The 69,595-nt window shown below is 31.8% G+C and overlaps 10 protein-coding genes and 1 long non-coding RNA gene across 21 annotated transcripts in view; 4 read left to right on the top strand and 7 right to left on the bottom strand.

The window, feature by feature from the left end:
- The window catches only part of LOC128196020 (uncharacterized), a 1,435-nt gene extending 250 nt beyond the window's left edge, over nt 1-1,185 (top strand). The window contains exons 1-2 of the mRNA XM_052875467.1: nt 1-1,037; nt 1,097-1,185. The exon at nt 1-1,037 is cut by the window's left edge and continues 250 nt beyond it. Of these exons, the coding sequence (XP_052731427.1) occupies nt 568-1,037; nt 1,097-1,115 (489 nt within the window). The 5' untranslated portion in view covers nt 1-567 and the 3' untranslated portion in view covers nt 1,116-1,185. The remainder of the gene's footprint in view (nt 1,038-1,096) is intronic.
- Nucleotides 1-11,840, bottom strand: part of LOC108325817 (TNF receptor-associated factor homolog 1a) — a 22,430-nt gene extending 10,590 nt beyond the window's left edge. For 4 of the 5 annotated variants that reach the window (XM_017558896.2, XM_017558897.2, XM_052875465.1 and 1 more), the window contains exons 1-8: nt 11,728-11,840; nt 10,694-10,911; nt 10,508-10,619; nt 9,821-9,909; nt 9,636-9,704; nt 9,419-9,551; nt 7,668-7,826; nt 6,857-7,205 (exon numbers count right to left, since the gene is read on the bottom strand). In XM_017558896.2, coding sequence (XP_017414385.1) covers nt 6,857-7,205; nt 7,668-7,826; nt 9,419-9,551; nt 9,636-9,704; nt 9,821-9,909; nt 10,508-10,619; nt 10,694-10,868 — 1,086 coding nt within the window. In that variant the 5' untranslated portion in view covers nt 10,869-10,911; nt 11,728-11,840. Of the gene's footprint in view, nt 1-6,856; nt 7,206-7,667; nt 7,827-9,418; nt 9,552-9,635; nt 9,705-9,820; nt 9,910-10,228; nt 10,284-10,507; nt 10,620-10,693; nt 10,912-11,727 lie in introns of those variants that run through there. The other variant, XM_052875464.1, reaches the window with a different exon arrangement.
- A 6,316-nt stretch (nt 11,841-18,156) lies between these two features.
- LOC108324326 (protein unc-13 homolog) lies at nt 18,157-23,122 on the bottom strand. The gene is made up of 5 exons (XM_017557257.2): nt 22,329-23,122; nt 20,577-21,461; nt 20,039-20,488; nt 19,714-19,900; nt 18,157-19,380 (listed from the first exon to the last, which is right to left on the bottom strand). The coding sequence occupies exons 1-5, from the start codon at nt 22,908-22,910 to the stop codon at nt 18,437-18,439; spliced, it is 3,048 nt and encodes a 1,015-aa protein (XP_017412746.2). The 5' UTR covers nt 22,911-23,122; the 3' UTR covers nt 18,157-18,436.
- Nucleotides 23,123-28,707: 5,585 nt separating this feature from the next.
- Nucleotides 28,708-32,527, bottom strand: LOC108324060 (uncharacterized). Its single transcript, XM_017556858.2, has 2 exons — nt 31,946-32,527; nt 28,708-29,246 (listed from the first exon to the last, which is right to left on the bottom strand). Exons 1-2 carry the CDS (start codon nt 32,182-32,184, stop codon nt 29,189-29,191), a joined length of 297 nt encoding a protein of 98 aa, XP_017412347.1. The 5' UTR covers nt 32,185-32,527; the 3' UTR covers nt 28,708-29,188.
- A 5,392-nt stretch (nt 32,528-37,919) lies between these two features.
- Nucleotides 37,920-42,039, top strand: LOC108326615 (actin-related protein 2/3 complex subunit 2B). The gene is made up of 10 exons (XM_017560213.2): nt 37,920-38,027; nt 38,496-38,562; nt 38,881-39,085; nt 39,615-39,781; nt 40,304-40,381; nt 40,468-40,600; nt 40,772-40,863; nt 40,949-41,005; nt 41,237-41,288; nt 41,571-42,039. The coding sequence occupies exons 1-10, from the start codon at nt 37,963-37,965 to the stop codon at nt 41,672-41,674; spliced, it is 1,020 nt and encodes a 339-aa protein (XP_017415702.2). The 5' UTR covers nt 37,920-37,962; the 3' UTR covers nt 41,675-42,039.
- LOC108324388 (uncharacterized) lies at nt 39,366-43,551 on the bottom strand. 2 transcript variants are annotated; one of them, XM_052875463.1, is made up of 2 exons: nt 42,437-43,551; nt 39,366-39,810 (listed from the first exon to the last, which is right to left on the bottom strand). In XM_052875463.1, the coding sequence occupies exon 1, from the start codon at nt 43,383-43,385 to the stop codon at nt 42,513-42,515; it is 873 nt and encodes a 290-aa protein (XP_052731423.1). In that variant the 5' UTR covers nt 43,386-43,551; the 3' UTR covers nt 39,366-39,810; nt 42,437-42,512. The 2 variants fall into 2 exon arrangements, with proteins under 2 accessions (XP_052731423.1, XP_017412824.1); XM_017557335.2 differs by having other exon boundaries at nt 42,441-43,551.
- A 4,506-nt stretch (nt 43,552-48,057) lies between these two features.
- LOC108325169 (protein PROTON GRADIENT REGULATION 5, chloroplastic) lies at nt 48,058-49,383 on the top strand. The gene is made up of 2 exons (XM_017558188.2): nt 48,058-48,446; nt 49,143-49,383. Exons 1-2 carry the CDS (start codon nt 48,171-48,173, stop codon nt 49,245-49,247), a joined length of 381 nt encoding a protein of 126 aa, XP_017413677.1. The 5' UTR covers nt 48,058-48,170; the 3' UTR covers nt 49,248-49,383.
- Nucleotides 49,384-50,453: 1,070 nt separating this feature from the next.
- LOC108326591 (eukaryotic translation initiation factor) lies at nt 50,454-54,668 on the bottom strand. 2 transcript variants are annotated; one of them, XM_017560177.2, is made up of 5 exons: nt 54,399-54,667; nt 53,655-53,829; nt 53,431-53,556; nt 50,914-50,979; nt 50,454-50,833 (listed from the first exon to the last, which is right to left on the bottom strand). In XM_017560177.2, the coding sequence occupies exons 1-5, from the start codon at nt 54,575-54,577 to the stop codon at nt 50,786-50,788; spliced, it is 594 nt and encodes a 197-aa protein (XP_017415666.1). In that variant the 5' UTR covers nt 54,578-54,667; the 3' UTR covers nt 50,454-50,785. The 2 variants fall into 2 exon arrangements, with proteins under 2 accessions (XP_017415666.1, XP_052731422.1); XM_052875462.1 differs by lacking the exons at nt 50,454-50,833; nt 50,914-50,979 and adding an exon at nt 51,004-52,362 and having other exon boundaries at nt 54,399-54,668.
- A 1,700-nt stretch (nt 54,669-56,368) lies between these two features.
- Nucleotides 56,369-58,038, bottom strand: LOC108325440 (acid phosphatase 1). Its single transcript, XM_017558513.2, has 3 exons — nt 57,521-58,038; nt 56,749-56,958; nt 56,369-56,660 (listed from the first exon to the last, which is right to left on the bottom strand). Exons 1-3 carry the CDS (start codon nt 58,021-58,023, stop codon nt 56,483-56,485), a joined length of 891 nt encoding a protein of 296 aa, XP_017414002.1. The 5' UTR covers nt 58,024-58,038; the 3' UTR covers nt 56,369-56,482.
- A 1,766-nt stretch (nt 58,039-59,804) lies between these two features.
- Nucleotides 59,805-64,607, top strand: LOC128196019 (uncharacterized). 5 transcript variants are annotated; one of them, XR_008248077.1, is made up of 6 exons: nt 59,807-59,894; nt 60,019-60,137; nt 60,329-60,543; nt 61,702-61,834; nt 63,532-63,642; nt 64,444-64,607. It is a non-coding gene; the product is annotated as an uncharacterized LOC128196019 (long non-coding RNA). The 5 variants fall into 5 exon arrangements; XR_008248080.1 differs by lacking the exon at nt 59,807-59,894 and adding an exon at nt 62,126-63,456 and having other exon boundaries at nt 59,936-60,137; nt 63,547-63,642; XR_008248078.1 differs by lacking the exon at nt 60,019-60,137 and having other exon boundaries at nt 59,805-59,894.
- LOC108324287 (acid phosphatase 1) lies at nt 64,149-65,916 on the bottom strand. The gene is made up of 3 exons (XM_017557197.2): nt 65,514-65,916; nt 64,538-64,747; nt 64,149-64,448 (listed from the first exon to the last, which is right to left on the bottom strand). Exons 1-3 carry the CDS (start codon nt 65,858-65,860, stop codon nt 64,271-64,273), a joined length of 735 nt encoding a protein of 244 aa, XP_017412686.1. The 5' UTR covers nt 65,861-65,916; the 3' UTR covers nt 64,149-64,270.
- Nucleotides 65,917-69,595: the final 3,679 nt, after the last annotated feature.

Below are 69,595 nucleotides of genomic sequence, written 5' to 3'. Positions count from 1 at the left end.
TAGTTACTGACAACAATGCAGCAGAGATTGACAAGTTTAAAAGGAGAATAACACCAGAATTTGAGATGACAAATTTGGAATTGCTATCCTATTTTTTTTTTAGGATGGAATTAGTTTCTACAAGTGATAGAATTTTCATATATCAAAGGAAGTGTGCAACTTAAATATTGAAAGATTCCATATGTTGATTGTAATTCTACCCAAACTGATAGGAGGTTATTGGTGTATGAGAGAAGAAAGAAACGTTAGTTATCTAACTGTTTTACAGTTAGATAAAGGGCGGGAATGTTATTGTATAAATAGGAGTTTGGTAGTTGGAGAGAGGGCTTTTGATTCGTTATTGTTTGTCTGAACAGGATAGTTATTTCCTGTTGGGGGAGGTTAGGCTCCCATACTTTGACTCTTGTATTCTTTCTCTGTTCAATAATATTTCGGAGGTTATACAGTGTTTTTGGCTGTTCTTTGTGTGTTGAGAGGGATATCGATTAGGTTTCTTTATAGGAAACCTATCAATTTGGTCCGACCTGCCGGATCCAAACCGTGGGGAGTTTGACAGGGCGTGAGAAAATGGAAGAGGCTACGGAGGCAAGATTGGAGGCTATTGAGATTACGATGGAAGGTATGAAGGCTGAATCGGCAGCAGTAAGACGAGACCTGCAACAGATTATGAGGATCTTGGGTGCGCGTGGAAATCAAGCGGAAGGGAGTTCGGATGACAGTTCGGTGAACGATAATCAGAATCGCGTTGGAGGAGGAAACGAAAATGGGAGAACCGGCGATAGAGGGACGGAACAGAAACCATGGCGGAAGAAGGTAGAATTACCGACATTCGAGGGGGAAGAGCCTCTCGGTTGGCTAAACAGGGCCGAGAGATTTTTCGACATCCAAAAAGTGACGAGTGACGAGGATAAGGTGGAAATCGCTTACGTTAGTATGGAGGGGAGTGCGGCATATTGGTTTACATTTTGGAAAGCGAAAGCGAAGAACCGTTCTTGGGTCGGTCTGAAGGCAGCGATGATCAATCGTTTCGGTGGAGGGTTTAGAGGATCGGTTTACGAAAGATTATCGACACTGAGACAGGACGGTACGGTGGAAGAGTTCGTCCGCAATTTTGAAGTTCTAACGGGACAAACCAGGGAAATACCGGAGGAGCAAGTGCTTGGTTATTTCCTTGCGGGATTGAGGGAAGATGTAAAAGGGCAAGTGAGAATCCAGAATCCGCCCGATTTGATGGACGCTATGCGGATTGCGAGAGATGTGGAGGATGCGATAATGAGAGCGCAGGGGAGTTTCTTGGGTGGGTTCAAGATTAACCCGTTCGGTACACGGCCCATGGGAAGCGTGACACGGGCAGACTTGAATAGGTCGACGATGCCGCCGAATGGAAGAACAGAGGTCGCGGGGTCAGTACGGAGAGACGCCGTCACGGCGAACTCGATGACTAGGGGAAGTAATGTGAATGGAGGAGAGAATAGAGGGAGATTAGTGAGGAATTTGCCGTACCCAGAGTTCCTAAAACGAAAGGAAGAGGGGCGTTGTTATAGGTGCGGGGGTCCATTTGCACCAGGACACCGCTGTCCTGAGAAAAGTTTGAGAGTCCTCTTGTTGGCTGAGGACGAGGAGGAGGACGATGGTGAGGAGGTGGCCAATCTGGAAGAGAAGCCGATGGAACTCTCGGCTTGTTCGGCAGAAGGATTAACATCCACAAAGACCCTGAAGTTGAAGGGTAAGATTGGAGATAAGGATGTAGTGGTATTAATAGATAGTGGGGCTAGTCACAACTACATCAGTAAAGGGTTGACGGAGGAGTTACACTTATCGGTGGCAGATACACCCGTGTATAAGGTCAGCTTAGGAGATGGGCATAAAAAAATCGCACAGGGGAGATGCGAGGGAGTGACGCTACGACTGGAAAATGTTGACGTTGAGGAGGATTTCTACGTGTTTGAGTTGGGAGGCGTTGACGTGATATTGGGAGTTGCATGGCTGGCGAAACTGGGAGAGGTGAGAACGAACTGGGGTAAAATGACGATGGAATATGTAATGGGGGATAAAAAGATTCAGATTAGAGGAGATCCAACTCTAGCGCGCCAGCTGGTAAAGCCAAAAAGTCTCTTGAAGATGGTGGATGCTGAGTCATGGGCGGTAGTTTGGAGTTTGTGCGTAGTGGAGGCAGAGGGAAATACTGAGTGGGGAACTGATTTGACGGAACAGCAGAGAGGGGAATTAGTGCGCCTGCTGCAAACGCACTATGGGGTATTTCGTGACATGCAAAGCCTTCCCCCGACACGTAGCAAGGAGCACCGCATACAGCTGAAGGAAGGAAGTGACCCGATAAATGTTCGTCCCTATCGGTACCCGCATCTAATGAAGGACGAGATCGAGCGTCAAGTGGAGGACATGCTTAAAGCGGGTATCATCAGACCCAGTTCCAGCCCTTTTTCCAGCCCCGTCATCCTTGTGAAGAAGAAGGATGGGAGTTGGAGATTTTGCGTTGATTACCGCGCTTTAAATAAAGCCACCGTCCCGGACAAGTTTCCCATACCCGTAATCGAGGAGCTGCTGGATGAATTGAAGGGGGCACGATATTTTTCGAAGATTGATCTGAAATCTGGTTACCACCAGATCAGAATGGAGGAAAGGGATGTGCACAAAACGGCGTTTCGAACTCACCAAGGTCAATTTGAATTTCTGGTGATGCCTTTTGGCCTTATGAATGCACCGGCCACTTTTCAAAGTACCATGAATAATTTGTTGCGGCCATATCTAAGAAAATGGGTGTTGGTATTTTTCGATGACATCCTAGTTTACAGCCCGACATGGAAAGATCATTTGGAGCAGCTGGAAATGGTGTTGCAGGTGTTGGAACAGGATGGGTGGGTCGCAAATCAGAAGAAGTGTGAATTCGGGAGAAAAAAGATACGCTATCTGGGTCATCAGATCTCAGAACTTGGGGTAGAGATGGATAGTGAGAAGACGAAGGCAGTCGTGGAATGGGAGGAGCCGAGAACTTTGAAAGCTTTGAGAGGTTTTCTCGGATTGACGGGCTATTATAGACGTTTTGTAGAAGGGTATGGTAAATTGGCGAAACCTCTGACCGAGCTACTTAAAAAGGGGAGGTTCGAATGGTCATTGGAGGCGCGGATAGCCATGAATAAGTTGAAGGCTGCAATTACTTCAGCACCAGTTTTAGCTTTGCCGGATTTTACCACGGAATTCAGTATTGAATGCGATGCATCTGGAGGGGGGGTAGGGGCTGTCCTAACCCAAAATAGACGTCCGATTGCATTCTACAGCAAGGCTTTGTCGGAGAATTCCTTGAGCAAATCAGTATACGAGAAGGAATTAATGGCCTTAGTTTTAGCCATCCAACATTGGAGGCCCTACTTAGTAGGGAGGAGGTTCAAGGTGTATACGGATCAACGGAGTTTGAAGTACTTAATGGAGCAAAGGATTACCACACAGAACCAGCAAAACTGGCTGGCCAAACTCATGGGGTACGACTTCGAGATTGTCTATAAAAAAGGGGCAACCAACCGGGCAGCAGATGCACTGTCCAGGAGAGGAGCGGGGGAGACGGAGGAGAAGGAGTTACAGGCAATATCCAGGTTATTCTGGCCCGATTTTCAAGACCTTTTGAGGGAGATAGAGGAGGACGAGACATTACGGAAGTTGATAGCTGACTTACAGAGGGATCCTAACTCACATGCACCATACACTTTGGAGAATGATAGATTACATTATAAAGGGAGATTGGTGTTGTCCGCGAGGTCGATATGGATTCCAAAGCTGCTTGCTGAATTTCACGAAACCAAAACAGGAGGGCACTCAGGGGTATATAGGACGTACAGGAGGATAGCACAATCTTTGTATTGGTTAGGGATGAAGAAGATGATAACTGAGTATGTTGCTAGCTGTGCTGTTTGTCAGCAGCATAAATATTTGGCTGCGTCGCCTCAGGGGTTATTACAGTCGTTGCCCATACCTCAAGCAGTGTGGGAAGAGATAAGTTTAGATTTTATTGTAAAGCTGCCCAAGTCGCAGGGACATGATGCTATCTTGGTGGTTGTGGATAGATTGAGCAAATATGCCCATTTTATAGCTCTCAAACACCCTTTCTCTGCTAAAACCGTGGCTGAAATATTTACAAAGGAGGTTATTAAACTACATGGTATCCCAGTTTCCATTGTCAGTGACCGGGACCCATTGTTCTTGAGCATATTTTGGAAAGAGATATTCAAGGCACAAGGTACTCAACTTAAAATGAGTACTGCTTATCATCCGGAAACGGATGGTCAAACCGAGGTGGTTAATAGGATTATTGAAGGATACTTACGCTGTTTTTGCTCGGAACAGCCGAAGAACTGGTATGGTGTCTTACCCTGGGCAGAATTCTGGTACAACACCAGCTACCAGGGGTCTGCAAGATGCACACCATTCGAAACGGTATATGGAAGAAGTCCTCCATCATTTAGTAGATTTGTTCCAGGGGAAACCCCTGTGGAAGCCGTGGCGCAGGATCTGATGACACAGGACGAAGCTCTTAAGCAGCTACGATTTCACTTGAGTAGGGCCCAAGATTTAATGAAGCAGCAGGCCAATAAGAAAAGAAGAGAGGTAGACATAAAAGTCGATGATTGGGTCTATCTAAAAATTAGACCGCACCGACAAGTCTCTATGCCCACCCGATTACATCCGAAGCTATCGGCGAGATACTTTGGCCCTTTTCAAGTATTACAACAAGTGGGACAAGTGGCATTTAGGCTAAAGCTACCAGAAACAGCCAGAATTCACTCGGTATTCCACGTTTCACAATTAAAGAAAGCGGTGGGGGACAGAAGGGTAGAAAAGGAGTTGCCTGAGGAGTTACAAGTTGAGGGACCGAACTTCTGGCCCATACGTGTACTGGATCAGAGGCAAATACAACAAGCAGGGGAGGTATTACATCAAGTTTTGATCGAGTGGCAGCAAGGAGGTAAGGAGGGAGCTACATGGGAAGATGTAGCAACTATTCAGGATCAATATCCTGAGTTCAACCTTGAGGACAAGGTTGCTGAAAAGGGGGGGAGTAATGATAGGAGGTTATTGGTGTATGAGAGAAGAAAGAAACGTTAGTTATCTAACTGTTTTACAGTTAGATAAAGGGCGGGAATGTTATTGTATAAATAGGAGTTTGGTAGTTGGAGAGAGGGCTTTTGATTCGTTATTGTTTGTCTGAACAGGATAGTTATTTCCTGTTGGGGGAGGTTAGGCTCCCATACTTTGACTCTTGTATTCTTTCTCTGTTCAATAATATTTCGGAGGTTATACAGTGTTTTTGGCTGTTCTTTGTGTGTTGAGAGGGATATCGATTAGGTTTCTTTATAGGAAACCTATCACAAACACTAGTTGATTGCAGTATAAAGTTAAAAGAAAGAAAGTGTCAAGTAGACAATGCAACCTTGTATAACAAGAATGTTGTTCATTGAGATTTGTGTACACCAACAGAGCTAACATAGTTTCTGGAGTTGAGATGATTAGTATATTTATGGATCATCCAAGGCTTTCTCATTTCCTTTCAGCTAAGAGGATAGAGATATGTGAAGGACACTTCAGGTTACAGGTTGTTGTTTTAATACACGATAAATATTCCTAACAAGGTATTACCTATGGTAACTCGGTTTGTTGTGATGATAAAAGTGACAAAAGGTACAGCAACGCAAGTATTTATGATGTGTGGAGCACCTATTTCAAGGTGTTTTAAGAAGAAATCAGTGGAGGAATTGTCTTTGCCAGAATAGTTTATATTATTTTTTGAGCAAGAGTTGTTGTGTTGTCTCTATTTGTAATCCCCAATCCTAGGGGCAAACTATATTATGTTTTCCTCTTTGCTCTTTCCTTTAGCTTCTGCTGTAAGCCACTAATCCTTATATATGAATAGAATCAGAAGAGATCCAAGTTAAGATTTCTCAAGTTCTTTTTCTTATACACTCCTTCATATTGGTATCAAAGGAAGTCAATCCCACTCTGCCTATATTGTTCAGTGAGAGTGAGAAAATGTCTTCTGCCATTGTCTGCTACCACCATCCCAAAACACCATCTTTTCTCCGGCGACCAGTGCATCTAATGCTTCTCTTCGACACCAAATCTGACCAGTCGCAAACACTAGTTCTCTCTCATAGACCACCTCCGTCAATTTCACCAGCTTCCTCTGTCCATGTTTCAACTTCAATTATTGCCTTCTCATCACTATCTATGTGCAATTCCTCTTGAACACTAGAGGAACCCAATTTCTTTAACTCCATATTTTTTAAACCTTCTTTTAGTTTTTCATTTGTTGTCACTGTGTAGTAAGTGTTGTGGAACATCTATCCATCAGACCTGCCTACTTGTTTTTGGGTCCCCCAATTAATTCGAAAAAGATTAATGGTAAAAATTATTTATTTTTGTCGAAATCTGTTGAGCTTTGTTTCCTTGGCCAAGATTATCATGATCACTTGGAAAAAGACAGTAGTAGTGAAATATTATTAGAAAGTGTTGAACAGAAAAAGCTAAACTTCCAACTTTATGCTCTACTGTGGCAATCTATGGAATCCAATATATTGGGGACCCTCAAAAACATTGAAGACATGAAAACTGTTTTGAAAGAAGGCTCAAAGCATCTTTGCAAATGATATTCAGAAGTTTATGATCATGCTCATAAATTGGCATATCTTAACACAACAGATCATGGCATGACATCTTTCATAGCTAAAGGCCAATCTACTGTTAAGGAGTTAAACACGTTCTTATGAGCTAACTTCCTGGAAGAAATCAAGAAGTTGGACAAGTTATATAATCAAAAACTTCAAGTTTACTAACCCATTATATTACTCACCTTTGTTCGATTTTGAGGACCTTTTTCATCTTTTGGAGGCAAAGGTTCAATAGCTGCTCTTTCAAGTAGCAGTAGAACATCATCCACCAGTACAAACATATCTTTCTCAGCACGGACAATTGGGGCTGGCATTTCTTCAGCATCCAACAATTTTACCCTTCCTTTCTTGCACTTAGTCTGACCTTCAAGAGCCCTCAACCCACTATACAAGGAGTCCATTACTAAAGTAGAAGTTACTTCTTTTTCTATAAAGAAGTGTTTCACAACTACTTTCAAAATTACATTTGTCTTTTCCCTTGACATGCGACGCCTAGAAGTTTGATCAATTTCCCGCCAAAATGTACAGAAGCTGCAGATCATGCAAAGCACCATTTAGATCTACCAATAAAATCATACAACACAAATTCAAGTGCTAATGATATAGATACAGTATACTACATATATGTCCCAATTAAATATGTATGATGACAGATTAAATTTGTTATAGGTTAATACTAAACAGGACAAACTTCATATTTCATATGCATAAAAACTACACAAGATGCCTACAATACATCATATACCATTATCACATCAACCAGATTAAACTAAGTATGCATCTCGTCATTTATTTTCTTACCAATATGCCTACATTTTTTTACATTCAGGATTAAAGGAAAACTAAATTTAGTAAGAATTGATACTTCAAGCAACATGAAATTTTTATACGACATTTAGAATCACAATAAAATTTACAGCATGTATAATGAAACCATTTAGAGTACACATACAAGTCAAAAGGGTCATGTTATTGAAGATGAGCATGAAATACCTTGACCACCTAGCTTTATCCTCTATCAACTTCCCAAGCTTGCTTCTTCTTTCCTCCACAAAACGCCGGCAAATTTGTTCTACATTTGTCAAATATACCCTAACAAGTTCTCTCCTATACTGACAATCAAGGCACCGAAAAGGCCTGTCAGCTTTCTCCCTGCACATAAATAAAACTGGTTACAAACATCTGAAACAAAGATGGAGATTAATTTTTTTTTTTAGAATTACAAACCTTTTTTGGAGATTAATTTATTTATTTTTATCTCACTTAGCTACACTCCCCTTCAAGAAATCAATGATCAAAGATGGAGCAGCCATTTGCATAGGCCAATGCATGTTGAACGCTACTATCTTAATCCTATGTTCCACTATAATACGGAATTTAAAGCCTATTCAAAGTGAAGCATGGAATGAATGTATGCTTGTTTAGATAGGTTAGATAAGTTGGTGGGAGACATTGATGAGATCAATAAGATTAACGCTCAGATTGAGAGCTTCAAGAGCAAATCTGGATTTTTGGTAGCCTAATAGCTCAATGTGCACTCAAAACCAAAACTCTAGCACAATGGTGGGAAACAATGGTGATGAACATCCAAAATTACAAATGTTAGCTATTAGAGTATTGAGTTTGATTTGTAGTCCATCCAGTTATGATCGTAACTGGAGTGCTTCTGAGAGGGTAAGAATTTAAATTTATGAAATCGATTTACAATTATTTACCTATACCACTTAGTAGGCAAGTATGATGTGTTGATTAATTTTATAATTATCCACACCAAGAAAAGAAAGTCATGGCTAATTCAAGACTAAACAAGCAGGATGTTAGAAAAATAAACGACAATAATACTAATGATCTAGCTTATGATGATGAATGGACTGTGGAGGAGAATGAAGCAAATTCAACTTTGGACGCTTCAGGATGACTTGGAGGTTCCACCAATTGTTGATAACAGTGAAGTTCATGGAGGAGATGGCATTAATGAAAATGAAGATCATGTGGAGGAGGATGACTCTCCTGCTTTTTATTATGAATTCTCCTTGGATAATTTGTATTAATCATCTTAAAATATAAGTCATTTTATGAGTAATTCTGTGAATTGTAATCATATTTTTAGTTGTGCTATGTATTGGATCTTACTGCTTAAGACGTATTACGATTTATTTATATTGTCCATATCATTTTAAATGCATGCACAGGCTATGAATATAATTTTCCACATATGCACAACTCTTATGATTCGAATTTCAATTTTTATCCCCCTTTCTATCCTCGAGTTTGACAACATCGTCTAGGATCATTTTAGCAAAAGGAAAGGGACATGTAAGATTCAAAACAAACATTCATGCAGTATAATATCAGCCACAAGGTCAAAAAATGTGGCTGCATGCAACAAATTCAGCAAAGAATTGTTGTTTGCTGCTGCACGATTTAGCAACATATACTGCCAAAAAAAACAAAGTGATTTTGCTTCATAAAGTCATACAACAGCATGAGCACAAACAGAGGCCACCAGCTCCCAAACTGCTAAAGCCAGAAAGCAGATGGGATAGATGGCGTACCGCCTTTTGCTGCTATGGCAGCTATTAACAACTGAGAAGTACATTACAGAACATTCATATATTCTTCCAAGTAATAAATGAAGTCAAAACTACGCATTAATCCATATTAACAATTGCTTAACAGTATAAAAAATGGTAGAGCGTATCAGTAAGATTAAAAAACAAAAAATAAAATAATAAATAAAATACCTAATAACTTGAACTTGCGCTTTTATTATCAGATTGTCAGATGCGTCAACAAAGCCATCATACACTTTTGAGAGTTCCATAAACTTTTTCCATCCCCAATCATGCTCCTTCTTCCAAAATCGGTGTAATGTATCTAAAATGGTCAAGTAAAAATAACTCAAACACTATTAAAGAAATTGTAAACTCCAATAATGAAGCCAACCATTTACCAACCGACCAGAATATTTTGATTTCTTTGGATCTTTATTGACCACAGCTATTGTAAATTGCGCAAAATGACTCCATCCTGTATTACCCGAAAAAAAGAAGGGGAGAACCAAAGACAAGTCATGCACTATGGAACCAAGAGTAGCTAGTGAGACTAACTATAATTAATGCATCTGAAAAATTCAGGAATCAAACCTGGAAGAAGTTTGTCATGATTAGCAACACAAAGAAACAGAGAGAGATGATTGCAGACATCACAACCTTGTGGATAAATTAAAATATACCTGCCACATACCACAGCATGATTAGAAAAAACTTCAACTAATATGTACTGCATATTTCAAGTCATAAGGACTGCCTCGGCAAACCATATGCACCCATTCTATGATCATGTTCTACTCCTGATATACTTCACAACTTTCAAAAATAAAAACATATTTTTCCTTGTTTGACAAATCAAACTCTTGTACAATCATATTTTTTTGTACATGTCTTAAAACTGCAGAGTACTTGAAAGAAATGTAACCCCAAATCCAATATTTATTTCCCCCTTAATAGTGAATTTTAGAGATAAATTCAAACAATAAATTTTTCAAGACTCACGAGTTCATAATAAACTTGACACTATGAGTGAATGAAGCCATAATGGTCAATTAGGCTGCAATAACGGTGTAAGCAAATGTTATTAACCAAAATAGAGTTAAATGAGGGATGGAGAAAGAAACATCATCTTGGACCACACCTTTTTCATGAAACAACGAGCTCGGAATAAACAAAGGCATAAAGTTGCAAATCAAAATTATACAGACAAACAGAGAGGGTTTAACACTAAAGCACACCAAAATCCAGGCAAGGCAGGTAAGTTTATCCCAAGTCACATACCACTTGTAGCTGCCAACCTCAAACGGACTACTGCGAAGTTCCCTTCTGGTAATCTGAGAAAACTTTTCAATCTTCCATGTATATCTTCCAAACAATTCTGAAGGTTTTGGTCCTGTTGAGATAAAACAAATTAGATTTTGAACAACTGTCAGTGGAAATTTTGAATTTAAATTATTACAAGTTCACCTTCATCATCCTCATCAGTGTCCCAGTAAGGAGGTGAAGTTGACGGGCTTCCATTCTCCACCTGCTCAGAAGATCGCCATTCAGCCACTGCTTCCCCAGATTGACCATGCTGCCCACTAAAAGTTCCCTCTGAAGACTTTCCCACTCCAGATTCCTCACTCGTAACCCCGGCCATTTCCTTATAAACTACTATTTCTCTAACACTACTCTTACAACACCTGCCATGCCAGATATGGAATCACACATACAAAGTGAAAATATGAGCCCCCTTAAGCCCCACATTACATTATAACCTTGAAAACCGTTCACACAATTTTAGACACAACACAAATAAACTATTGTAACATTAAGTACTCCATTTTCCACTACATCACAGGAAATTCTATAAAATATACAATTATAATGATTAAAAAAAAACAAATTTTCGTAAAACAAGTTATTATTTCCACACAGAAAAAAAGAAAAAGATTAAGAAGTGCAATGCATTGTCACGAAAATTGAAGATAATACAGAACGAATTCAAACAGCAGTAGTTCACTAATTAAAATCCATCTAACCAATCACATAACAAAGGTTTGATTCCTTCCCCTCATTTCTCAAAATCCAACATGCAATAATTATAGATAACCCCGAAAAAAACCCTCCAATGTCATTAAAACCCAAAAACCCATCTCATACAAAAAAAAAATAACAAGAAATAATAAACCATGATAAAACCCCAATATAAAGACTTAACAATAACAAAAATAAACCCCATGTCAATCAAATAAATTAGAACAAGAGGGGAATTCAAACTAGTAGGAAGCAAGTTTAGACAAATGGAGTTGGTTGACCCAAATTGTAGGAAACCCACAACGGAAAATTCGTGATAAAATCAACACCGAAAAACACCGAGATCTTGGGCAAAGATTCTCGTGTAAAACATGTACAGAAATCGAAGAAATGACGCACAGGAATAGAAAAAAAACAGCTTAATAAAAAAAATTAACAGGAAGTAGGGGAAATCGACGTCGGATCCCAATTAGGGCACACACCTGAAATCGAAGGAGCAGACAACAACAATAACTGAGATTTTAGAGAGAGAAAGGCAAAGAGAGAGAAAGAGCGTGAAAGAAAGAAGAGCAAGAACAACACATAGGCAAAGGCATTACCCAAAATCGAAAATTAGTATTTTTGTTGTCTTTGTTTTTTTTTTATTATTATTATTATTTTATTATGTTCTTATTATTATTAATTTGTTTTTTATAATTATCTTATTTTTATTACTAGTTTTTTATTTTGTGTTTTCTTATTACTATTGATTTATATATGTAATGATTTTTTTAATTATTTATGTTTTAACGAGAATCTTTGTATTGAAAGTGAGTAAAAGGGTGTGTTTACAAAGTTTAGATAGCGGTTTAATTATACTAGTGTTTACTTTATTACCATGTATTCACCTTTAAAAAAAATTAAATATAATAAATAAATAAAATGATAATATATAAACATAAATAAAATTTAAAAAAAATTAAAATTAAATTTTCCATCCATTTTTTTATACTTTTTGTCTTGATTTATTTTGCACATACACCAAGTAGATTGTGATAATTGGTAAGCAAGAAACATATTAGTGTACTAATTTAATTTGTTTTAATTTGATCAAAATTAAAACAAACTTACAAATCTTATTTATCTTGTAAATTTTAAAAATATTTTTTTTCTAATTTTTGTCTTTTTATTTAAGTATATTTTTATCTTGTTTATCTGATTAAATAAGTCTAGTAATAATAAACATTATATGAGTCTATCTATACATTAATTAGACGTATACATTAAACAAATATATTCATATACTAATTATATGTGTATTATAATACACATTTCATGAGTTTGAACATGCATTGATTATACGAGTCTAACAATACATATTATATAAGTTTACCAATACATATTATAGGTGTTTATAAATACACATTACACGAGTTTGTTTATTTATTTATTACATGAGTATTACAATACACATTTCATGAGTTTGAACATGCATTGATTATATGAGTCTAACAATACATATTATATGAGTTTACCAATACATATTAGACAAATATCTTAGTGCATTGATTAAAAGAGTCTAGCAATACACATTGGACAAAATCTTTCTATACACTAGTTAAATGAGTATGTTCACAACGCTTATTAGACGAGTCTAACCATATAAGTTAGACGTGTTTGTTCTTACATATATATATATATATATATATATATATATATATATATATATATATATATATATATTCATACACAACTATGTTTATTCTCTAATTAGACGAATCTATTTATATACTAATTAGACGAGTCTGTCTATATACTAATTAGACAAATATAACAATATACATTAGATGAGTGTGTCCATGAATTAAAGTTTATAATTTTGTTAAGAGAGAAGGAAAGGATGCCAAGTTAAAAAGATAAGAGTTAGGTAGAAAATTTGTCGTTTTTTTATCGACGGATTTAACAACAAATAAATTTGTTAATTATATAAATTTTAAATTATCAAAAAAATTTGTCAATAAATAAAATATGTCATTAACGATAAATTTTACTGACAAATTTTGAAATAGATAATTATAGATAAATTTTACCGATGAAAAATTTTGTTCATAATTAAAATTTGCATTACTTACAAATGCATTTTACCAATAAAAATAACTTCATAAACATATACAAAAATCGAATAAATGAAGTATAAGATAATAATTTTTTTTTCAAGAAGTAAGAGAATCAAAAATGACATCGGATCCCAATTAGGAGTACACACCGGAGTAATATAGAGACATAACTATTTTTTGTTGTCTTTATTTTGTTTTTTTTATTATTATTATATTCTTATTATTATTATCTTATTCTTATTACTAATTTGGTTTTTTTATTTTGTATTTTCTTATTACTATTGATTTATGTATGTAATGATTTTTTAATTATTTATGTTTTACCGAGGAATCTTTCTATTCTAGAAATTTGAAAGTGGGTAAAAGATTGTGTTTAAGAAATTTTTTACAAAGTTTAAATAGCCTTACATGTTTAATTATATTGTGTTTATTTTATTACAATGTATTCATCTTTTTTTAAAAAAATAAACTTAATAAATAAATAAAATGATAATATATAAACATCAAAATAAAAAAAAAGTTAAAATTAAATATTTCATCAATATTTTATACTTTTTGTCTTAATTTCATTTCCACACTCTTAACAAGACACGAATTGTAATAATTGATAAGAAAGAAATAAAGATTATGTTCCAATAATTTTTGTTGTACCAATTCAATTTATTTTAATTTGATGAAACATTTTTATGCAAGACAAACGGAAAATCTTGTCTATTTTGTAAATTTTAAAAATATTTTTTTTTTAAATTTTGTCTTTTATTTATATATATTTTTGTCTTTTTCTATCTTATCCACATATTGATTAAACAAGTCTGATAATAATAAATACTAGACGAGTCTATCTATACATTAATTAGATGAATCTAACAATATATATTAAATAAGTTTATTCATACACTAATTATAGGAGTCTATAAATACACATTACACAAATTTGTTTACTCACCGATTAGATGAGTATTGCAATACATGTTAGATGAGTTTGAACAAACATTGATTATACGAGTCTAGTAATACATAGTATATGAGTGTCCACATATTAATAATTATGAGTCTACCAATACATATTAGACAAATATGTTAGTGCATTAATTAGAAGAGTATAGCAATACGCATTAGACAAATATTTCTATACACTAGTTAAATAAGTATGTTTATACACTGATTAGACGAATCTAACAATATAAATTAAACGTGTTTGTTCATACACATATATTAATACACATTAGACGACTATGTCTATTATCTAATTAGATAAGTTTGTCTATATAATAATTAGATGAATATAACAATACACATTAGAAGAAAATGTGCATATATTGATTAGATGAGTCTTAGCAACATATATTAAAAGAGTCAGTCAATATATTGATTAGATGAGTCCAACAATACACATTAGATGAATTTGTTCGTACATTGATTTCTATTTTTATCGAGTCTATTCTTCATATTTTTATAATCTATCTTTTGTATTTTTAAAGAGTTTACTATGTATGTTTACATGTGTTTTATGCTTTGTATTTCGACCTCTCATTTTCTCCGCGCTACCTCTCATCTTCCAATCCCTTTCTTCGCACACTTTCTTCGTGCTTCTTTTATGTTTCCAAAGCCTTTTAAACTCACATTTGGTTCATTCCAAATCATATAGGCTCACATTTTGTTGACTTAAAACATTCACTTAGTACATTTCCAAACACTCACTCAGTGATAAAAAAAATTATTGTTCTTTTCGAGACCCACTCTCTAAGGTTCGCTCTCACATTTTGATAGTTCCCATTTGGTGTTATTTACTACTTCAAGGAAAGTTTAATTGATCAAACTCTAATTTAAGGTTATGGTTTTTGTTTAAATACTTAATAATCGAAAACAATTATGTTAACTATTGTATTTCTCTTGACAGACAACAACTCCATATTTTTTGTGTTTTGTTGTGAGTTTTGTTTAAGAGATTTAGCTGAAACCTTTATTTGTTTTCGTTGTGATTTGTGTGTTGGTTTCATTTGGTAGGTGGAAGATCAGGATATTTTTCACTTGTCATTATAAAAAATTGATTCTATTCAATTATGAAATTAATTAAGAAATTATAAATGCACAAATATTATAAATTAGAAATGTAGATTACAAATTATATAATATTTGAATTATGACAATTAAAAACATCATATTATAATTCAAATAATGGTAGTTCAAATAATGGTAGTTCAAACTACCACTATATATATACTACATTTATTTTGTAACAAAAATATTATGACGGTTTTATCTACTGTAATTTACATTCAGAAAATGTCATTTTATACAATGTAATAAATGACAATTGTTGCAACAATTTACTTGAAACAACCACATTATATTTTGTGGCGGCACGAATTATAGCGGTTTTCGAAACCATTTCAAACGCAAATAATGACGATTAAAATTATCTTAATTTACAAAGATAATTACCACAATTTACATGATTTTTTATAGTGACAACAATGTTATTCTTTTTCAATGATTTTTTATGAATTTTTTTTAATCTTTGATTGGAGAAATTTTCCGCTAAGAGTTATTTTATACTAAGTGAGATAGTATTTTAGTGGTAAAAGAAAGACAACAAATAAAACCCCAACCACTAACACAATAATAATTGTTATTAATCATCAATGAAGAAAAAATCTTAATTGATGTTAATAAAGGAAAACTTTATCATAGTAGAAGAAAAATTCTTATTACCAGCAACCAAAATTCATAAGTAATACTTAAATTTTATTAATAAATTTAACCGACAAAATATGAATTCTATTAGTAATTATGTACAAAAAAAATCCGTTAATAAAATCCGCCAATAATTATTAACAGAAAATTTCGTTGGCAAAATCCATTTCTTCAAATTAAAACCCCAAAGTTTCTTCTTCTTTACTCTTGCAAACCACTATTACCACAATACAAAGGTTCATTACTGCATTAAAATCCAATTTTCTAAACTCTCCATTACAATAACACAAAGATCCACTACTCTATCACGCCTTCCATGGATATGAGGAAAGAAAGGTTTCTCACACAAGATGAGTGTGAGCAGTGCCGATGACCTTGTTTGGTTGCGCCACACCGATGTCGATGGAAGAAGGTGGTTGCACAAGGATTTAAGGTTTGTTGGAGAGCCTTGCGTTGCGAAATGAGAGTTATATAGATGTTTCTTACATGTGAAGGCATATGAAGGGAACTCTTGCTAGTTGTGGGATGCTACTCCATTGTGGTATCTTGTGAGGGTGAAAAAGAAGCCTTAAAGTTTTAAATTTTTGTTAAGAGAGAAGAAAATGATGCCAAGTTGAAAAGATAACAATTTGGTAGAAAATTTGTCGTTCTTTTATTAACGGATTTAACGACAAATAAATTCGTTGATTATAAAAAATTTAAATTATTAACAAATTTTATCAATAAAATTTTTTATCAATAATTAAAATATGTCAATAAATTTTACTTACAAATTTTAAGGTGAATAATTATAAATAAATTTTACTAATGAAAAAATATGTTAATAATTAAAATTTGCATTACTTACAAATGAATTTTATCGATAAAAATAAATTTATAAATAATTAAAATTTAAAAATATGACAATCATTTAAATTTATCAACAAATTTATTTTTGTTATTAGAATTTCATCGATAATTCAAATGTTTTTTTTAATGTTAAAAGTAATCTTAACAAATTTTAACCAAACACTTTGATAGGTAAAAACCTCATTAATATTAATATTTTTAATTATTAAGTATTATTTAATATTTAATTTTTTATTTGGTGGTACCTAATATTTCATTCAAATAAAAACCAGAGAAAAAACTATGGAAGGATCTCAATACGTGCCTTCAAGTAAAAGCTCTTTTTAACAATTTTAGAAGAACAACACTTTATATAATCTCAACTACAAAAAAAATATTTAAAAAGTTTTTAACTTCTTAGCTTCAAAATACACTGCAGAGCTTTTATATAAAAACAATCTAATCAATTACATTTAAATTTAATTATTATAGCGCTCGTGATTGAATTTAAAACAAAAGAAAAAGAGCAATTTAATTGATTATTTCTCTATATAATCAATTACCAATAAATATTGCATCAAAGGCAATGAAATGAATCTTACATAAAAAAAAAAACGCAAAACAACATTCATAATAATTTCATGTTACATTGTCAAAGTCTAACTATCAATACCAATCTTCAAAAATCTTTATCACCAAGAAATTAAAGTAAAAATTTAGAAAAGTTATGTAAACAAACGGTTACAAATTAATTTATTTAAAAACTAATTTTAATTTATAAAAAATCATTTTTTTCTTTTTCTTTTCTAGCAATGCTCATTGATAAATTTGTTTAAACATAACAGTAGAAGTTATTTCATATTAGCTTCTCCACAATTTGGTTTTTAACTTATGTAAAGTGATAGGAAAACTATTATTTTTTATTTCTTTTCCAAAAGTATTTATTGAGAAGATGATCATACATACCTACACATATAGAAAGTAGAAAAGAATAAACATGCATAGGTAAAAATTGTTTAACATGATTCAGTGAAGTTTTACTTACATAAATCAAACTAATGCACTATGAGTTTCATTAATAATGTCAAATTTTGTTGGTTATAAGAAAAACTTTATTATTAACTTGTAGAACAACATTCTTATTAGTGTTGTTTTTGAAAGAAGGCCTTTTAATTAACACTAAAGTTAGAAAAGAAAATACATTTTCCTTTCAGCTAATTGATTAATTACAAACACAAATTCTGAGAGCAGTATGTGTAGGCCTACTTAATATATGCAACATCAAAAAACTAAGCTAAGAAACTGCCATTTTTTTTTTCTTCTCTCTTTATCTCCCAAAAAAACAATTAAAGAATATTTTGTTGTACTTGATATACAATTCAGCAAATATTCTGCATTAGTCTCTTGTATGTTTCAATGCCTAATGATGAAAACAAAGCATTGCTCTTCCAAATATGCAACCTTGCTCTTCTTTCTTGTCACAGTGCAAGAATTGTAGAGCAAGAGATGCATCATTGCCAATGGTATCTCTGTGCTTAAATTCCAGCTAGAGAGATACATCAGTTTGGCTTCACCTTCTCTTTGCTAACTGGAATGTCCTCTTCAAGAAAAGATTTGCAGATCTGTCATTTCTATGACACAACACCCTCAATATTGTGTTTGGATCTGACCTATTCCACCTTCCTGTGGTTGGTGGCATAGGCAATTTTTGCCCAGTTCCCATGACTCCAATCCCACTTGTTTCACATGTGGCAATGCTGAAATCGTCCATCAGCTGTTCGGTGTTTTGCCCCATCAATGCAATGACACCCTGCACAGCTGCAGCCTCTCTCTCCACCAAATTTTCTGCTATCAGTCCCTCTCCACAACTGCAGAAAACCCGGTTCAAGCTCTCAAAGTCCTCTTGGATCATCACACTATCAGACCTGTTAAACACCCTTGAGCTTCCACCTGCAAGCAAAACCATGAGGAATGCATCAAAGGAGGCCTTCATCAATTCTCTCATTGCAAGTGCTTGAGCTCTATCTGTGACAAGTGTTGTCATCAATGTGATGTTTTGCTTGAGAATCCGCAATGCTGGTTGAATGCGCGCATTGGCAACATCACCCAGATAGAGGCCGCCATAGAAGGCTGAATTGGAGTCTAGGAATATGAGGCGGTATGCTGCAACTTCTGAGACATGTTGACATGCTGCTGGGATGGAGGAATTGGTTATTTCAAAATAGGGACCACTGCGTTTGCGGTTTGGTGAAGGGATTACCCCAGGGGTCTGAGAGAGTGATTTCTCAATGGTGTTGATGTGAGAGAGGAGGTAGTGTAAGGTATTGAGACGAACATAGAGGCGTTGTGTGCCACGGCTAGTTGATGGCCTTGGATGATGACCTTCACTTATGTGATCTGTCTCTGAATAATTGGCACCACAAGGGGTAGCTTTCTTCAACAACTTGATGAACTTTGAGTCTCTGTTGCATCTTGTCAAAGGGGGAAGTGAAGGAATATAACTCTGCTTTGTACCTGAGACAATAGATTTCTCACCATTTTGCATTGGTAAATCTCAATTCTTGCATCAATGTAGTAGTGATTATTGATCAAAATCTAAATATGCATTAAATTTATATTAAAGTTACTCCTGACGTTTGTGCTAGTGTTATCTAAAATCTTTTGCTTGGTTATGCCTACAAGTGATAAGTACTGCAGTCTTGCAAGAACTATTTACTTCCATGTTCAAACATACAATCCCAGTTGCACCAAATGAAATGGAAATCTCCGGTTTAATAGTTTTTATGTGTATTATTTATTCTCAAAATAGAGTGACTTATATTGTTTATGCACTAGCATAGTACTCACCACATGCTGCAACAAAGATCACGTAGTCCTGGAAGAGGCTTTCCAATCCATCTGCAAGTTCTTGAACTATATCTTCAGTTATTCCCATTGGAATTTTAAAGAATTGTTCTACAACTGTCTTGGCACAGTTAACCAGTTCTGCGACTGATGGTGCATATGGCTCTGATTTGGACTTTGGATTCCATGTCTGCAGCGAAAGGGAAAGGAAATTAACAATTCATTCTCAGCTTTATTATAATTAACAAATCTTTTATCTAAGCAAATATTCTTAATTGTGTCCTTCCTTTTAATCTTTGAATAAGAAGAGCATTGACCCAAAACTTACTTCGGTTTCTTTTGCTCTTTGCAAACAGTCTTTTCCACTGCTCAATGATTCATTTATCCATTTTCTTAAGAGGTTCATTATGATTGAATCAACTTCATACGGAGCCATCTCTCTCATGACTGTTTTAGCATTATCCTCACCACATTCGTCAACCACCATTTGGAGCAAAACCTTTTCTACCTTTTCAGCCCTTTGCAACACCTCCACGGTCTCACGAGTCAGCGAGGTCACCTCACCTAAATATTGCCTCAGCACATGCCCGTAGCAGCTGTGCAACATCATTGCTGCCACTGCTCCAGCTGCTGGGTGCCATTTCTGTAGCATTGGAGTAAAATTCACTCTTTCCTTTATTGCCAATTCCTCTGTCTCCTGAGCTAGATGAAGAAGAATTTCCCTGAAATCTCCCTTTATTTCCAATTCAATAGCCTTGGCATTCACTGCGTCAATTACCTGCATTCATAAAAAGAACTATATGTACAGACACACGCACTATAATAATATAACATACCAAGGTGTAATGAGAAGTTTAGAAACAAACCTTTTCAAATGCATGTTTTATGGTAGATCTAATGTAATAGTCAACCCTATCCCCAGATGAGTCCACTATGGTTATATCACCCTTCTTTCCCCCTTCACCATCATCAAATATTGAGAGATCTTCTCCTAGAATCTGTGAGACTGACAGCACTACAGGAAGAATGTTTTCAATTTGGCCAATATTTCCTCTCTGAAAATACTCATGATAATTAACCAGTCTCTTCTCAGCCCAACCCAGGATTGTACTCAGCACTGATGTCAATAACTTTACATAGAGTGATTCCTTTTCCCTCTTAGCATCAATGGCCACCTCAGACAACATGGCATTAGTGGCACAAAGAAGATCAGGTTCTATCTGCCCAGTTACCACATACTGTTGAAACAACACCCAAGTGAAGCACACATTGTGAATAGGCCTAGTGATCCCCAGGATGGACCATGTCTTCTTTATCAGTTCAAGGAGCTCATCAACCTCATCAAGGACTAATGTGTCATCCCTATTGTCAAAAATGGCTTGAAGAAGAGAAGTGTACAAGTGAACGTTCAAAGGGAATCCATCAGCCCAGTGGCAAATATCAGTCGGGGTACCATTGGAGCTTCTCCATGCCAATGAAACTACTGAGTTGGAAAGGGTTCTCAGAGTGTCAGAGTTTTTGCCAGTGTCTATAGGTCTGGACTCACCACTGCGAATGATGTCCCTAAGTCGCATGGCAAAAGTGGTGGCTTTTTCTATAGGGATTGAAGGGTGTGTGAGAAGCCCGGCTTCAAGGACTCTGAGTTGCCTTTTTTGCCAAATGTGATACTCAATGGAATCACTAAATTCAGAGGGTTTTAAGTGCCTCAGAAGTTCTAAGGGGAGGATGATAGTTTCTGCTCTTCTTCCTGCCTGCAATGTTGCAGCATTTTGAAAAAGTTAGACCAACAAGGGCTCTATATGTTAATGGGTATAGTAGTAATACTCTATCCAACAAAAAAGTTCAATGTATCAAAAGTTATATATATATATTATTGTTTTCATATTCTATTCATTATCATAAGCTATGTCTTGATTATGTTCCTTACCAGACCTCAGGTTTCTGAATGAAAACTTTCCAGCAGATAAAACACATGAGGGCAAGTTTGAAACTAGAAGTAACTTTTACTTATTCTGTTTGGTTTCAAATTATTGGTAATTGTTATCAATTCAATGCAAAGAAATGGAATCACGCAACATAACCAATATTGTAGCTAGGTAGACATGTAATCTTTTTCCTTTTTTCTTTGTTTTACTTTAGAAATTTCGGTTTCACAAATCTAGTTAATTATTTTATATGAACTTTTCCATTCTGGATAATGTCTTCGGTTGTTACACGCCCACACAAACACATACATATATAGAGAGAGAGATAGATATAAATATTCATATAACCTTTTCCTTTTCTAACAAAATTGCACGTGTAATTAATACATGAAATGTAAAAATACCCTCATATTGAGATGTTTTAAACCATGTATATTACATGGTTATACAATTAGAAGAACCACAGACATCATAATAATAAGGTTGAATCAAAAGGTAATCATAGTAATGAGGTTGGATCAAAATCATCACATAATTTCAACAGAAAACAAAAAATCAGAACCAAAACGAATTTCTGAGCAAATATTAATGATTACTAAATTCAAAACAATTTGGAAGCAATATTAATGATTACTAAATTAGCAAGATGTTACGTGCACGCATGCAACCATGCATGATGTGCTTACTACATACTTGGCCAACAAGGGTCCTTGTGATGGTTTTCCTTAGTCGATTATCGTTGTGCTCACTCACTCTCATCTGCTGTCTCATGATCTCCGCAGAAGTCATGGGCCGCCGTGGCCTCGGTGGCGTGTTGTTATGAAAAGGGCTGCCTCCAGCTATCGGCGAAGATGGCCCGCCGCTGCCACCAGACACCATTCTCCTTGAAGGTGACCTTTTCAACATCTTCAGTCCTAGGGCCCGCTTTACCTTGCTTGTTGGCGACATCACCACATTGGGTGACTTCACCTCGTTCTCCTGGTTATTCAAGTAGAACGAGTGCACTTGCCGGCTCCCAAATCCCGGCGAGGATCGGCAGGCGGTGAAAAAAATTTCATAAGCACATTCCCTTATGTCATCCTGATTCAATCTTTCGAGTTTCTGGAAAGGCATGATCAAATCATTAGTCTCGTCTTTACCAGCATACTCGAAAGCACGCTGGTCAGGATTACTATGGTGACATCGGTGACAGCAGCTGTAACTGTAATCTTTCCGATGCTGTGCCGTAGAAAGCAAGGGGCCTGAATATGAATCCCGGCGGCTTTGCAGGCCCATAGGAGAAGATGGGTGATTGGTCACAGACCTAGCGGTGAATGGTGGCGGCGACCAAAATAATGACTAAATGATCTAAAGAAAATGGACAGAGAGAAGGAAGCGGTTTTGTTTGTCTTAAATGGGGGGATAAGAAAGAGATATAGGAAGAATATTAAGGCTATGGTGTTCGTTTACGTTACCAAAATGACAACACTTTTTTGCATGGATGGTGCATGAGAGAGAGAGAGAGAGAGAGTGAAAGAGATGAGTGATTTTGCTTTGCCCACGTTGTCATCTGCGAAGAATAGGAGAAACAAACGAAATGTGGTGTCTTAGCCAAAATAGAAGAAGACTCGTGCATTTTTGTCGGAAGCATTTTGTTTTTGCACTGCAATGCTTTGTTGCGACATGCAAGTGCTAAATTACAGGGTAGTTTTTTACCCATTTTTTTCTTGTGTTTCTGTCTGTATGTGTTGTCATGAGTCATCACCTTCTCGTATTTGTTTAGACAGAGGTAGTTAGTTTGTTGAGACTTTTGATTCATATATATATATATATATATTTATTTATTTATTTAAAAAATGTTGTTTTAACAATTTTTCATGTTTTGATTCATCCATTTTAAATATATAAACCAATAAAATAGTGATATTTATTGTAAAAAATATTTGAATTATCTTTTCACTCGCATATAAGAAGAAAAACTAAACTTTTTTCCTAAATAAAAATAATACAAATAAAACTTTTACATTAAGATTAATTTGATATTATCATTTCTCATTTCATTCTCTCTTTTTCTTTTTAAAAACACAAAAAAATATTCTTTTACTTTTGTAATATATATTAAATAAATGTAAAACTATCTCATCCTAACATTGCTCTTTCCTAAAATTATACCTACCTTCAAGTGTTTTAATAACATATATTAGTATTTTAAATTTTAAAAATATTAACTAAAATATTGGTATTTTGAGATTGTGGTATGGCTATTTTTTATTTAAAAAGTGTCAAGATATCAAACTTCAAACAAAAGGTAACACAATTATACACACTAATAAAATATTAACATTTTAACGTTTTATTTTAAAAGTAGTAATATATATATATATATATATATATATATATATATATATATATATATATATATATAAAATTTTATCTTTTAAGTTTTTTTTTTTAAATTAAAATAATTATCTTAACAATATTTAAATGACTTTTATTTTATTTTAATCGTTTTTTCACTTAACCGTTACTTTTAATTTAACCATTTTTGAAATTAAAATAATTATTTATAATGAAAGAAATTATTTACAAAAATAAATAAAAAGTATATATAATAAACTTGTAAAAATGATATATATTTATTTGTATAATTATAATAATAATAATAATAATGTTATTTCTTTAGCAAACGCATGTACTACATATTTTCACTACTATTATTAAAATGAATTTTCATGAGTGTTTTATTGTTAAAGGGCATCAATCTATTATTTTTGTTATCTTTTTCAATCATAGATACCAATAGAATTAATCTTATTTCGAACGTATAATTAAAATTATGAACCCAGCAATGCAAACTAAATATTGTAGCATAGATATGGACTACAACAACATATAAGTCTTAAGATAAATAAAATGTCTTAAAATCATAACATTATTAAAATCCTAATGACAACTATATACGAAGAATCTAACATGTTAGAATGACATTTTTTGTTGTCTTAAAAATGAAGTTTTGTTTCACTAATTATCATAAAGGATTTTTTTTTCTTTATCTATGCACTTCAAGATAACTTATTTTCCTTCACCTAAGTAGGTACCAATGTGTAAATGTGTTGGAAGTGTGCACTAGAGATAAGAGTAATTTAAAGTATATAAATAAATATAAATCTCATTTTACAAGTCGATGGATACAAATCTCATTTTATAAGTCGATTTTGTGAGATTAATTTTAGTTTAAAGTTTAATTCTTATTCATCTAAACACGCTAATATGTAAATGTGGGCAGTTGAATCAATAAAACTATCCATTGTCTTCCATATAAACACTTAAATATAACTTTCTCAAAAATCTTAGTTTCCTTAACCTCAACTACAATAATTCAGAACGTTTTTAGCCAAGAAACGTTGACTTCAGGTGTTGATGGTGCAAATTATAGTCTGGAAAACGCATTGCGGAAGTATGTTTTATCATATATACCATTAAACTTCAGCTTCAATATCATTCTTATATTTTTCATGTTAAAATTAATCTTTTTTCTATTATTATTATTATTAATCTTACTCATATTATTATTAATCTTATTCATATTAAAATTAGTGACCAAAATAATTGTTCGTAAAAATTTTAAAATTCTACTACCAAATGAGTGTCTCTTTTCATTATTTAATACTATTATCCAAATACATACTAGATTGTAGTGTATTTCTTCTAACCACTTTCATTTTTGTATATTTAAAAATCAATGTAAAAGGCTATAATTTTTTTTATCAAATTTAAGATAATAGACTTAATTTGTATGTGCCAACGAACTTATGAAAGATGTTTTTCTTAATAAATAGAGTCTCATCTTTAATTACAAAAGTGAGAGACACATGCATAATTGATGATTTCATAACATACTTAGTTATAGATCAAAGTTGAATGAATGTATGACACATTGTTGAAAAAGTATGAAAAACGAATTTATAAGTTGTTATATACTTAACAAAATAAAAAACCTTTCAAAGGAACATATGGATAAGATGAGTTAATAACTTGGAGTAAACACTAAAGTAAAAATGCGATGAATCCTTATAAAAATTTGAAGAGTAAACACAACTCATAATCAATTTTGTTAATGATTTACAATATCTTATACATCAAGAGAAAATATATTATATTACTTATGAAGATTTCAAGATTTCAACAATAAGTAAATAACATAAATGTATGTCAAATTATAAAAATGAATGTATTTGATGCATATTATAATGATAATTTTGGCATGCAATATGTCAAATTATTTTCAACATATGGTATCCAAGTAATTCTAAATTTAACATTTTAAAAAATTACTAGTAAATATAAAAAAAATTGTTTAAAATATATTTAAATGAATGGGAGGTCACTAGTTAAACAATACACAAATAATTAATAAGTAATTCTAAATTTAACATTTAGAACACAAGTATTGGTAAATATAAAAAACCATAATTTTTTTAAAAATATGTTTAGATGAAGGGGAGGTCATATCTAAATAAACTGGTGATATGTTTACCCAAATTACATTTTTTTGATCAAAAGTTTACTTTAAGCATTTCAGAAGTAAGAAAATAATGAAAAAACATAAAACTACAAACATTGAGTATGCAAATGGCCAACTTGACACTGAGCTGAAGCTTTTTCCAATGAAGAATGGTGAAAACAATGGATGAGCTTCTTTTCTTTACACCAAAAACTTCAAGCAACTCATGATTTTAACAACACAACACATGACTCACAAGTTCTTCAATATAATATGGATAATAAACGAGCTTACCCAATATAATGAGACAAAAAAATTTCACGTGTTGCTCACTCTTTGAAATTTTCAAAATTTATTTATTAAATAAATATCAATTATTAATTAGAAATAGACATAAAAAATATAATGGCTACAAAATCATTATATTAATTTAAAAATCATATATTAATTAAAATATCTTTCCATTTCATAAACGAAATATAAGTATAATAATTCCTTTTTTTTTTCAAATGTCAAATGGATACATCTGTACATTATATATGTCCAATCCAAAATGAATAAAGTTATTGTAATATAAAATATTGTTCACTAACCGAGGCAAACAACCACAAATTATTTGATAACGACTGAAGAATTTTAATATAATATATTACAAATATAAAAAGTATAATGCAATTTTACATATTATACTATAAATAAAATAATTTCACACTTCAACAAAATAGTTAGTCATATATATTTAGATATAATAAAGGTGAGATACAATATTCAAATACAATAAATAAGCCCTTTAATTGTACTTTTGTTTCTCTCAATGTTGCTGTGTGACTTTAATATTTCAAGTGTAATAATTGCAATTGGATTTCTTGGATATAGTTAATTGACATTTTAGTCCTCCAGGTTAAGTGTAACAATTAAGTTGTAATTGTGTAATTTTAGATTTTTTTCATTAATTAAAATTTGCTACTCACCTAATATAGACTTATGATGTATCTAAAGGATTAAAACTACTAAGTCCTGAAAGATCTAATTGGCACACAAAAAACCAAGACCTAAACACATTTAAGATACCTGAAATCTAAATTAAACAATTAGAATTAATAGATAAAAACATTTAAAATTGAGACATATTTTTTCTCTATATTCCAGTTTGCTTATGAATTTAAGCAATTGGGATTCTCTTTCGTACTGCAGAAATATGGAAATTATGAGCTGTAACTCTAAACTCTTCTCACTGTGAATCATGATGTCACAGAATTCCATTGTGGCATTTTCTGATTTCAGGCTAGTTAGCACTTATCTTCCTCTCTTTCTCACATATTTAATGTGTGTATGGCAGTAAATTAATTGTTTTTGAGTTTTGACAGAAGTGGGGAAAAGTGTAATGATCATACTAGTGGCAAAAATAGGAAGATCTAGGTTTAATTTGAATTTAAAGATATATCAGCTAAACCTCATTGAATATCAAATTTTAGAGAAAAAAAGTGGCAACACCTATAGTGAAGCAGAAGGGTCTGCAGCTTTGACAATGACATATCCTTCTAATTATAGATGTTACAATTACATAGAAGACTGTGATATCGAGGAAGATATAACATATGAAGATCTAATAGTGTGCTGACAATGACAACAACAACAACAATGAATTTGATGATGGAGATGGTAGTGAAGAGAATAAAGAGTTTGAAGCATGTGATCAGAACACAAGACATAAAGAGTTGATTAAGCTGTATTCCTTGTTGGCAGAAGAAGGAATAAAGAATCAATTGCCACTAGCTCCCACTGAACCTTACTTGAAATCATACTTATGTGGACAAAACAGAAGCAAGTGTCTGTCTACTGTAATGTGCCCTGTAGAGAACCAGACTCAGTGGAAAGCAATCAAAGCAAAAGTTACATCCGGTAATATGCAAAGGAGGAAGGTCATTGTTCCACCAGAGCCAAAGAAAGGCATGCCCTTAGCCTCAGAGACAAGCTTCGATTTCTCACCTTTCACGTCGGATTCAGAAGCACATAACTCCAACTCTTAGCCTCTATTGCCAGAAATTGCAGTTTATTCTAATTTTTCGAACTGGCTCGTTTCTATGAATCCTACTGCTCTATGACTACAGTTCATTGTTACCTATGCAGGCATGAAAGAGAATGAAAGATATAGAAAATATTAATTCATTGACTCGATTGGTGGAATTTTAGTTGGAAAGGAATCACACGGTTGACTACCATATAATATTGGCACCCTGTATGTGGACATCCATTATAGAAGAGGAGCATGAAGTTTGATTCTTCTGTTTATTCCTTCAACAAGTTGGTAAGAGCCAGTTGGAATGACTTAGTGTTCATATGTATAATTGTTATCCTGTGTTTTGCTGTCAATAGTTATGCATAATTGGAGTGAGGTTTTGTCTATGTTTGTATTCATGTTGGACCTAAAATAAAAGAAAGTAAATCTAACAAAGGATCAATTCATTTTTCAGTTTTACAAAAATTTAAAGACTTGGTCTTCTTCAAGATAACTTTGATTGATAAAACTCAACTTCTATAAGAGTTATTGTCAAGTCAAACACATGTAAGAGTAGATTCACATAAATAGAACTGAATATAAATGCTTATTCTAATTTCGACAGCAAAGGGAAAGCAGTACACAAGGACTGTTTCAGCATAATTATTTGAGAATGAATATCCAAATCATGAAAATTTATTCCATACATTGGGGAACAAAAAAACAAAAGGAAATATTTAATAAAGGTGCCTCCTCTTCAACTAGAAAACGGTGATTAAAGTTTAGTGCAGAGCTATCACCTCTCACATTTCTATCATGTGTACTTGATCTACATCCGAGAACTCACCCCAAAGTCCATATATGAAATCATGTCAAAACCCAGTGAAGGTGAAATGGATACACTTAGGTAGACATGAGAAGCTGCTTGTCTAGGTTTATTGGACTGTTGGTCCCACCTCAAAACACAGATCAAACCTGCTGAGTTGTCAAGTTTTGGTCAGAGTCAGGGCTGGCATGCCACAGTAATGCCCCATGATCCAGCAGAGTTTGAGACAATTATCAAGATGGTTTCTACATTATTGTGCAGATGCAAGAATCCGAATCCTCATCTTCTGAATCACTGGCATCACTGCATACAGAATGGGAGACCAAATGGGAAATAATTCTTGTATTATCTAAATAAATGATCCACATAAGACTGATTGTCACACTCAGTTACTTTTTTTGACATTGTAGTTGTATTGCATATGCATTGAACTTTATCCCAAATAGACAGACAAAATGGAAACATCTTTACTTCTTTTCTTGTTACTGTTTTCCTCCTTTGCCTTTCTTTAGGTGAAATTAAACAGGAGTTTAAAGAATTTTTTAGTACAGTTTAACAACATCCTTAACTCCACCCGCATAGGAACAACTCCAACACATCTGTATGAGTTCAGAAGATCAAGAAAACACACAAAATGAGACAAGTATAGTTTTCTCTAAAATGGAGAACAGTTGCTCACTTCAAGCAATATGGCTTCTATGATATATTTCTGTTCACATATATCAATAAAAATCCTTAAAACTAATGATTTCATATTAATTCTTTCTACTTTTCCCCAAGGGTTCTATATGTCATTAGCTTTATCCTTGTAATTTATATTTTCTGTAGGTGTCACCATAAGTTTACCCTCGTCAACAGATGCTATCATGTTTGTAACCTATCCTATATAAATAGGAACATAAGTTTTTTCCCCTTAATAGTGTCTCCTTAGTCTCACTAACAAAATACAGTAACCAATAAATCCCCCCTCAGCACAGCATAGGCTATTCTTAAGAATCCTTTTCAACTTCTCCATGAGTGAGAGAAAAATTAAATTCCACCCACGACTCATAAACCTGTACTTTCAAAATAAAACACCTTATGCACTCTTCCTCACCAAAAGTAGCCTGCATGTTCACTACTTTTTCTTCCTCTTATTAGCCCTTCATTTCCCCTCCTATCTAGAACAAAAGGTTCGTAAATTAACCTAATTAGTGCCAACAACTTACATTGACAGTTTCCTTGTAGTACAATTAAAATGCTGATTGTCAAATATTAAAATGCAAACTGGAGTTTAGGTCCTTGAAAGATTATGCACACATTGATTTATCCCTCCAAAGATCAGTTAACAACAAATTTTTTTGCACTCGTTAATGCTGGTGATGAATAAGGTTGAAAGCCCCACATGTATTTCTTTAGGTAAGAACAAAAACATGTAGGGATCGGGAATGTGATTTTAAAAGACAGGCTATGGCATATCAAATTCCATGTAAATTCTAAAAGCTGTGGGCTTAATTAAAACTCAAACATCACTTAGCTAGTATTTTACACGTCTGCACACAAAGTTGTAAGTCTAAGAAAACAAATCTTTCATAGTTTAAACATTAATTTAATGTTCTTTAGTCTTTTTCACTTTGCTAAACTGCTATGAAGCAAAGGAGTATGTGGTACATTTTTCGAGTACAGTCATGAGATAAGAAACTTGTGAGTCAATAGGAGAGGGTACCCTTAAGAGAGGACACAATATACTTCACTTTAATGAATAATAGTTAGTCAATGAGGGTGACACCAAGTGAAACAACTGAAGTGCCCTCCAAATTCCAATCCTATTGGGTACATGTCAAAGAAAACACCAGCTAAAAGTACCATCTACAGATTATCAGAAAGATACTCATAAAATAAAATGCCGTACAGTAAGTCCTAAGAAAACTCAGCAGTAGAAAGCAGGAGGATTTCAAATTTATTAGGTTAAATCAAACTAAGATCTGATGTCAAATGTAAGTCATGACACTGTACACATGGCAACCTATATGAGAGTAACCAATAGTTCTAAAGATCCCAAGACAACAAAAACACATGAATTAAGCTGAAATTGATTTTTCTTTTCTTAACAAAAAAAAGCAGTAAAAATCAAGAGTCAAGAATAAAAATTGTTTTCTATAAAACAAGGTAAAGCCCTTAGTTAAGTTGAAATTGACTTATTCTTTTCACTTTTGGTGATAGAACAAGAAAATCTCAAGTTCCAAATTCATATCTTGGAAAATGTCAGCACTGAGAAAAGGTCCAAAAGTCCAACATCAAAATAGTGAAATGAGAAGGAAAAAGAGGAACAAAAATGTTTAAATTAGAGGAATGCACCGGTTCAAAGAACCTCTAACGAAACAACAAAACCAAGCAACCATTAATTATCACCACCACACAAATATCCTGAGTATTATAAATATAAAATATATCAGTTTCACATTTCAACCTCAACTTGTCCTTCTGACAAAGACTTCCAAGTTTAATTACCTTCTGCTGATCCAATACTCCTAAAATAAAATATAGGTAATTTCAAAGAAATTAATGAAGTGATAATCATCATAAACTCCTCCGTAGATCAAATCAAGAGTAATGAACACGAAGATGACAGACACCAAAGTTTTCACAGAGTTCATTAACTCATTCCAGAGGAGCTGCTTATTTTGAGTAAAAGATTTAACAACACAAACAACCCACTAAATAGATTTACAGACATGTAATTACCACCCTAAACAGCAAAGATTTAGCAAAAACTAACCAAATGCCCCAAATTTGGAAGAAAAAAAAACATGTCAAAAACTTCTTTCCTCTTCTTACAGCAACACAAAACTGGACCAGTCAATTAGTGTGCAATAAATGTTCCAGGTATAAATATTAGAACATCAAAATCTTAAAATTGGAAATAAAAAAGAAAACAAATCTAACACAGTATAACAATTTTTGAATTCAAAACAGCCAAACTAAATTCGCTAAGATTTACCGAATTGATAAAAAAGAGGTACCTAGGCTCATATTCCAACACCTCAGCAAGTTTATTCCCATTCCTATCATTCCATTGCACACTCCGGCGAGTCTTGTCAGAGTTTCTGGACATACCGCCTCTCCGAGGAGGCAACAAAGAATTGGAATCACTATCATCATCTCCGTTGACATGATCTTCAACCTTTTCACTCCGCAAAGAAGAAGCCACCACAGGTTTGTGTTTATCCATGATGCAACCATTAACATCCTTGGAATCCATATCCACCACCAATCACACACACAAACACAAACAAAAGCAAAATTTCAACCCAGAAAATATTTAGAACAATGTGAAGACTTGAAAGAGACCCATTTGACTGAAAAACATGTTCCAATTCGAAATCTGAAAAAAGATCAAAACTTCGAATTGGAGGAACAAGTCTAAGTAAGGTCAACGCGTTCTCCAGGACGCTGATGCAAGGAGATCAATGGAAACAAACAATGAGAAGGGAAAAAAAATTGAAGTGAGAGTAAATTGTTAGAAGAGAATCTCAGTGTCATGAATAAAAATTCATTTCTCGAGAAAATGAGGGCAAAAAATTTCGTGTTGCAAAATAACAAGAGCATCGGAATATTTTTATATATTTATTTATAAAATGGGAGAAAAACCTCAACACGTAAGAACTTGAGAAAATAATAAAAAATAAAGAAATTGCCAAATAATTATAACTCGTTCTTTCTCCGAAATATTACACAAACAAAACCTATTTTCCAAACCAATTGCAAAAACCAAACCCTTTATTACAAATATTTACACAGTAATCACGGGTTCTTCTCCTATATCAGGAATTTTGACCTTTAAAAAAATATATAACATTAATAATTTTGAATTTATTATTATTAAAAATTTATAATATTTTAAAAGAATTTTTAGTTTAAATTTTATTAAAGTAACTTATTAAAAGAGTCTTTTTGACCTGGTAAAGCTTAGTTATTTATTTATTTATTTATTTCCTCTTGTAATATTCGTCTCGTTAGATTTAATAGAATCATTCAGTAATATTCGTCCGCAAAGTTATAAATAATTTCTAAAAATTATTAGAAAAAAAAATTCACGAAAAATTAAGTTGGCCATTAACTGGCAAAGTTATAAATATTTTTTTAATTATTTTTAAACCAACTTTAACTATATTATAACTATATAATTATTATATTTATGTTTAATTTTTGTTATATATAAAAAATAGGGTTGTAGTTTATTTTAAAATAATGAAAAATTTTAAAAAAATATCACTATATTATATTTGTAAGAAATAAGGCTTATATTAAGAAGTAAAAGTATAAAAAGATTAAATTTCATCTCAATTTAAAAATGAACAAAATTGTTAAATTTTAAAAAAATTATGACTAAATTGAATAAAATTAACGAAAATTTAAATTAAATTGAATATAAGACATTAACACTTGACATTTGACATTTGACATTTAACATTTAACAATAACACTAACACATGACATTATCATGTAATGTGATGCTCACTTGACACGTGAATCACTTTTTTCAAAATAAAAAAAAAAATATAGGTAACATATAGTACACAACTTTGTTAATTATTTAAATATTATTAGTAATGTAAGAACATAGAAAATAGAGTATTTAATGTAAATATGTGTATTAAAATAATTAGATCGAGTATTTTATTTTAAAAAAATAAGTCAACAATATAAATAGAAATTTTTAAACTCGTCTCATTACCTAAAACACCATTTATCTCTCTAAAACACTATTCTCTTAACCTCTCTACCATCTCTTTAAAATTTCTTACTCCTAAGTCATCTATTTGACAATCAAGAGGTGTTTAGGCGATCCTTGTGACAAGGATTACCTATCTACTCGATCAATTTGTTGTTTAGAGCAAGTAAGTTTTCACTTTTTTTCTTGGTTTCGATCCATGATCATGCGAAGAGAATATGTTTGCATGTGTCAAGAACTTCCCTTCTTCAATTTTTAGCTTAATTGAGGTTTTATGGTTTGTCTCCAATCACCAATCGGTGATTTGTAGGCTTTTTAGAAGTTTCTTGCAGTGGAAGCAACGGTCGGAGATTTCTAGAGCGGTAGAAGTTTTTTACGGTAAGGGAAGCTATAACCTTTGTCCTAATTTGTGATTATGTTAGAAGAAATATTATCTCTATGTGTTGTCGTTAAATTTGTAGAAAGGTATATGTTGGTTGTTTGAAGATTTTAGGAAATTGAGAATTTGACTATGTTTTATTAAGATGTTGGAATTGGATGTTTGTGATGTGTGAAATTGTATTGATTCTATGTAATGAAGTGATTTTAATGCTGGAAAATGAATGCAAAGTAATAAGTTTATAGAAGGGTATTTTTGTTTAGGTTTTAAGGTCAAAATGGGGGTTTTAAGGGGTGGATTATATAACTGAGTGTTGAAGTGGTGAAATAACTGGTTGAGTGTTGTTTTGAGGTCATTTTAGACTAGTAAGCATGGTTAAATTGAAAGAAATCTGGTGTGAAATATGTAAGAGTATTAGTGTTGAATTTGGAGGTATATTTAGGGTAAAAATGAGGTTTTGACTAGTGAGAGTTTGAGGTATGCAGTGGGGGCGATGTTTGACAATTGGAAGTGTGTTAAGAGATTTATTAGGACTTGTCTAAGCAGTTCAAATGAGAAAAGATTATTGTAAAATTGTCAGTGTTGCTTATATGATGAGTTTTTAGGTGTTTTTGGCTAAATTGGAGATTTTGCATGTTGAGATTTTGAGTTTTTGGTTTTGTGTATAAAGGGTCAATTTAGAAGTGTTGGTAGGCCATATGTGACTTGTTGAAGTCATTAAGTTTTTCAAAAATGAGATATAAGTTGTGGAATTCAAGTTGGGTCACTAAAGTGAGGTTTTGGTTAACTTTATATTGAAATATTGTGATCAATTAGTATAAAATGAATTTGGGATGGTTTAGACAGGTTTGGTTAAGTCAATTAAAGTTTAGAATACAATTTAGGAGTATTATAAGTTGGGAAATATACATGGAATAGGACATGAGTGGTGGAGAAGTGCAAATTATGCACTTTTGGTGCTGTAGAATTATGCAGTATTGCTGAGAGAGCCTAGTTGCCGAGCGAAAGGTAAATGAGCAGAGCCCACTGTTTCTGTTTTCGCATAGCGAGCAAAACACTTCTAGTTGAGCGAGAGTAGTCGTTGAGCGAGAGGTGAGTGAGCAAAACCCACCGTTTTCGCACAACAAGCTTGGTGCACTGAGCGACAATTCCAAAGCATGTTTTCTTCCTTTCTTTCTTTGTTTTCTTGTAACTTTGAACTATAATATTACGTTGATGATGGAGTAGAAGTATCTATGGTATTATATGATGGTTTATTCTTGAGATTATATATATATATATATATATATATATATATATATATATATATATATATATATATATATATATATATATATATATATATATATATATATATATATATATATATATATATATATATAAATGCGTTGGAAGTATGGTTAGTGGACGTAATTCCATGATTCGTTGAGAGATTTTATGGTAGTGCTTTGGATGTTGTTGTTGTATGAATGTATGGAGCTTTGAACTAGCGGTCTATTCCGACACTAATGATTATTCATTCTCCAAGTAGAGAGGGATGAGTTATGTGGTGAGAGTAGCGGGAGGTTCTTGTCTATAGGCTTTGATCATGGCCCTAGGCAACTAAAATGGACTAACCATGTCTATAGGCTTTGATCATTGATAACGGTTGATTTTACGTGTTTTTGTGTATATATTTTGGTGAATAAATCAACTCCTTCATGACTTTTACCTTGTTTTATCCTCAAGTTTAGTGTGTTTTCTAGTTTTCTTGTGTTTTTGTTAGTTTATGCTTGTTTTTACCTCTAATCTCTTTATTTAAGTGTGTGAAATAAATGAATAGGAAACAATTCTAATGGAGGAAAATAAGCAATAACTCAAGGAACATGTTTTGGGACAATAAAAAATCAATTTGAAACAAATACTCATATTGAACACCTTTGGAATTGCACAAGAAGTTGAATTTTAGAATGCTGTCAAAACTGGAATTGTCACAACTAAAATTTTAAACTTTATGTTTTGTAAATTACTCTGTTTCTTTAAAGTAAAACAAAGAAAAAGATAATGGAATAATGTATAAGCTAGTTTTTTTATAAATAAATATTAATTTATTTAAAAAATAATTTCTACACACAGTTTCCTATTAGCTTCTTCAAAATCTTATTTTAACTTATATATATAAGCTAACTTTTAGTTTATATATACAAAAGTTATATTTTTCTTATTTTTTTCTTCTTTAAAAGTATTTATAAAAGGTTTATTCTTCAATGAGCCTATATTGTACCTCACGACTTTTATACTTATTTTATTTTATTTTAATTGTCTTTTTCTCTTAAGTTTGAACCATAACACAATCATTTCATAATCACTATTCCTGTTATTTATTTATTTAGATATGATTTTGTGTTGCTAAAAGACTAAATTAAATTATTCTAGTGTATGAAATTTTTTTAATTATTTTTTTATTTTTTGAAATTATCGTATAATTTAAGACCATTCAATTTTGTATGATTTATCCAGGTATTGAAGATTGAAGAATTGACCACTGTATAGTCAAGGAGAAGTCAACCACCCCAAGTACCCAACACATCCTAATATTCCTAAACTTTTCAAGTGTAAAAGAAGTAAATAAATGTAAAAATTAACTATTTTTACAACTTAGGAATTATACCATATATAAGGCTATAAATTCAAATAAAATACTTTTTTTTCATTTATAAGACCTAACTTTAAAAGTAATTTTCAAAAGTGTCTAATAAAAAAATCTTAAAGTTGAAAAAAATAGCCTTCATTATATTTTGTAAGGAAAAAGGTTTTTCGAAAAGAGCTAGACATAATATAATTTTTTATACATATGGAAAGAAATGAAAAAATGAATTTTTTTTGAAACATACAGGAAAAATATAAAAAATTGAAATGAAAAAAGGTGAAAAAGACAATTATGTTAGCTTTTTTTTTTCAGAAAAATAATGATTTTTAGTTTGATATGGAGAATTATAAGCGTGAAAAGAAAGTATGAAAAATAAAATGTTTTTAAAAATGATGTAATGTTGCTTAGTCATTTTCAAGTAATCCAATCCTCTGAACATAGACTCAAACATCCTTGTATTGCATTAAAACACAAATGTCTAAGAGTTGCTTTTGGTCACATTTTCTTTTAAAAAAGATAACACCATCTAGAAGACGCTAGAACAATCATCATCGGAATTTCTCTACCAGCTTTCATTATCGTATATATTGAATACAAGATGTGTGTCTCAGTGTGAAGTTTTGAAAATTTACTAATAATAAAATTAATTTATAATGTATAAGTGGAAAATAAATATAAAAATTATATGATTTTTTTTATAAAATTTATTTAATAAATATAAAGAAAAATACAAAAGCAAAGATGAAATACAATTTTTATATCGGTTGAATATTGAATACGTGTATGAGAGAATCGATGGTATTAAAAACCAAATCTAACATTTATAAGAACATAAATTCTGACAAAACTAAATTGAAAATGTATTGTAACTACTAAAGAATGTGTGTGTGTGTGTATATATATATATATATATATATATATATATATATATATATATATATATATATATATATATATATATAATCATAAAAATATGAGAAGTTGGAGTACAAAGTTTTTAGATCCAAAAGATGAGTTTATGAATTAATTTGTTGATGAATGATAAAAGATAAAGATTGGAAAATGTGGGAAGGAGTGAAAGAGAAGGGAAAGTTACAGAAAGAAAGGATCAAAAAATGAAGCAACCAATGTTGAGTGAAAGAGAATGTGTGGCTATATGTGTGGATTTGCTTCAAAGCTTACCAAACATGATTGCAACATTGAACTTGCATTTTACTCAAACCTCTCTCAAATTGTATATCACTTCAACACAAGCCAAGAATTCACACAATTTCAGAAAAGAAGAGAAGAGAGTTATATGAGAATGGCATGCATAGATAGAGCATCTCCAGCACTCAACCAAATACTGCTAAAACTTTACTGGTAAGAAGACCTTATGTTGAAACTCATTGAGTTAAGGAGCCATAAAATTTCCTAGGCCTTATCTTATGTTGTTCAAATTTTCCTAGTACATGTGTCTGTTTTTGTTCTTTCCTTTTCTTTGGTTAGTTTTTTATGAGGGGAAGTTACAAAAGATAAAGTATGAGGTAAATTCATCACTAAAAATTATTTTCATAATGAAATCAATATATTAATGTTTATGCATTTACTTTAAGATTTTTTTATATGACATGGAAGATTAATGTAAAAGATTGAGAAACTAAATGAGAGTTAAAATCTCATATTAAATAAAAATTGACAAAAATACCAGTAATATACTCTTTCTAACGAATCTTCTCTAAAATATACCCATGAAAAGTAAATGTGTACATATCATGATAATATAGTTGCTTAAGTGGTAATCCTTATTAAGAAAAACAGTAGTTTAAGTGCTTGTCAATGACGTGGCAGTGCTGAGAAGGCCTTGGAGATTGATCATCACTTGTATGAATTTGGGTCAGTGGAGTACCATATTCAGGTAGAACTCTTATCTTGTCTCAGCTTGCACAATTAATCATACACTTTTTGTTGCACAATAAGCCAACAATAATCCAGTTCCTTGAGCAGAATCAACAAATAGCAAGTTCCTTTATTTCAAACAATAATGTTTGAAGTAAACCAGTGATGTAGTCAACTACCTCTCCTCACACAAAATGTGAAAAGGAACTTGGTACATGGCAGCAAATTACATGAAAAGAGTTTGCTTGCGTGCAAATCTTTAGATTTTTTAAGGATTTTAGATTGAAATTTAAACAAACTTTATAGGTAACGTTGATTATTTGTGTTATGTTTGCAGTCTCAAGCCTCTGATCCACAACTAGCCTACTTGTCAATATCAACGCCACCTCTTTGCCATGGTGTCCTGCCAAAGGAACTTTCTTCTAAGACCATTGAAATGGTTAAGGGTCTATGTCCTAATGTTGTGGAGATTATAGAGCCTGCCAAAGAAGGATACCAGCTTACTCTGAAGCTTAACCTTAATCAGATTCCAAGAAACAAAGGTTTGTTTCCCTTAACTACCAGCTTTGAACATGGTTGCCACATTCAACTTATAACAACAACAGTGATTACAAATATTTTATTCGTAATCAGTGTGAGCACTGAAAATAATGGAATGAAAAGTAGAAGAATTAATGGCTATCTAGTTCTCCTTCAATTCAAGAATAAATTCGTGAATTGAATGTTAATGTTCCTCACAAATTTTCAGGAAAGACTAAAGATGGGTGAAAGGAAACATCAGAATATTATACCAACATATGCTTATGCAAACTAAATACACAATTTGTGATATTATGAATACTCAAGCAAAATATATTTATTAAATTCGAAAAAAGAATTATAGTAGTCCAAGGAAATCTAATGAAAAATAAGTATAAAGATGTTGTGAACATTTAAATTGCTCAGAAAATCAAATATCTGCATAGAAAAGAAACACAAATAAACATTTTGTAGGCAGCTTTTCAGTAAATGGACTCGGATAATCTAACTTCACATTTCAACCTGTGTGATGATGCCAAATTCTTGTTCCAGACTATGATAAGATCATTAGGGAAATATCATCAGTACATTCAGTAATTCTGAGTTCACAGCTCAAAGAAATATTATGGAACGTGAATTCTGATGATGCACTTCAGGGGATGTACAAACCCATCAAACTAGTCTACCATCCAAGAGAACCTTTCTTTCTCATAAGACAGGTAATTCTTCCTTAACTTAATTTTTTAACCTGTCATGTCAAATGCAACAAAGAAAAACAAGAAAACAAAGTGTAAAAAGACCTTCCAAATAAAATGAACAAGATTACTATAATATATAGAATAATATTATATAAAAAATGTGAGGTGTTTCATGGGCACCGTATCATGTACTTAGGAAGTTAAGAACCTGAATCAAAGAATTGTCAGAACCATGGTTACAATAAACTAGGTGAGGTATGTCAACAAGTCAAGAAGTTGAGAATAATCTAAAATATTACACTACTAGCTTATTTTCACCAATTTACCATTCAAATATCAACAATGTAATAACACATGAAACCTCTCTTCCTCCATATTTTTGTCAGCTTATAACAACTACCTTCCAATTAGTTATTTTCCAGAAGAAGCAGAAATTCAACAACCAAGTAACCAAAGACAACTCATTACCAACTTCATGGTCTGAAAAGATATTAGTATGCTAAAGCTTTTCCAAATTCATCACCTAATACTTGCTACATGCAGCCACAAAGAATCATAGCAGTATTCCCAATTCGTTTCAAGGAAAAGTCAGATGTGACTATTGCCACAACTTTCTTTCAGGTTTGTAGCTGATAAAGCGAAACCAAGTAATTTATTTTCATCAACTCAATGTGCTCCGATCACATTTATTTACTATTCAATCACAGGAGCTTGTGGATGTGGGAAGTTCAGATAAATGGGCCAAGGTGCCACCCTGCAGCTGGTCAGCCATTCCTCCACCAGAGTTAAGAGGAGAAGCTTTTGAGGATTTGAGTACCAATGGAGGGTTTTTCACTTTTGGTATAATTTCATCATCCAGTAATTATGACATGAGCAACTTTCTTACAAACCAGAAACTGAGAACACAGTTTTGAAAATTTCTCTAAATTCAAGCAAGACATCAACAAAAGAATTGTTGAGGAAGTTGAATCCAAGGCATCTGACACTGACAACCTTTTACATGTTTAATAGATATCTCTTCTCGCCATGTTGAAGGCAATAGGCTAGACAAAACTGTCTGGAGTCTATTAAATTTTAGTACCTATGTTAGATATCATGTAAAGGTAACATCAATATTATTATTTCTTCTTAAAGTCTACTTAGTAAATCCCTTGATATTCCAAGTTTTGAAGGTATTGTGTACTGCAGAGCACCAAAGGTTTTATACAAAGAAGGATGAGGAAGCGTTTGGAAAGCTTAGTTGAGGTACAGAAGCACTTAATTTGAAGCATTAAGTTCATTGTCCGAACAAAGATATTCGAGCATTAAGACTCAAGGCATATAACGAGACCTAAATGGGACCCATTGTATGCTTAAAGTACCTACCTAAAGGCATTTCCTATTCCAGGAACTATATTATTTGCATAAAGAAATACACATTCACCATAAATAACTAAATCTAGTTACATAATTTTGATAGTTTTGTCTTTCATGCAGGTACTGCACCAAACAAACTCAGAAGAACATGAACAAACCAAACAACATCAAGGTCTACCTTCTGCTAACACATTTCAATATTGACAATATAATTCACAAATTAAGGAGACAAACTAAACTATAAACTTGGTTTAGAATTAAAAGTATTGTTTAATGGCTATACTGGCGATTTTTTTGTTTATGCCAGACAACATACTTGTGTTATAACATGCACATATTCAATTCATAGATATGAATGAAAACAATATAAAGTAAAAAAAAAAAAAGTAAGAAAGTTGAATGACAGCATTCCAGCATCCCAATTGTTCATTCACAATTGGTTTTCAATGTGCAGTATATAGGTACACAAAGAAACTAGTGAGATCAACAAAATATGTCATCCTGAAACAGATGGGGAACCTTTGGAAGAAAAATAAAGAGGATCGGTTTCCGACTTAAAATTAATGGATTTACACGGTTTCGTCAACGATGGTTGAGGTTCCCAAAATTTTCAACAGGATATACGAAAATATAGAGTAGAATTCAGTGCAACTATCATTTTATGTAATATATGGAGTTCATAAAGATGGCCCTAGAAAATGGATACTTCACTACCTATTGTATCATGCCTAACTATAAAATTTATATGGATTTCAACTACTTTATTGTAAACGAAAAGGAGCTTATTCATTGGTCTAGACATCTACCAAATTTGTAATGTTGCAAGTGTAATGTCTCTGTATAGCAATCACGATGAAGTTTTATACCCGAAGGTTTTACACAATATGAGTATAATCCTTTCAAGAGGGTTCCATTCCATCTAATGTTTGCTTCATTTAAGTATTCAAATAGATAAGTGTAAGATTGAAAAGTGAATTGCAAAAACAAGTCTGCTATCTGAATTAATTACTTCACAGTGTTGTTAAGTAACTGTTATTATCTGAAGTAATATAATTATTAATATGGTTCCAAATTGCATATTTTTAGTTTTGCATGTGGAATTCAGGTTACAACAGGCAGGCTTTAAATGTGTTCTCTTCAACAGAAGAGAAAACCAGTACAAATAAATAAGACCTTAACTTTAATCCAAATATCATTACTTTCATAGACTGTAACTGTAATTTGTAAACATTTATAGTTCAAAATACCATGATAAGAAACGTTGTTACAAAGTCAGCTCAACACATAAAACAAAATCAAAGGTAGGCAATAACAACCTACCTACCTGGCTGGTGAAAATCCAATGATTCACAATGCAAACTTCCCTTTCTGTTATTCTACCAAAGCCATTAACATTTCACTCCATCTCCAGATCCGGAAGAGCCAACGTCCGAAAGCTCGATGATTCACTTTCAGACAGCAAAGGTCCCTTTGCCTCCCCACTTTTCAAACTCCTGTTACCTGCCACCACCCCGAATGCCCCAAAAGCCAAAACCACCACCCCAATAGCATGCACAGTGAACAGAAAATTCATCAAAGTCACACCCCTCAAACTATCCTCATCAAGATCACAGTGCACATCAACAAGCTGCTTTTGGGACTCTAAAAAATTGATCTTTCTACACCCCTTCAGCCCAAACAAATCAGTGTACAAAGAAAACCCCACCTGCAACAACCAAGTGCCCTTAAACACCAACCCACAAGACAACAAAAACTCGGCAAAAAAAGCCGAAGGCTTAACCGCTAAGTAAATACAAGCACCAGCACACACCAGTGTCAACCCTCCCAAATATCCATACACAGAACCCGCAAGACCTGATACCCCTTTTTCCATCACAGAATACTCCAGCAAGAAAACAATCCCACCGGACAAAAAAACAAAACCTTCATCGACCAACGACGTTCCTCCCACGCGTTCACGGACTATGATCAAAATGGTCAAGAACCAGAAGGCCAAAATGGCCAGGGATTGTTGGAAGAAGGAGAATTTGTAAGCGGGGTGACCGGAAAACGAGAAGAAGAGGAAAAACTCGGTGAAAGAGAAGACGGGGAGGGCTATGAGGACAGCGTAGAGATCAAGGGTCTTCCACTTTGGGTCAGAGAAGTACCAAAGCTTGGAGCGGAAGTGAGAAGGGTTGTGAAGGTAAAGGGAAGTTGAAGAGACTAAGCGGCGAATGCCAACAGGGAAGAAGATGATGAAACCGGACAGATGGGTCGCCAACGATGCCATCTGCAGTGTAGTTATGTCTGTTAAGGTTGTTGTTTCCTTCCCTTTTGCTTTTCACTGAATCAAAAACACAGAAAATTATTGCAAATTGACGTTAAAGAAATCGAGATTTGGTACTTCTGTGAGACTCTTTCCAATCCAAATTACAAAAGCTTGTTCTTCTTACATTTCATTCTCTTTTTCTTTTTCAATTCATTTGATATTTTTATGTGTTACATTTCATTTTTTTTTTCAATTCATTTGATATTCAGCTCACTGCAATTGACTTTAGAATAATTTTTTTTATGCACGCAGTAGTTGTTATGAGTATTAGTTACTAAATTTTATTCTTTAAAATATATTTTGCCGACTAACTTAGGTTTTCTAGACGTGTCAATGAATTTAATTTATTACACTTTTCTCTTTATTAGGGTCATTCCTAATATATTGTGCGTTTGAGATGAAAAAATAGTTAAGTCTTTTATTAAAATTCAAACAAGCATTTAAGACGTAGAAAAAGATATAGAAAATAATCTAGTTCATAAAAGTGAAAAAATATCAACAATCTAAATTTTACCTTAGATCATCTTAATTTCAAAATAGATATTAAATTAATTAAATATAATAGAATAGAATATATATTATTATTTCTTTATTTTTATAAAGTTTAGCTTTCGATTAATCGACCGTTCTGAAATTTGATTATCGACTACTCATATATGTAATTTACTTTATTGATTTTTAGTTTCATAACAACTTTCGATTTCTTAAATAATTTTTTTTCATTTCTTGATATTCCCAGTAATTGGAAAAAATTTTACAGTCTTTAAACTCTTTAATTGATTTAAAAGATTAAGGAAACATGTTATTCAAATAATTTACTATATTTTGCATCTCAATTGAATATAACCTAGATCAACCTTTGTCTATTAAATATGTAATTTGTTTTAGAACACTTTTAAATTTCTATTTTATACAATCCGCAAATGCCTAAAAAAATTTAGAATTTGTAAAAAAGGTAAATATGCCTATTTTTCTAAAATATTATATTATATTTCATGTAGTTACTCTAAAATAATTTCATACTATAAATTAAGAATTAATTTAATATAATTTTTTTAATATAGTCAAATATTTTATTTTTTTAACTATTTGATATAAAGACATTTTAAATATATATTCTTTTAAGAAAATTTAGTAGATGTAAAATTACTATTATTTTTTTTACTTTAGTTAAATTGTTTATTTTACTCATTTGTTCTTTAAAATTCTATTTTTTTACAAAGATGACATAAATAGATAATGAAAAAGCTTATTAAAAATCTAAATATATCACTATGATCATATAACAATAAATACTGACTTTGACTTTGAGGACATTTGAGCCAGAAACTATAAGATAATACTGTAAACTCAAAGAAAAATTCACCTAAAAAAATAAAAAAACAAACTTAATCGGTTATTAAAACGAAAGTTTAATATTTTATTTGATTCGTAGTTTGGGACGATATGTTTAAAGTGATCATATCTTTTTTCAGGAGTTCACTATTATCCCATATTTTATAAAAACGATTCAAGTTGGTCATTTTGGCTTACAGATTTAAAAATCTAACTTTGTAATGTCAACTTTAGGCAATAATAAATTACATGTCCAGTTATGTGGCAACTGATCAAATTGATGTGACACTTGAGTATAGTTTTCTGAATTCAAGCACATTGTTTTATAGAACCTATGCAGTTTGAATGCCTCTTGTCTTTAACGAGCCTCATCAACCCAGTCAAAAGACTATGGTTCCTGAAAATCTCCATCTTGAAAACGTAACATATCGTTTCTCCTCCCTTTTCATTCCGATTTGAGAGTGTTTCGCAAGAAGAGAATTTCATATTGCAGCGTTTTGGGGTTTCCTTTTATTGTGTTTTAGATCTTGCAAATTTTAGGGATTTTAGATTAGGGTTTTGAATCAGAGTTGATTTTTACGTTTTGGGGTTCTTTTTTTGTTTGCGAATTGGGTTTCCTTTTCTTAGGTTAATTTCGCGGTTTAGGTTTCGGTGTTCATTATCTTGCAATTTGGGATTTCTCCTTACCTTGCTCCCTATTTTTAATTGTTTTGTGATTCTAGTATTCAATGTGTTGGGTGGTGGTGGAATGATGACTCCCCTTTGTTTTTTGTATTCTCTATGCATGAATGGATAGAGGAGAAAGGGAAAAAGAATGGAGATTTTGGATGATGACCGTGTGGGTTTCGAGAGTGTTATTATGTATGCGTTGAGCTTGAAAAATGATGGTGCAGGAATTGTGTGTTGATTGTGGGTTCGGGATCAAGAAAGAGGTAATGGGTTGTTGTTTTTCTATTTGTACAGGTGGGATGTGATAATGTTTGTGTTAAAAGAATGGAGGTTTATGGTGATGATGAATGTGAAGAAAAGGTAGATGATGAGCATGGTGAAGGAGAAGGGAACTTCTCCACTTCCTCCACCCTACAATTAGTCATATCACACAATAACAATTTCATGAGCAGTAGCAAAACGGTACATGCACGATTCCATTTAACTCTTTGTTAAACCTTTTCCACGTCATTAATTTTTATTTTTAAAATTTACATTTCAATACGTATTACAAAATTGGACATCTCATTCACTTTTGGTCACAGTTAGTGTTTTTAACGTTGTAGGCCGAAATGACCAACTTGAACCATTTTTACATAACATAAGATAATAGTGAACTCTCGTAAACGAGTAAGACCACTTTGAACACATCACCCAAAAGTAGAGACCAAATAAAATATTAAATGTAAAATAGATAAGATATTAAATAAGATAAACGTATAAAGATTTCAATAAAAACAATCATATGATTTTGGATGTTTAGACATTTTTATTATGAACAATTTTATAATTATTAATCTTCAAAAACAATAAAAATTGAGGTGAAATTTAAAAAAAATACAGAGACAAAAAAATTTAAAAATGATGATTTTTATAAAATAAACCTTTTTTAAATAAAAAATTGTACAATATTATTATTTTATCATTAAAATATGCTAATGTCATTGTTTCATACTATTTTCTAGATTTTATGGACACTTCAACAAAAAGTATTTGACATAAAAAAATTGTTGTAATTTTAGACTGCTAATAAAAGAATTGAATCCTTGTGGCATGTCCACATGGCCTCAAAATTCTTGAGGTTGAAAACTATTCCATTTTTCATTGCTGCAATTTTGCCACCTAACTAAGGTTGGTATGCCATCACGCTCACAACTATTTTTCTCTCATTTATTTTTTATTTGGTCAATAAAAAATAAATTCAAATAATTTATAATATAATTTTAATTATTTTATTTTATAATATTTTTGGTATTTTATCTAAATCCACGTAAAATTATGTCCACCATTTTTTTTATATTTGTGGATACATACAAATACCTTTAAAAATATTATAAATCAGTTAAAAGTATTTATATAGATTATTTAAAAATTATAAAATAAAAAAAAAATTTACTTTAAAAAAATGAATTAAATAAAAGTATATAATAAAATGATAAATAAATGTGAAAAGTCAAAATTTTAATCATTCTTTAATAACTAACGTTTTCTTCCCTGTTAATTTTATTGTTTTCCAAATTTATAAAATGCTTTTAAACTTTATAAAAAAATATTCAAATAAAAGCCATTACTATTATTATTCGTACAACAAACATGTTTTTAAAATACACGTGTTTATTATTAATATCACATATTTAATAAAAACTCTGTAAATCTCCCACATAATAGAATAAAAGGTTAAATTATTCCAATATATAAGTAACATTCTTCTTATAAGATGATTGTGAAATTATATTAATAAAATTCTTTGAAATCATGATGGTTCTGAGATTCCTTATAAACCATTTATAAATATTTAATCATCATAATTTGATATGTTTATTTAAAAAATAAAAATATAAATTCGATGTCTTAAAGAATAGCATTAAATTATAATATATAAATTAAGTAGAGTGAGGTATTACTTAATCATCAATTCATTTATTCAGAAAATACTCATTTAATATTATTATATACTTTACCACGTATATCTAATATAGTCAGACTCTGGTTGCTTGATGCAATTTATGAAGAAAATGTAATTTTGTTAGGTTTGGTCAATTTTTTGAAGTTCTAGATTCTCCACACTTTTTTATCTGCTCACACCTGTCCCAAACCATCAACACCATTTTCTAACAAAAATAACACTGCAACCCATGCATTTTTTTTTTCAATTTAGAAAACAAAAGTATAATTAACCATCTTTTAAATTAAATAAAAATAAGGAAATTAAATATTATGATAAGTTTTAAGTTGTAAATAGTGCTAATATGAAATTAACTCGAATCACATATTATTGGTAATCTCGCCTAAATGAATTTTTTTCGTGAAAAAAAGAAAATCACGTAGCTAGGGTTAGAGGATGACCCTAGAAAATACGTGTAATCCAGTAGAATTTGAGATTTAGATCTTCTCCAAGTAGCTAGGTACCATGAAGTTGAGTCATATTTGAGTTGTGGAATTTCATAATTAAGCACAAAAAACTAAAATTCAAAGCCACCAATATGTGTGGCTCCAAATGCTTCTATGTTGTGAATCACACTAAAGTCCAATTTCAAACCACTGGCTCTCCAATTTACACACAAATATCCCTTCCTTCACAAGCACAATATAAGCCATTAGAGCCATCTATCTCAAGCTCCAACAAGAGGCTAAAAACAAAGCAAAAGAATCTCTACCTTCATTATATTCACACAACAAAATCACAGAGAGCATAACCAAAAAATGGCTACTTCACTTTCTACAACTGGGTGTGTTGGTTCTTCCTTCTATGGAAGTTGGGGCACTTCAATTGTTGGTGAGGACTACACCTTGTTGGCCAAGTCAGTGCCGTCACAGGTTCGCATCGGAAGGGGAAAGCCAGTGAGATTGCAGCCAATGATGAAGAATATCAATGAAGGGAAGGGTATCTTTGCACCTCTTGTTGTGGTCACTCGAAACATTGTTGGCAAGAAGCGTTTCAACCAGCTTAGAGGCAAAGCAATTGCTCTGCACTCTCAGGTGAAATTCGGTGTTCTTGTCAAGAATTGCTGTTTGTTGTGATCACCCTTTTGCTTAATTTGATGATTCTGTTTGTGGGGTGGGGGAAATTTTTGAACTTTGTGTCATGAATTCTTGTGAATCGGGCTTGGTATGCTGTTTGTGTGGTATGTCTTTGTTTCCAAGCATTGGATTGAAGGATTTGAAACCTGTTGAAAAAGAAGTATAAGTAGAATATGCAAAAGGGTGATCTGTTTGAAACAAAAAACTTTGATGCAGTATACTGTTATTTTGTTGTTTTCAATCTAAATTCAGAGTTTTATTCTGATAATCAAATGTTATCTCTTTTTATCTAAATAAAACTTCAAATCTGATTGGAAAACAGTATCAGAACCTACTGAACTACATCTCAATTTTGTTGGTTTGAAAGGACATAACATGTAGAAAGGTTGAAAACAAAAGATTGGAGAAGAGATGAATTTGGATCCATCACTCACACAGACACACCTTAACTGTCCTTTTTGTGTTTGTTAAAACACCTGTTAGAAGAAAGAAATGAATTCATGGGAAATGAAATGGCTGTACTTTTTATCTTGTATTCTAGTCCATACATCTTCAATGACCGATTACAAAACAAAACAGTAAGGGTAACATTGATGTAAGCATAAAACGTGATCTTTCTTTATTGTGCTGAAGTTTTACACTTTGAAATGTTAGGTAATCACGGAATTTTGCAAATCAATAGGAGCAGATGGAAAACAGAGACAAGGGTTGATCAGGTTGGCTAAGAAGAATGGAGAATGGCTTGGGTTTCTTGCATGATAGATTAGCAAAATGTTCCTCATATTTTGTAATTACCATGTGAGAAAGTATCAAGTTTGAACTTGGTGGTTTTCAATTGACAGAAGAATGTAAACTAGGAACAAATCTCTCTCTAGTTGTGACTTTTCATTCTCAAGTATTGTTCTCTTATTTTGTCCTCTAGATACATGAAGTATATTATAAAACCAGAGGTGATCTACATATCAACGTTGATACAATGAACAAAGCAATGCCACTATACAGCATATTTTTCACAACTTTTCTGCTGCTTGTTTTTGTCAACCATTTGAGTAAAAAGTTTATTCAGTTTCAACTTTGATTATTCTAAATGTGCTAAAAAATAACTTTAAACCTAATTTAATTTCACTTACATCCATTTATGTAATTAGTGAGAGACTTCCAACAAAATGTTCATTTTATTTTTCCAAACTAAATGCTTAGATGCTGCTGGATATGTTGCAGATCAGATTCTACTTCACCTTTTCTTTCCAACTATTATATATACTTTGATTATGAACAAATGTGTTACTTCTTAAACCAGATTCAGATGTTAATGATGAATCGGTTCTGTTTTGAAGTATGGTTTTTCTTTGTCTGAAAACACAACCATGTTTTGACACTGGCTTATAAGAGTAATGTAACAACTAAGATTTTTCTTTTATATATAAAAATGGTAATTTATAAAAATTAGTGTTTATCGTTTATATTAAAAAAATCATATTTTAATTTTATTATTTCATATATATCGAGTAATTGATATTCTATTGTTTACAACTTATTTGATTGAAGTATAATATATAAAATCACTTCGGACTATTAAGTGTAGTTTTAGGTAAACATTCATTTTATAGCAGTCGTCTTCACTTTATTTTCTTGAATTGAGGATTCTTAAAGAAATTCTAACACTATAATTTAAAACTATTAAAAGTATTAAACTATACACTTAAAAATATATTTAACTCTTTAAACCATCATCAGGGTAATTTAGCGATAAAAATACACTAAAAAATTATGTAAATTAAGCTACAACTTTGGAATACAAATTTTGTTATCCAAAATTATAGTTAATGAAAATAAAAACATACCTAATTTCCCCCTGTTGTGTTTATACAGGAATCTCCCTTACTATGTCTCACCATTATATGTTTCTTATATTTGAACTTGTTGAAGCATGAGTTCATCTTATTTTAGCTCAGGGTTACACACTGAACAGAACAATAATGGTTTACTTCTCCATTATAATTGTACAAGCAACACATCAAACTCATCCTAAACTGGACTCCACATATTTCAAGATTTAAAGCTTTAATAACGTGACATACAAAAACTACAATTAACTCTGCAGAAAAATTTGACAGGCCATTTAAAAAATGAGGAAGAGTACAATAGTATCAACACCCCAAAGTGGGGTGAATGAACAAAAGTAAAGCCAAGCCCTCCACCAATGAAGTAGCATGATCTAGTACATATGACACATGATGAAGGTATCAGTACTACAAGCCTTCCAGCACAAGTGCAAGAAGATGCTCCAACACTGTTTATACGGTGTATCGACCCTTTGTTGCTCCTTTGGTTCTAGAGTCATCCTGTAATAACTAGAGATGTAAGAATCATAGTTGTTTATGAATCACATTCACCAATCAAAATTTATGAGCAAAGGTTTTACATGAAAGTTGTATGTTATCTTGTCGTTAACATCAATGATTTCCTTCCACTTCCTTCCAATACTCATCTGCAAAATTAAAGTCAACGACAAAAATGGCTCATTTCAAATGTCATGCTGAGTATTGGATGAGTCAAAAAAATATAAATGAACATGACATTTTGGCAAGGAATTTGCACTTGCTTAGAATAGCAAATTACAATTCTGGATCTTAGACTGATACATTTACACATTCCAGACTTTGCCATTCAGTATAAATTGTAGATCCCAGTTGAAGTAGAAAGATAAGCAAGAATTTACAGTCGATCATTTCCAGCAATATTTCGCTCATATCAAGCACACCATCTATTAGTATCTATTAGCAATATTTCCATTTTAGTAGCTAACCTTCCTAAAAATTATAGATCACTGGCCATGGATCTCGTTTATTCCTCTAAAACCATAAAGTCAAATTTAGGTTTATTTTTTTGTAGAGTATTTTATACAATGTCACAACATTATATAAAACATTCAACAAAAAATGGGTATCTTGATTGTTCGAATAATTACATTTATGTATCATCATTAAGCCTAAGTAGGGTGTAATGTGCTAGACAATTTATTAGTTGTAACCTATAGTCATACCTAGTTCTTCACCTAGATGTCTAGTACAGTCCCTTAATCTTCAATGAACTTTTAGTATCAGTTTTTCATTATAAATAGAAGATTGTGAGAAGAATCTCGTAAGTCCTCCAGAAATATATTTATCTGTTTTAATCTCAAGTTTGATAAAGCACAAAAAAGATACAATTACGTAAATAACTTGATGAGGTTAGCTAGATAGTTAGTTTCTGACTCGGGCAGATTGCTTGTAGTCCAAATATATAAATATAAAAGACAAAGGTTTGTAAAGAGTGGGTCAAGAAAAGCTCCAGGCATACAATCCTGAATGGAGGAGAGCTGGAGGCTTTGGAGAGGGTGGTGAAGATCCGGAGTCAGTTGCAAGAAGGACTAGAGACACGATCAGAAGCAAGATTCAGTCAGTCAGATTCATGCATCGATATGTCTGCAATAGGTGGGGACACGTTGGTGTCTGCAATGCCTAGAAAAGGTTCAATAACAGAAGACCCTAACGGGAGGCTAACATGAAGGTAGATGATGGAGGGAAGTCCAAGGCAAATATGCAAGCACGCAACCTGAACCAGTGAAAGGGATCAACTGGACGAAGCTTGAAATACCCATCTTTAAGTGGAGGATGTTTTAGGATGCATAGTGAAATTTGAGTGCTATTTTGGATTTAGTGGAGCAGGAAAAGACAGGCAATGATGGTGACTCTCAAAGGAGATGTGTTGCCATGGTCTCAATGGTGAGAAACTTACAGTTCAAATCAAAGTTGGGAAGGATTCAAGACTACCCCAATTGAGAAGGTTCAACTAATCTTGATGGGGTGATCCTTTAGAATCTCTGTTAACCCTGAAACAAGCAGATAGTGGGTGAATTAATCACCCAATTTGAAAGACTAGCAAGAGTGATGAAAGAGCTTGATGACCAGAATATTACGGGAATATTTTCCAATGGGTTAAGAGAAGAAATTATAGCATGCATCTTGGAGAAGAAAAACATGGCAGTGGCCAAAAGTAACAGCACTATAGAGGGAAATGGCAAACAGCTAAAAGAGATGAAAATGGAAATTCAACTTCCCAAAACTCACAGTTATAAGTTAAAAATGTGGCAGCATTACATCTAACACAACACAAGAAAGAAACCAGATTGACTCGTGCTAAAGTGCGAGAAAAGGTCAAAAGATGGAGTGTTATTGATGTGACAAGAAATATGGTCCTAGTTATGTTTGTACTTTTTAAGAATACATGATTAAATTTTTTGATATTGGGATGTGAAGGGGAAGAAAACCAGTATACAAAAGGTATGGCAATGGAGGATTGGTTAAAAATCGGGTTACTGCAGGATACAATTGTTGGGTTTACAGCATGAAAGTCTCTAAAGTTCTGGGACAGGTTGAAGGGATGCACCATGGTAGTATTGATCAATAGCAGGGAAATTTACAATTTCATCCCTACTGAATTGGAAACAAGGTTCAAGTTACAGTTGACAGAAAAATACCAAAGCACATGAAATATAGAATTGTGCTTATCTATCATCTATGCCTTGCAAAGGAACTAAGATGACAAAATACTCTCGTGGAGAAGAAAAGGAAAGGAAAAAAATACTTTAGTTTCTTCTTTAATAAGCAAACAATAAACTGGAATGTAGTAGCAAAACATCCGTAGTGAAAGTGTGGTGCAAAATTTAAACATTTGATGCATTCCAATGAAGCAATGAAAGCATTCTAGATAGGAGCAAATTGAGTTATAATTTGAACACAAGACCAGAAATTAGAGAATCCAATCATAACTTCTATTGATGTGTCAAGGCCTTAATCATCCTGACTCACAATAGGAATAGTAAGCAGACAAGATAACAGAACATAAATATAAGTTGCAATGGCAACTTGCAAGTACCATTTAAAAGAAAATAACAAACCTGGGCAGCCTCATTTGCCGCTGTCTTTGTCCACAGTGAAAGTTTGTCTTGCCATTGGCGCACGCTAGCAACCACACCGCATATGTCCTCAGCATCCTCAAATTGCTCCCCAATCAACGCCATCAGCTATTCAGAAGAACAATCACAATTTAACACCGGATCTCCCCACATTTCACAAACCCAAAAACAAAAGCAATTGGCGATAAAATAAAATAAAAAATTACAGTTTCAAGCCACATCTTCTCAAGGTTATCCTTCCTGCCAATGTTGCTGGTGACAGTCCACTTTCCTCCATTGGCACACTCAGGATCTTCCCACTTAGGTTCAATACCAGTCTTGAACAAGTGAAAATCGGCGTTGTTTTGCAAATCCTTGGGCTTAAATATCTGATCATACAAACTACACCAACATTTTTCACATCAAAGGCATTCCTCCCAATAGTTTTACCACCAAACCCAAAATCAACAACATTCAACTCATTCTCCAAATAATAATAATAAGTTTTTATCCTTCTAAATTTTCTTTAATTTTCATCCTCCAAAATTTTAAATCAGTATATAGATAATAGTAAAGATCAAATGCAGTGATTTCCAAGTTTAAAGGGACGAAAAAACAAAGAAAATATTCTTAATTGACCAAAATCAAAATTTTACTCATTTAGGAGAACTACAAACATAACTAAACTTAATAACAATGAAAAACATAAAAGCCATAAACCCTCGTGTTAGCAACAAAAAATCAGACCCTTTACGGGTTTCTCTCCTAAGATCCGTAAAAATCATTTTTTTTTAAATTAATCAATCCAGCCCCTGATAATAATCGATAAAACTTAAGATTACAGATTGCGGGTTCAGATTCCATTCTTCTAAAATAAAATGAAAAAAAATAAGATTCCATGAAAAAGGAAAAATTTTAAAAAATTAAAATCGGGGGAAAGCAAAACGGAGAAGGAAGAGAAAAATATATACCACCAGAACTCTTCTACAGTGTCGAAAGTGTAGACCTTGCGCAGAGAGGTTCCCCAAGCAGCGCCCTGTTTAGGTTTGGATTGATTGTCGCACCAAAACGTCCATTTTCGCTCCAGCTTGTGCTTCAGCCCTGCCTCCGGCGCCGGAGCCGCCGCAACAACTTCTTCGCTTGTTGCCATTTTTCTCTCTCTTTGTCTCTTAGCAACGCTAAGAAGAGTGAGGTTAGGCTTTTAGGGCTTTGTGTTTGTTTGCACTGACCCAAACCAAAATCCAAATATATTGTATTTGGTTGTTTTTTAAGAATTATATAAATGAGTATAAAATTGATAAGAGAATTAAATATTATATGTTAAAAATTAAATTAGTGTTTATTATTAAATGAGAGTATTGGAGTTATAAATATAAATATAACTTAAATGATAAAACTCAAACATCTCAAAAATCACTTTGTATGACTGGATAGGAAATATAAAAAAGTTAACAATTAACTATAATAATCTATACTTATATATATAGATTTGTTTTTAGTGTTCATATTCATTTGCTAAATGTACTGTTTAAATAATTTTTTTAAATTAAAATTATAATTTTAATAATTTTATTCTTAAAACAACTGTTTTTTGTTAAATTTAACTATTTTTCATTTGAATACTTTTTTTTAATTTATTCTTTTTTATTATAAAGCTACTTATCAAATAAATAAAAACTCTTTACAATAAAATTATAAAAAATATTTATATTTAATTAATAATAAATTTATTATTTTTTATTATCATAAAAAAACATGTATTTTCATTAATTAAATAGATTTAATTACCTTTTAACTATCTTATAAATTTAAATATTTTTAATTCTTTTATTGAAACTTATTAAAAGTTTAAGACAATATTTTCATTTAAATTATTATTTGAGGTGAGAAAACTCTTTTACTAAGGTTTTTTCATGAACCATTTAATCTTATTAAAATTTTCTTTTTAAATTCTTCACTTTTTCTCTTATGCAGTCTCCTTTCAATAATGACGATTATTTTGTGTGAGTTAGTGTTTTTATTGGTAACAAAGTTTGCATTTCTTTTTTTCATTTTCGTGTGTAGTTCATTAGAAAATATATTTTTTTTAATATTTTTTTAAGTTAAGATTTATTTCTCATTATTCATGTGCTATTTATGAATGTTCTCTTTGTTTATCTTTAACGTAAATTTTATGATTTTTAGTTTAGATTAAATGTATGATTAATTTTAGATTTACTACATGTTTATATTAATTTTATATATAATAAGAATGAAAAAAGAAGAAGAAAGAAAGAGAAGGAGGAGAGGTAAAGAACAAAAAGAAATAAATTGATGTAAATTTAAGAAAAAACAATGTTGTCTATTATCCCTATAACATACTTATATTTATATATTTTATTAAATCAACAAATATAAATTTATCTCAAAAGTACATTTTGCATACAACAAACACAAAAAATCTTAATTAACATACTTAGAAAACTAAATGAATTAAAAAGCATAAAATTAGAACAATTTTCATCACCATTATTTAAAATATTTTATTATTGATGGAGATTTATATATTACAATATATTTACAATACCTAATCACGAGTTAAAGATGTTTGTTAAGATTACTCAGCATTCTTAGTTTATAAAATTAAAACTATACTTTTTACATCACCTTCAGACATCTTTAATGGAGACGATAACTTAGTTTAAATAAGGTGATTGAAATTAATTTTATTTCATACCTCCATTTTTTTTATCTAAGTACACAAAGAATAATATTTTTTCTCCAAATAAGTAATAATTGTAACTCAGGATATTTTTTGTAATATTGATCAAGAATAATAATACATATGTTACTTTTTGAAACAAATTTTAATAAAAAAAAATTATTTTCAATAGTTACATTATTTTTCAATCTATACATAAACATAAATGGAGGGAGTAAATCAAAATTAAAAATCTGTCAGTGAAATGAGAGATTGATTTGTATTATTTAATATAAATTAAAATGAAAAGGAAATTTATCTTAATCATTGTTTGGAATAAAGTTGTAAATGAGGAAGAAATAATAGAATTACACATTAGGCAACATAGTACATTGGATTTGGGAGTTTAAATGCTCTTTTAGGGTTTGGAATCCCTTCAATGCTACTGTATTGGTCTCCCAGAATGCCCCAAATGCGATAACCTTCATTTACTATTTTCTTTCTCACATCAGATTTATACTTCTCAACTGATACCAATTCATTTGCAGGATCTCTGCACAGAAACAAAATGAAAGAAAAAGAGAAACATTTAGCCTAAAATGGAAGACTATTGAAAGAAAAGTAGAGGTAATAGTACTCACCTAAAGATAATTTTAGTCCAACCATAGTAACCAACTTTTACAAGGTTGTCGATTGTGGCTGATCTGAGATGTTCCTTCCTTGAAGTAACCAAAAGGATTTGCACACCCCTGGATTTAAGTTCATCGTAGAGCTTCAATGAGTGATCAAGAGCAGGTGCTTTACCACTTTTCATCCATTCCTCCAGAGATGTCACATTCAGTTTCCTTCCCCTGTTGTCAAAGAAATCCATCATTTACTACCATGATCATCACCAACCAAAGGAGATCAAAACATGATCAAGACTTTCATACTACCAAACCCAATAAATATTTTTCTTTAAATCCAATTTATAAAATGAGATTTATATATAAATAATTCTAGTTCTCGTTCTTCTTACGACACCTGCGTTATTTTTTTAACAAATGTTATCACAGTCAAACTTTTCACTAATGTCTTCAGTCCAGGTCGACGGATTGAAGTCAATCTTGGAACCAAAAACGGGCGATTCACGGAATAAATGAAATAACGTTAAAAATAGTGATATTTCACTGTGGCTTAATTGTCACAAGCAAGTTATTCTTGAGTAACTTTTTTGACACATCTAACTTCAAATTTCGAAAGACTAAATGATCAATAGATCGCTTTCACCATTCGTATTTGTACTGGAAATCAAAATCAATCGAGATTTTACTTTTGTTCACACGAGATTTCTATTCTCGTGATATATATATATATTAAAAAATGAATTTTAAACATGCAAAATGTATAGCCAAATGTGAAATTTTGAATTACCCGTATTGATTATCCTTGTAGTAAGGAACTGTTGAAAGCAAGGTATCATCGATGTCAAAAATCCAAGCATCGAACCCATCTTTCTTCAGATTACAGCTTGTGCTGAGATAAAGCAGACACTCTTCGGTTGCTCTCTGTGAGTCCACTTTGTACTGTGTTGAAGTGACATATTTTCCAATGTACTCAATGCATTCTTCAGGCACAACTTGGAACTCCCTAATGTTGTGCAGCTCCACATTCATCCTCCAACTCTCACAATAATTCTTCAAGCTGATCTTCAATCCATCATGTGTCTGCAGTTTCAGTATGTTCCAATCAGCAGCACCTGCTAGAGGAACCAAAAAGCATGTCAAAACCAGACACCACCACACTGTTTTCTCCATTTTCTCTTCCTTGGAACAAACTGCATGCAAGGAGAATTTAACAGATGACAGAACAACTCTAACTAGCCATTCCCTTTTAAGGTATGCAGATTTCAATGTTCTGAGAATGTGACAAGTCATCACATGGGTCTGAATCAATAAAAAATTAGCTGCATCAGTCACATGGTGCTATAGCTGGCAAGAGTGCCAGAACTGAAGAAAATGTCAATTATGAGGAAGGAAAATCTGTCTATTTCATTTCAAAGTCAGAATCTTTAGTGTAAAAGACAAAATTATATAGTTCGTGCTTTCACATTTTCACATGACAAAATAGGCTTTATATGTTGAATACAAACACCAGAAGAATAAGCCTCTCACATGAACAATTATGCTATCATTTTTTATCAGTACATATAAATTAAACATCTCTAGCTATCTCTGAAAAATAAGTTTATATAATTATTTTATTAGTATAAAACTAATATTTTTATGTTTTCACATAGATACACCTTTTCTATATTAACTAAATGTTTTCGTATATATAATATATGTTTGATAACAATATTTTTAATTTACACATATTTATATATAATAAATTAATTTTACTTAATAATGTAAAATCTTAACACAATCGTTAAAATATATATCTTTACATGAAACTAAACATTAATAATATGATCAATAATAAATAAAATAATATATTTCAAAAGCACAGATCTCGCTGGCCTGACTTTCCACGGATATTATAGAAAATAATATATATACAGATAAATGAAAGACAAATGGATATATTTTCCTCTCAGTTTTTATATGTCATTTCCGATCTATTGAATAACAAAATGTAAAGTGTTAAAACTTCATATTATCCTACCTAATTCTTTTAACACTTTGGTTAATTTAATTTGTTATATTTGAAAAAAACAATTATTTTGATTTCTCAAAGGTAGTGTTTAGAGACTAAAATTATATTTTTAAATTAATTATCAAGAAACTATTGCAAAATTTATGTTAAAATTTCACGAGCTAGTTAAAATTAAAATTTATTAATACGTATGATAAATTATGAAAAGTGATATAAGTCCACAAATATCTCTAACTTGATAGAATTATTTTTTCTAATAATTGTTATAAATTCGTAATCGTAAGTAGAAGTTCGGGAATTTAAAATAGAAAATTTATTCATTTCGAAATTATAATTCTGATAATTGAGGATAATATTTAATGTGATCGTTTACAACATCTTATCATATACTAAAAGAATTTAATAAATTGTTACAATGCCACTTTTAAGTAATTCATATACAAATTTGCTCTCTTAATAGAAAAAATGTCAAAAGATTCATATTTTGTAACGTTTTATTTATTTTATGAAATTATTCGTACCATGTAAAATTGTTCTAATAAAAAAAATTAAAATATTATATCTTCAAATTCGATACTCGCAAAATAAACTTGTAAGTATTTTTCTGCCATATTAAATTTAAGGGTACAAATTATTAGGTTAGTTGCTAGCTACTACTGCTTTTAGATGTTATTTAATAATAAAAGTGATCATAATAAGATTTTTTTTTTCTTTTACAAAATTATAATAAGATACTAAGTTGCTAGGTTTATTATAAAACTATAAGAATAAATTAAGTAGGGTATAATACATATGGATGTTGCTTTTATCATGCTGGCACGTTTATGTTATAATATAACTAAATAATTATTAAATAAATATAAGTTTATCATGTTTAATCAATTCTCCATCCATAAAGTAATCAAAGTTTTTCAACTTTACAAAACAATTAATGACACTTTCTTAATTTCTTAATTTTCTAATAACATGTTTAATGTGAAAATTAATTGGATAGTGTTATTCTTTTGTAATAATACATGAGTAAGGATGAAATTGTTTCACTATTTTTTTTTTCATTTTGATAATTTCTTAATATTACCCCCAAAATAAAACCCTAATTCTGCAAAAGTGTATTTCTCGTTGTCTCAGATCAACAAAAGGTCAAAGCCAGGTTTGAATTCGTCCATTTTCCCTCTTCCATTCTGATTTTTTCAATTACTTTACCGTATACCAACTCTGCAATCTCAATTTTTCTCTCCATTGCTTTCTGTCAATCTGGTTTTCTGAAAATGCAGCGACAATAATTAAAAAAGAAGGAAGAAGAGTATGAAACTATTTTTGCTTTTGCGGTATTCCCATTTTATCTTGGCATTGTAGAGTTGGTGGTGGGTCATGATAATTTAACAAAGCAAAGGTGAAAAATCTTTCCTTTTTTTGTTACCCTTTGGGTTAAAATTTTCAAATTCTAAACGTTGTTTGAAGTGAATTTGGTTGGGGTGACATGAACGTTGGTTTTCATGAGATTTCATTCAGGGAGTTTGTCAGCATTTTTTTCCCTATGACACTTATTTATAAACTTAATTATGGTACTGTGTTATGTTTCAGGACGGGTTGGTTCTGCTGGAAACAAGTTCAAAATGTCACTGGGTTTGCCAGTGGCAGCGGTGGTGAGCTGTGCTGATAAAACTGTTGTAGGCTAAGAATCTTTACATCATATCGGTGAAAGAAATGAAGGATTGCCTCAACAGAACGCCACGTGAACCCCAAAACAGACAGAAACTTGCAAGAGAAAACCAGTGAACCACAAAATTGTTACTCAGGTGTGTTCTGTTTAAATCAATGCCTAGAAACAAACAACAGTGCCGTTTTTTACCTTTTTCTAGTGTCCAATCTAGTTGCTTGAGCTTATTCTAAACTTGCGATTTTACGCGAGTTTGCTCGAGTTCACACGAGCCTACTCAAAAAAGATCATGCGTGAGAGTTCAGGTTCAAGGACATGACTAATGCACTTTTAGGGGTTTTAGAACTTGTTATTTTCTTACTGAAATGGAAGGATTCAAATGTTGCTGGTTGAGCATCACATATCTTTTTAATATTTTTCACGAGGATATGGTAGCTTGATGTATAATTAACTAGCTAGATCGATGCATGCTATCGAATATATCGAGTTGGATCTCTCATGGGATCTTACTTTTCGCCATTCGGTACATTGTTTCATTCTTTCCAATTTTTTTCTGCTTTATGATGAGTGATGTTCTGTTCTGTTGATATTTATTATTGAAAGGTAACTTAGCGCAGTTTGGTTTTATAAAAAAAATACTGGTAATGTAGTGTAAAGATTTTAATTTTGAGGTTTTTCTGCACTTCTTAAGTCCAGTTATCCTTATACTCTACCATACCTTTATCGAGCCCTTTTGTTTATCATCTCTGTCAAGGTTTTGGGGTTTCTTATTTTTCTTATAATTTTCGATTTTTATTATGAAATTTCTGTTCATTTGGGAAATGGAATGTCCGAAGAGATACAATTTGTAAGTGAAGGTTTTGATAATACTTATTATTAGTTTTGTGGACTTCATCTCTCATTGTTTCTCTCTCTCATCTTTTTAAGGTTTTAATTCTCTGATAGATAGTTTCTATCTCCAGACTTTAGTCAGGTATTCTCCTCAAAAATATTATGGTTGATACAGTTACAAGTCTGGAAAATTAATGTGCCCATCGTTACAGATGTGATAGTCTTCTCGTGCTTACATCTGCTCCATTGGGGCTCCACACATTTGTGGCTGAATTTTACGTATTTATCTGTTACACTATATATTAAGACAAAAGAAATTATTTTTTAGGGTATTTTTAGTTTTCGTTTTCTTTACGAACTAAAATCTTTTTAAAAATTTTTAAATCCTATACCCTCAGTTTATATGTTGACATATTTCCCTATATAAGTCATACTTTACTCATTTCATTTGCATTATTGTCTCCAGACATTAGTAAGGTATCCTGCTCAACAAACTATGGCTGATACAGTTACAGGTCTGGGAAATTAAACCGAGTCCATCGTTACAGATGTGATGACCTTTTTGTCATGCTCACATCTACTCCATTGGGGCTTTACAGGTATGGGATCCATATACCTCCTCACTTTTATTGTTATCCAATATTAATTTGATTGCATGTTATGATTCTTTTAATCTACAATTTCTATACAGCAGAATGTTTTAGCTAGCTTTGATGGGGTTTTCAAAATTTATAGACATTCAAAATGTGAGGGAAATAGTACTAATTCAATTCTTGTGTTTGTTAAATTGTATTTTTTTTTTGAATAATTGTTAGTGCAGCTATAATTTCAGTTTAAAAACAAAATAAAAAATAGGTAGGCCCTCTAAGAGCTCATTCTACAATTGGCAGTCATGTCAGCAAGCTCCAATGGTGGAAACCTATAAGAACAACTTATTTCCAGGAACCCCTGTTAGAGCCGCCATTGGCCTAATATGGGAGAGAGATGAGCTTCTGGACTATCAATTTTCTTAGAGGCATGGCTCTGGTGTATTATTTTCAATCCTGGGCTTATGACATCTGTATCAATAATATTCTCTTAATACAGTTATCCATTTCCAAGAACCCCTGTTAGAACCGCCGTTGGCCTAATATGGGAGGGAGATGAGCTTCTGGAATATCAATTTTCTTAGAGGCATGGCTCTGGTGTATTATTTTCAATCCTGGGCTTAAGACATTTTTATCAATAATATTCTATTGATACAGTTATCCATTTCATGCTTCTGCTTTTTGGGCATTTTTGAGCCTTGAATTGCATACCAGAATTTTGTACCAGTTATTTTCATATTTGACCCACTTTCTGTTTGTTCTGGAATAATGGTCAGAAGGGAGACAGTGATGTTGTTTTCATCTTTTAGTTCAGAAAATGGACATTAGTAAGAGCCTTAGTCCTGGCAAGGTAATTCAGTGTCGGTTACAATCGTGGCCTTTTTATACAAATGCTGATGATGCAGCCATGGTGAGGCTCTTCTCTTCTGTCTCTTGCCTGTGTAAAGATGAATCTGAGTCTTTTTATCTGAAACCCTGCTATTAGGGTTACACTCATGAGTCATTAGTTTAAGTATGAGGCTCCACTCTTTGAGAGAAGGTTGTCTTGATAGCTGTTGCCCTCTTGAAGTTGCTGTGTTAGCCAATGATCATTATAATTGAGTTTACCAAACAGCTCTCCACATACATACACGCACCCAAACATATATTTCTTTCTGCTTCTACTGGGATTCAGCTACTTCTTCTTCTTCTTCTTGCTACTACGAGGCAATGATGATGTTTTCTGCAATTAGACCAGATATGAGTGAAGAGCTGTGTCCTGGCTAGGTGACTTGGCATCTGTGTGAAATTTACCTTCTGGTTCTTGCACAGATGCTATTGACGCAGCCTGTGCACAAGCCATTCCTTTGCTGTCTGAAAAAAGGCGAATCTGAGCCTCCTTTATTCATAATAATTTTAACTTTCTGACAATTATGAATTTATATTTTCCTTCTGAATGCTTTAATATGGCAGGTGACAGGAACACATTAGTTTACTCCGTTCATTGTTCACCAATATGGCCGATACTTTTTATTGCACTTAAACTAGTGCTTTCCTTTGGCTTCCAATGTTTCTGCATTTGTATGTGACTTGGGGAGTGACATGTGGCTGAAAAGTGTCCTTTTTGAGCAATTGATAATAGTTTTATTTTTGAGGTTTCTCTGCCCCTCTTAAGACCAGTTATCATTATACTATACCATACCCTTACCGAGCCCTTACTATAATTTCAGTTTACAATTTGGCAGCCGTGTTAGCAAGCTCCAATGGTGGAAACCCATAAGAACTACTTATTTCTTAGATGGGAGAGGGACGAGGTTTTGGGCAATGAATTTTCTGAAGAGGTATGGCTCTGGTTTGTTATTTGCAAGCCTGGGCTCAGGACATTTTCCTCCATAAAACTCTCTTAATACAGTTATCCATTTCATGCTTCTGATTTTGGGTCTTGAATTGCGTATCAGATTTTTGTTCTAGTTATTTTCATGTTGATTTGCATCCTCTGATATAGAACCGGTGGAAGATTATGTTTGATCCAATTTCCTTCATTTTGATGTTATTTTCTCCTCAAACAATTAGTCACACTTCTTATTTTATTTTTATTTTTCACACTTTCTTTCATTTTTCTCCATTTCGTATATTCAATTTTTGGATTTATGTTTCACTCTGCACACACATACAATCATGTAAAATATTGAAAAAAATAATAATTTATACATAACTTGAAATGGAGGGAGTAAATTAAAATTAAAATTCTGTTAGTGGAATGAGAGATTGATTTGTATAATTAGAATGTGTAAGAAATTAACCATATTTAGGGGGATTTGAAGCATAATTAACTATTAAAGTAAGATTTCACAAGAGATTTATACTGTAAATTAATTTTATTTCTGGACCATCTACATGTCCAATTGCATGGAACAAATTACTCTTTAATAAAAGTTGTAAATGACGAAGAAACAATACAATTACACATTAGGCAACATAGTACATTGGATTTGGGAGTTTAAATGCCCTTTCGGGGCTTGGAATTCCTTCAATGCTACTGTATTGGTCCCCCAGAATGCCCCAAATGCGATAACCATCATTTATTATTTTCTTTCTCACATCAGATTTATACTTTTTCACTGATACCAATTCATTTGCAGGATCTCTGCACAGAAACAAAAATGAAAGGAAAAGAGAAACATTTAGCCAAAAATCGAGGACTATTGAAAGAAAAGTAGAGGTAATGGTACTCACCTAAAGATAATTTTAGTCCAACCATAGTAACCAACTGCTACAAGGTTGTCGATTGTGGCTGATCTGAGATGCTCCTTCCTTGAAGTAACCAAAAGGATTTGCACACCCCTGGATTTAAGTTCATTGTAAAGCTTCAACGAGTGATCAAGAGCAGGTGCATTACCCTTTTTCATCCATTCCTCTAGAGATGTCACACTCAGTTTCCTTCCCCTATTGTCAAAGAAATTCGTCATTATGCACAATGATCATGAACAAAGCAAAGGAGATCGATGGAGCAATAGAATCTTAACAATTTGTTTGTATTCACAATAGATGGTCTGAGATCAAGTTGAAAGACCAATTCACTTTATTTTAAACAATTGCTCACATGTTAACTCAAAATGAAAAGGTGATTCTGATTTAAAATGGTTGATTGAAACACTTTGTTGTAATTTTACATTGATCACTAACATTTACTATTAATTGTAAGAATAAGAAGGTCAAACATAAAACGTATCAGTTCAAAATAATTTTTAAGCAATATCTATTAACATGTTCAAGTACTTTCACAGTAACAGGTGCAACAGATATCTTTCTCCAAAAGCACGTTTAAACATCCAAAAACACTTCTTAAAGGTTTGTATAGAGATTTAATTTTAAACCAGCTTTACAAATCTAAACATTTACTTTATACAGCCAAATATTTGTCGGAATTTTTTTTATTCAAATAAACAGGAAAGATTAACTATCTTTGGGCATGAGTTATCTGTATAAAATATCTTATATCATTTTTAATATAAAATCTTAATATTTAATGTGTATAGGTCAACTCTTTTCATAATAAAACCTTGAAATAAACCGGGGTAATTAATCATCTTTAAGACATGAGCTGTTTAATGTATTAATCTTTCTCATTTCTACTCAGAGTTTTAAATTATACTGATTCCTGATAATGTTATGACAGAGAAAATGGACTTAGAGTGAAATTTGAAATTACCCATAGAGATTATCCTCGTAGTAAGGAAGAGTTGAAAGCAAGGTATCATCGATGTCAAAAATCCAAGCATCGAAACCATCTTTCTTCAGATTACAGCTTGTGCTGAGATAAACCAGACACTCTTCAGTTGTCCTCTGTGAGTCCACTTTGTACTGTGTTGAAGTGACATATTTTCCAATGTACTCAGTGCATTCTTCAGGCACAACTTGGAACTCCCTAATGTTGTGCAGCTCCACATTCATCCTCCAACTCTCACAATAATTCTGCAAGTTCATCTTCAATCCATCACCTGGTAGAGGAGCCAAAAGGCATGTCAAAACCAAACACCACCAAAGTGCTTTCCCCATAAGTGCATGGAAAGAGAATTTAGCAGATGATAGAACAACTCCAATCACTCCCTTTTAAAGTGCTTATTTTATGTATGCAGATTTCAAAGGTTTGAAAATGCGACCAAGTCAAATGAATGTGATTGGCACAGGAATTGAGCTGCATCAAGTCACATGCTACTATGGCTGGCAAAAATACCAAAACTAAAGAAAATGTCCACTATGATATGAGGAAGGAAATGTCTATGCATTTCATTTCAAAGTCAGAAACTTTAAAGAGAAAAATATAGTTTGCATGCTTTCACATGACAAATTGGTTTATCTTTTGAATACAAAAAGACTAGAATAACAAGCCTCACATGAACAATTAATGGTATCACTTTTTATTAATATATATAAATTAAACATCTCTAATTATTTTAAAAAATAATTGTATATTAACTATTTTAGTAGTATACAACTAAAATTTATACACATACACACACTCAAGTATGTTATTGTGTTTACAATATCTGGATGTTTTCATACAAATACACGATTTTTAGATTAACTAAATGTTTTCGTATATCTTACCGAAAATGTAAAACTGATTTACAATTTTTATATTGTGATTTAAATACGAGTTATTGTTATAAATTTTCTAAATAATTGTTATAAAAAATAACATAACAGAAAGACAAAAAGATAGATTGTTCTCTTGTTGTTTGTATATTATTTTCGATCAATTGGATAACAAAATATGATGTGTAGATTTTCCTCTCATTGTTTGTATATTATTTTTTATCTATTGAATAACAAAATATAAATTGTTTGACGTGTACAATGTAAATATTAATGTGAAACTTCATATTTTCCTACATAATTAGTGTCCTTAAACTTGGGTCGAATTATACATTTAGTCTTTTCAAATTTAAATTAGTACCTAAACTTAAATTTTAAGAACTAAATAAATTTAAAATTATTTTAATTTCTTAACACTAGTGTTTAGAGACTAAAATTATATATATATATATATATATATATATATATATATATATATATATATATATATATATATATATATATATATATATTCAAATGTAAAAAACTATTTTGTTTAATTTAAGAAACTATCTTCAAATTAACATTTATTTCAAACTATTTCAAAATTTATCTTAAAATTACAGGAATTGAAAACGTAATTAAACTTAAAATTTATTAATACGTATAATCAATCATGTCCACAAAATATTTCTAACTTCATAGAAAATATTTTCTATTTAAAATATAATATTTTTATTCATTTCGAAATTATAATTCATAATTGAGAATAATTTAATATGTTCGTTTGCGACATCTGATCATGTATTAAGTGATTGTTACAATGCCACTTTTAAGTAATTCATACACGAATTCACTCGCTTAATAGTAAAAAGGTTAAACGACTGATATTTTATGACATTGTATTTTTTACATTTAATTTTGTTTCAAATTAAAATATTTATTTAATTTTCAATCAAAGCAATAAAATGGTTACTATTTATGAGCCAACCATATCCTATTAAACATAAAACTCATATTTTTAAGAAATTATTCATACCATGTAAATTTGTTGCAATAGAAAAAATTAAGATATTATGTCTTAAAATACTGTGCTCACAAAATACACGTGTCTTCAATATATTTTCTTGAATAGTATAATTTTTTTCGTTAGTTGTTTGCTACTACTGCTTTTAGATGTTATTTAATAATTTAATAATATGGAAGTAATTATGATATAATAAGATACTAAGTAGCTAGATTTATTAACAAGCTATAATAATAAATTAAGTACGATACATGTTGCCTTGACCATGCTCACATACAATCACAAAAAAAAAAAGATTAAAGAATTATTAAATAAATCCAAGTTTATCATATTTAATCAATTTCAATCCTCATATATGATCAAAGTTTTTCAACTTCGCTAAACAAATGACACTTGTTCATTTTCTAATAGCATGCGTAATCACGTAATCAAAGTTTTTCAACTTCACTAAACAATAAATGACACTTGTTTATTTTCTAATAGCATTCTTAATGTGAAAATTAATTGTATAGTTATTTGTTTTATAAATGAAATATCTTAGTAACGCTTATTCTGTATTAGAAATTCAGGTATATTAAAATTAATCTCAAAATATTTTAGGATTGTCACAAAAAAAGTTTATATTGAAAAAATATTTAAAGATTTGGCATGAAAACATATAAGTGAATATACAATTGTTAAGAGTAACAAATTTAGTCTAAATCAATTTTAAAAAGAAATTTAGAAATTCAAAAAATATATAAAATTTCTTATACATCAACATTAGGAAATCTGATATAAATGTATATACGTCAAGATATAATATACATAATTTGGATGTTAGACAATTTAAAAATGGATCACTAAAATGCACCTAAAAGGGTTATAGGATATTTAAAGAAAATAATGGATTGTATATCCACGTATTAAAAAGTCAAACTAATTTGAAATCACTAGAAATTCCAGCTTGAATTTTACTATATATAATGATGATTTGAGATCCACTTCGAACTATATCTAATTTACCATGACTGCATAATTTACAACATATTGTGAAACATCTAGTCATCAGATTTGGTTGAAGAACTTTGTCACTCGATTGCAAATTGTTAAAGAAATAGAAAATGTCACCTAAGTTACATTGTAACACCAAATCAACCTTCTTATATCCCATATGCGATAAGAGTTTGATCAAGTCAAAATACAATAACATCAAGTTCTCAATTATCAAGGAAAGGGTACAAAATGGACAAATTTCTATAAAACATATAGGGATACACTCCACGATAACAAATCCTTTTATGGAGGGTTTTCCATCAAAGGTCTTTTTTAGACATACTATTCAAATATGTATTTTACAATTTGAGGAATTTTTAATTAAGTGTGATCTAGTCATTTATGTGATTTATGTTCTATATTTACTATTATGCGTGCATACTTTTGTATTTGAATAATTTATTTTGATCAAATATAAAAATTGTTATTCAATCATCATACTTTGTACAATAATGTTGTTGATTGATAAACTAAGATAAAGTAGGATCAATTGAAAATCGACATGCACATATGATCCTCGTGTGATTTTTCATGCTACATGTTTCATGATGATGAGTAAGTGTATTTTGATTGTATCAATATCAGATCATTAATGGTTTATTTATGATTGACACAATGAAAAGTTGTATTGATATGATTAATAGACGCGATAATTAATTTTAACTAACTAAGAAATATAATGACTAGATAATGACCCTAATTGGTTATGCCCAAGGAACATAATAAGATAAAGTGTGACACATTGGTAAGGATATAGATTTAAATTAGGATCATTATCTAGTTAGTGAAAATAATAAAGTGATATGTTAATCTTAAGTTTATAACTAATGGCACAATTGTCATGAAAGACTATTGTGTAGATACCCTGAGCTAACATTCTGATTTGATAAAGGGATGAAATAAAATATTGAAATATGAGATGTGACTGACAATAGTTATAAAGAAGACAATATTACCTACTATATTAAGGATTTTGTTTTCTCTTCATACCTATCACGAGAGACAACAAAAAAGGTTCATAAGTTCTTATACGTTTGGACAATCACATACTCGCGATTAATTTCATTTTCACCATCATTCATAGTGACAAACTCATGTACACTTCCACATTAATTTTTATAAAAAATTATGTTATATGTTAATTAAAAATTAAT

Source organism: Vigna angularis, chromosome 3 (assembly GCF_016808095.1).
Source record: "Vigna angularis cultivar LongXiaoDou No.4 chromosome 3, ASM1680809v1, whole genome shotgun sequence".
Taxonomy (NCBI): Eukaryota; Viridiplantae; Streptophyta; class Magnoliopsida; order Fabales; family Fabaceae; genus Vigna; species Vigna angularis.
Note: the sequence above shows the minus strand (reverse complement) of the source record. Positions and strands in the feature narration are given on the sequence as shown.

Excerpts from the sequence above, each read along its gene's own strand:
- LOC108324287 (XM_017557197.2), bottom strand. The coding sequence starts at position 65,860 with ATGGGGAAAGCACTTTGGTGGTGTTTGGTTTTGACATGCCTTTTGGCT. Across the intron at positions 64,748-65,513 it reads TACGAGGATAATCTCTATGG|GGGAAGGAAACTGAGTGTGA; the intron begins GTAATTTCAAAT and ends CTTTGACAATAG. Across the intron at positions 64,449-64,537 it reads TGGACTAAAATTATCTTTAG|AGATCCTGCAAATGAATTGG; the intron begins GTGAGTACCATT and ends GTTTCTGTGCAG.
- LOC108324060 (XM_017556858.2), bottom strand. The coding sequence starts at position 32,184 with ATGGATTCCAAGGATGTTAATGGTTGCATCATGGATAAACACAAACCT. Across the intron at positions 29,247-31,945 it reads GTGTTGGAATATGAGCCTAG|TGATGCCAGTGATTCAGAAG; the intron begins GTACCTCTTTTT and ends TTCTGTATGCAG.
- LOC108324326 (XM_017557257.2), bottom strand. The coding sequence starts at position 22,910 with ATGGGCCTGCAAAGCCGCCGGGATTCATATTCAGGCCCCTTGCTTTCT. Across the intron at positions 21,462-22,328 it reads CAAGGACCCTTGTTGGCCAA|GCAGGAAGAAGAGCAGAAAC; the intron begins GTATGTAGTAAG and ends GCAACATTGCAG. Across the intron at positions 19,381-19,713 it reads GATCTTTGTTGCAGCATGTG|GTACAAAGCAGAGTTATATT; the intron begins GTGAGTACTATG and ends CTATTGTCTCAG.
- LOC108324388 (XM_052875463.1), bottom strand. The coding sequence starts at position 43,385 with ATGGCATCGTTGGCGACCCATCTGTCCGGTTTCATCATCTTCTTCCCT.
- LOC108326591 (XM_017560177.2), bottom strand. The coding sequence starts at position 54,577 with ATGGCAACAAGCGAAGAAGTTGTTGCGGCGGCTCCGGCGCCGGAGGCA. Across the intron at positions 53,830-54,398 it reads ACTGTAGAAGAGTTCTGGTG|TTTGTATGATCAGATATTTA; the intron begins GTATATATTTTT and ends ATGTTGGTGTAG. Across the intron at positions 53,557-53,654 it reads AGAAGATGTGGCTTGAAACT|CTGATGGCGTTGATTGGGGA; the intron begins GTAATTTTTTAT and ends TCTTCTGAATAG.
- LOC108326615 (XM_017560213.2), top strand. The coding sequence starts at position 37,963 with ATGAGAATGGCATGCATAGATAGAGCATCTCCAGCACTCAACCAAATA. Across the intron at positions 41,006-41,236 it reads GTTTGGAAAGCTTAGTTGAG|GTACTGCACCAAACAAACTC; the intron begins GTACAGAAGCAC and ends TCTTTCATGCAG. Across the intron at positions 41,289-41,570 it reads ACAAACCAAACAACATCAAG|TATATAGGTACACAAAGAAA; the intron begins GTCTACCTTCTG and ends TTCAATGTGCAG.
- LOC108325440 (XM_017558513.2), bottom strand. The coding sequence starts at position 58,023 with ATGACTTGTCACATTCTCAGAACATTGAAATCTGCATACCTTAAAAGG. Across the intron at positions 56,959-57,520 it reads TACAAGGATAATCAATACGG|GGGAAGGAAACTGAATGTGA; the intron begins GTAATTCAAAAT and ends CTTTGACAACAG. Across the intron at positions 56,661-56,748 it reads TGGACTAAAATTATCTTTAG|AGATCCTGCAAATGAATTGG; the intron begins GTGAGTACTATT and ends GTTTCTGTGCAG.
- LOC108325169 (XM_017558188.2), top strand. The coding sequence starts at position 48,171 with ATGGCTACTTCACTTTCTACAACTGGGTGTGTTGGTTCTTCCTTCTAT. Across the intron at positions 48,447-49,142 it reads CAATTGCTCTGCACTCTCAG|GTAATCACGGAATTTTGCAA; the intron begins GTGAAATTCGGT and ends TTGAAATGTTAG.